At 35.8% G+C, this 72,089-nt stretch overlaps 1 protein-coding gene across 1 annotated transcript; it reads left to right on the plus strand.

Moving 5' to 3' along the window:
• The first annotated feature begins 28,081 nt into the window (after positions 1-28,081).
• On the plus strand, positions 28,082-54,218 carry LOC114686440 (vomeronasal type-2 receptor 116-like). The gene is made up of 6 exons (XM_028861117.1): positions 28,082-28,287; positions 47,305-47,584; positions 47,972-48,778; positions 50,191-50,418; positions 50,799-50,918; positions 53,310-54,218. Exons 1-6 carry the CDS (start codon positions 28,082-28,084, stop codon positions 54,216-54,218), a joined length of 2,550 nt encoding a protein of 849 aa, XP_028716950.1.
• The last annotated feature ends 17,871 nt before the right edge of the window (positions 54,219-72,089 follow it).

Genomic DNA, 72,089 nt, shown 5'->3' on the forward strand with positions numbered 1-72,089 from the left:
ATACAGCTGGTGGATACTCTTGGGTGTGTATCTTGCCATGTTTATTTCCAAGAGAGATGGGAGAATTTTTGTTATATTATCATATTTTTTTTTATTTTTTATTTTATATACCAACCACAATTCCCCCTCATTCCCCTTCTCCTGCTTTTCCACCCCCATTCACTCTTATAGGGGATAAAGCCTCACTTGCAGAGACAATACAGCCTGGTATGCCAAGTTGGGTCAGGACCAAGCCCCTCCACACTGCATCAAGGTTACCCAAGGCATCATACCATAAGGGATCTGCCCCAAAAGGCTAGGACATGTCCCTGTCATAAGTCCTAGTCTCACTGCCAAGGGACCTACAAACAGATCAAGCCACACAAATTGTACCCTCATTAGGACAGCCTAATTCAGTCCCATGCAGGTTCCCCAGCTGTCAGTCCAGAGTTCATTATCTTCCACTAGCTTAGTTCAACTGTCTTTGTGATTTTCTACTACATGATTTTGTCACCCCTTTCTCTTATCATCCTTTCTCCCTCTCCTCAACAGAACACTAGGAGCTCAGCCCATTGTTTGGCTACTAGTCTCTGCATCTGCTTCCATCACTTACTGAATGTAGGTTCTATGATAATAGTTAGGCTAGACACCAATCTGATTAAAGAGGATGGTTAGTTCAAGTACCCACTCCACTAATGCTAAGAGTCCTAGCTGGTAACGTCCTTGTGGTTTCTGATGATTTTCTTAGCAATAGGTTTCTTTGTAACCTCATAATGTCTTCCTCTATCAAGATATCTCTTTCATTGTTCTCCGTCTCCACCCCTCCCCCAACTTGGCCATCTCAATCCCTTATGTATCCATCTGCCATCAACTCCCCTTACAGTTTATCCAGGAGACATTAACAATTTCCCCTTCCTGGGGCAATTCATGCCTGTCCTTCTTAGGGTCCTCCTTTTTACCTTGCTTCTCTGGGGTTGTGTTGGGAGCCTAAAGTTGGATGACTGCGCTCTGACCTTTCTTGCTTGGATGATCTGATGTAACTACACCTTTGACAACCGTTACTAAGTTACAAAAACAATAACTCCCGGAAAAACCACAAAATGTACCTTTAGATTAATATACTTTTAGAATAACTTCCTGGAACGTGTTCAGGTTGGTCAGTTGCACAAGCTTTGAACCAAAGAGACCTTGCCCTGATCCTATTCTTCAGAAGAGACCTCACCCTGATCCTATTCTTCTATTCTTCAGAAACTTTCCATGCCCCTCCCTTCCCCTATTCACTTCTCCTATACATCAGTGTATATAAGCCTACTTCCCCTTGCAATATACGAGACCTTGACGCAACTCAGACTGACTCTGTCCTTTTGACGTGCTTATTCTCCTTTCTCTCTCGCCCCCATTGGTTTTTCAGGAGGTGCATCCTCGGGTCTTACCTAATAACCTGGCCTGCTGGACAGGTTAGGGTTGTGAATTGTAGCCTGGTTATCTTTTTTTTTTATTCTAATATCCACTTATGAGTGAATACATGCCATGTTTGTCTTTCTGGCTCTAGGTTACCTCACAGGAGTTGATTAGAACCAGCTATGGAAAATAGCACAGGGATCTTCAAAACTCAATCTGTTCTCTAAATTCGACAAACTGAAACATGTAAAAACATACTGGGTGACACAATGTTATGGATGATTTTTTACAGTTCCACCCATTTGCCAACAAATTTCATGATGTCATTATTTTTCACTGCTGAGTAATGTACCACATTTTCTTCATCCATTCCTCAGTTGAGGGTCATCTAGGCTATTTCTAGGTTTTAGAATATGAATTATGGATAATTCCTCTATGAGCTTAGTTGAGCTTATGTCCTTGCTGTATGTTTGAGCATCTTTTGTGTATATGCTCAAAAGTGGTATTGCTGGGTCTTGAGCCAACTTTATCCCCAATTTTCTGAAAAACATCCAGGAGGATATCTATTTAAAACAATCATAACATAGGCTTAATAAATACTGTGGGAAAGGATGGAGAAATATTGAAGAGCTGGATGATAGGATATATTTTTTGATACACTGTCTTCTTGACATGACATGACATTTACAGGTGTGGTGGCTGCCCAAATATGCATAAGACCATACCAGCCTAACTTCTGACTCAGATTGGGTTGGTCTTCAAGTCTCATTCTTAAAGACAAGCTGTTGATGGTGAATAGTTCCAAGGGGGAGAATAATCATTCCTTTTTTGAATTTGGCTACTGATATGAATCCCAAGCCTCACATACATGAACAATGAATCACTAACTAGTCATACTTGATTATCAATACACAAACCAAAATTTGGGATACAGACATTTTGAAAAGTTGTAAGAATGTTGCATGTGGAATTAGATATGATCATATTACACTGAGTACATATATGAAATTCTTAAAAAGAAGTGATTTTAAAATGTGGTATAATTGTTTAGATACTGAAGGACATTGTATCATTTACACCTAAATGAGATTTCTTTATAAAATCCCTCACTTTACTGCTCAGGGCATTATGAAGAAGAGGACACAGAAAGATTCTAAGAGCCAACAGTGAGAAATGACTCCAGGGAAAAAGTATCTTTCTGCTGTGCGATGTCTTTTGGTGTGCTGTGAATATGAATTGGTATTATTGGTTAATAAAGAAGCTGCTCTGGCCTATGGTGAGACAGGTTATAACCAGGCAGGAAATCCAAGAGAGAGACAGGAAGAAGAAAGGCAGAGACAGAGAGACATCAGCCTGCCACCCAATGAACAGCATGCCAACATACCGGTAAAACCACAGATGTGAAAAAACATAGATTAATATAAATGGGTTAATTTAAGATATAAGAACTAGCTAGCAACAGTCCTGCCATGGGCAATAAAGTCCGTAATTTTTAAAGGCCTCTGTGTGTTTACTTGGGGCTGAGCAGCTATGGGGCTGGTGGACAACAGGAAACTTTCTGGCTACATCTTTCAGATGCAACAGGGTTGATACACATATGAACTCACAGAGATGGTAAAAACATGCACAAGTCCCATATATGTCCAAACCAGACAAATTCCAAGCCAGGAGAATGGAAGGTAGGACAAAGCCCCATAGCTAATCCAGAAACATTTGGAGTAGGCACCTTCACAGGACTGGGAAGTCAGTGTTCTCATAACAATGTCATTGTGTTTATTAACCACAATACAGGACTGGGCCTATGCAAGCAAAAATAAAGATACATTATATTTTCTGTAACTTTGCTTTTTTGCTTAGTTCATACTATTGTTTTTGTCTTATTGGCTGCTTTTTTGACTTGATTTTATTTTTAACTAATTTCTTTCTTTTACGTTCTTTTTTTTTTTTAAGACTGTGACAGACCATATAGTTGGGTGTTTGGGGTGGTGGGGAGGATGGACTAGGAGCTGAGGAAAAAGAAGACAGAACTATAACTATAACTATCAAATCTTCCACTCTCTCACAGTCCAGAGAAGGAAATATTACCATAAAAAATAATCAGAAAAAAGAAAGCATCTTCAACAAATGGTGCTGGCATAACTGGATATCAACATGTAGAAGGCTGCCAATAGATCCATATCTGTCACAGTGCACAAAACTTAAGTCCAAGTGGATCAAGGACCTCAACATAAATCCAGCTACTCTAAACCTGCTAGAAGAGAAAGTAGGAAGTAGTCTTGAATGCATTGGCATATGAGATCACTTCCTAAATATAACACCAGTAGCACAGGCACTGAGAGAAACAATCAATCAATGGGACCTCTTGAAACTGAGAAGCTTTTGTAGAGCAAAGGATACAGTCAACAAGGCAAAGCGACAGCCTACAGAATGGGAAAAGATCTTCAGCAACCCCACAACTGACAGAGGACTGATATCCAGAATATATAAAGAACTCAAGAAATTAGACATCAAAAAGACCAATAGTCCAATTAAGAAATGGGCTATAGAACTAAACAGAGAATTCTCAACAGAGGAAACTCAAATGGCTGAAAGATATTTAAGGAATTGCTCAACATCACTAATCATCAGGGAAATGCAAATCAAAACAACTCTGAGATACCACCTTACGCCTGTCAGAATGGCTAAGATCAAAAACACTGAGGACACTTTATGCTGGAGAGGATGTGGAGCTAGGGGAACTCTCCTTCACTGCTGGTGGGAATGCAAGCTTGTACAACTACTTTGGTAATCAATATTGCGCTTTCTTAGAAAATTGGGAATCAATCTCCTCCAAGATCCAGCTATACCACTCTTGGGCATATACCCAAGAAATGCTCAATCATACCACAAGAGCACTTACTCAGCTATGTTTATATCAGCATTGTTTGTAATAGTCAAAACCTGGAAATAACTTAAATGCCCTTGAACTGAAGAATGGATAAATAAATTGTGGCACATATACACAATGGAATACTACTCAGCTGAGAAAAACAATGGCATAATGAGGTTTGCAGGCAAACGATGGATCTAGAAAACATCATCCTGAGTGAGGTAACCCAGACTCAGAAAGACAAATATGGTATGTACTCACTCATAGGAGGATACTAGATGTGGAACAAGGATGACTGGACTGCTACTCACATCAACAGTGAGGTTACCTGTAAAACAGGACCCCAAGAAAGACACGCGGATCACCCAATGAGGGAGAAATGGATGAGATCTACATGAACAGCCTGGACATGAGTGGGAGCAATGATTGGCTAGGGTCGAGGGAAAGAGAGCGGGAGATCCCACCTGGATCAAGAAGAAAGAGGGAGAACAAGGAATAGGAGACCATGGTAAATGAAAACCACATGAGAAAATGAAGAAACAAAGTGCTGAAGAGGCTCACAGAAATCCACAAAGATACCCCCACAAAAGACTGCTGGCAATGGCCGAGAGACAGCCGGGACTGACCTAATCTGGTGATGGGATGGCCAAACACCCTAATAGTTGTGCCACAAACCCCATCCAAGGACTGAGAAATCTGGATGCAGACATCCACGGCTAGGCCCCAGGTGGAGCACTGGGAGTCTAATTAGTGAGAAAGAGGAGAGTTTATATGATCGAGAATTGTTGAAACCAAGGTTGGATAAAGCACAGGGACAAATAACCAAATGAATGGAAACACATGAACTATGAACCAAAGTCTCAGGGGCCCCCAACTGGATCAGAACCTCGGAATAGGTGAGACAGTTGATTGGCTTGATCTGTTTGGGAGGCATCTAGGCAGTGGTACCAGGTTCTGGGCTCACTGCATGAGATAGCTGTTTGAAACCTTGGACTTATACAGGGACGCTTGGCTCAGTCTGGGAGGAGGGTACTGGACCTGCCTGGACTGAGTCTATCAGGTCGATCTCAGTCCTCGGGGATGGCCTTGATCTGGAGGTGGTGGGAATGGGGGTGAGCTGGGGGAAGGGGAGGGGCGCAGGAAGGGGGAGAACAAGGGAATCTGTGGCTGTTATGTAGAACTGAATAGTATTGTAAAATAAAAGAAAAAAATAAAAGAAAAAAATAAATAAACAGGAAGTGCACGCAAGCTGCCTCCAAAAAAACTGAGTTGACAGAAACAGCCAGCTGCCTGGAGTCATCTGAGGATTCTCTGCCATGTTGGATAATTATCTTCAGCCTATAGGCTTAGCATACCAGACAGACTCATTTGTGACATATGATGCACACAAGGCCAACAGTTCAACCTCATATTTGTTAAGAGTAGTCCATGTACCAGAAAAACCTGAATTCTACTAGTGTCCTGTCATGATTCAGGATTTTCAATTCTGGAAATTGTTTTTTGAATTCAGCTGTCCAATCTTCTTGGCTTATATGTGGCTTCATCTCCGCATCTCATTATTCTCTACATCCCATTCTTCTTGGCTTGTGGGTGGCTTCATTTCTTTTATTAAATGCCAGTCTACCATTGAGAGGTTAGACTCTATCAGCTTAGTTATTCTTTCAGGAATAACTATTTCATCTATTGTTCCACTGCACATCAGAAGCCAGTGGTCCACTGACAGTTCAGTTTCCTTGAAGTAAGGGGCACTGTACCTTTACCAGAGTGCAAAGGCCACTTCAGCAATGGTGTCATATTTTTCTGGCCTCAGAGGATGCCTGTTGCTAAAGCCACAACTATACTTGTCTTGGCAAGAATCGGTAGTCCTTTGTATCATGTCTTGTCTGTCCATTTTGTCCTGATGTCCGCAGTTGATTCAAGGACACCTTGTTGTTCAGTGGCTAACCTTTGCCACAATGAATGTTAACTCCATATTCAGTTTCTTCAATGATCATACCTCTCTGAAGTATTGGTTCTGTCAGGAGCTGACATGTCTCATAGTCATTTAAAATAAGAAAAAATTTTCTAAGTTATTAAAACACTTTAAATGCCATATTCTCTAGATTTCTGAAGGGTTTGGCAATAGCCTGTTTATCTAAAATATATCTGCTTGACTTTGAAAACATACCTAGTATGACTACAATTTCGATTGTAATGTCTAACTACTAACTTTCATTTCTTTATATCATATAAGTTGATAATAATAACATTCAAAGATTATCAAACTGTATTACATTGTTAAATAAACTGTATATGTACAATATTTTGAACAAGATTTGAAATATAAACATAGCATTTTATACAATAACAATCTCAATATATATAATTTGTATACAATATACAAAAATCCAATCCAATGTAAAGTATTTAAAACTAGTAAGTGTCTTTTAAAAGTAGATTCAATAAACTATCTTTTTATCTATATAGTATCTATATCTTTTCTTTACTTTTCAGAGTAGATTCAATAATCTACCCTCTATCCTACCATTTCTATATAACTTTAAAAAAAATAAAACAAGAACCTTAATTGTAATCTCCTTTGCTTAGCCCTTTTTCTAAGCCTTAACAACAAATTGTAACCAACCCTGCTAAATAAAGAAAATTATCCCAGAACCAAAACCCATTAAACAACCAGCCCCTCACCCAGCCCCCCCCTCCACCACATCACCTTTTTGGGATGTGGGAGTCATTTTCTTAAAATTGTTTCTTGCTGGATATGGGCGAAGACATCTTTATTCCAAAAAGAAAAAAATTTGGGTTAATTGTCAAATTCTAGGAAAGGTAGCTATATTCTTTGTTGCCCATTCTGTGCATAATGCCAAACCAAAGATCAGGTCTTATTTAAAGTCCTTATTCACAGTAGTGTGTAAAACTGGATAATCTCAGCTAGCTATCTCAAAACTGCCCTGAACAGTTTGCAGTCCAAAGCTGATATGCAGATGATGTTTTTCTGTTTAGTGGTATTATTATTGTCCATTTGGAATTGTTGTTGTTGTTGTGGTTGTGGGGCCCCATCTTCTTCCTGGAGACTTCAAATTTGATGTTAGGCCTGGTTGTGATTTCCTGCACAAAACTGATAGAAACTCGAACACAAAGACATGTATAAACAGCTAATTGAAGACTTTGTTCTAGAATTAGTTAGTACTCTATATGACTACTAATATCTTAACAAAATTATATATATATATATATATATATATATTTCTTGTTAAATTTGATATAAAATTCATACCTTAAGAAACATTTAAAGAATCAGAATAGAATCAAAGAATTGAGATTAGTAGTAACAGAATAGTCCCTTCATTTATTTTTTTCTCCTGTCCCATATCAGAAGATGGCTCTTTCTTCTGGTAAGATACAGGGAGTTTGCATTTTCCTTTTAACAAGCTGTGACTTGGTCTGAGTTGTATAATTTCGCTTCTATTTTTAATAGTATGTGTTATAGCTGTTTTGTGTAGTGAATAGGTAAAGGGGAGGAATGTAAAATATCTGTTTAATGGAGAAGAATCTTTATTTTTGATTAGGAAAAAAGGAATTTACATAAAAGAAATTAAATTATTTTAGGGACAACAGATGTATACTAGAACTTGAGATGATATAAATGATGATACTATGGAGAAATTAATTTTTTCTGACTTAGTTGGAAACAGGTAATACATGATGCTAGACTGAATGTTCCCCAAACCACTCACATATTAGAATATGTAATAGGTTGTAGGTGATTATTGGTAAACAAATTAACATATTAGAAGGAGGAAATGCAGAAAATTTATATATAAAACAAGGTAGGGGGAAACTTGTAGTACATTTCCTAACATCCTACTATATAAATGTCCTCCCCAGAAAAAGAATGGGTAACATAGTAGGACTAAAAAGGAATGAGCATAATGGGAAGAAGCTACCCTAATATAAGAGGGGTTAAAATATGGATGGTTTGAGGTTGACATAAATACTTAAGTATTGTACTACAGAACAGTATTTCAAACAAAAACAGAGAGTTAGGAAGGAAAAAATTTTTCTCATTCTGGTAATGAACACAACTTTAAATCATTTCATATATAGCTATCAAAGTCATAGTCATAAATGTGAAGTATGGGAACTTCAATCTGAACCTGCCCAATTAGCCTTCACAGAAACAAAGAAATTTGTCCCTTCTTGGCTTTATTTCCCCATTAATATTCCAGGAATAGAGTCAGATATAATTATCCTTTTCCAGGTTTAACTTTGCATGATTTTCTTACATTAGTTTATACCATTCACTCACACCAAAATTGAAACATTCTTACTTTCAGTGGAACATCAGTTTGAAGATTGCAACTGCCCCATAACATATTATACAATGATTTGTAAGTTTTTGTTAGAACAATGATTGTAGGAAAACATCTCTCTGTTGTGTGATATTTTGATTGTGTTCTAACAAATAAAGCTTGCTTGGAATCAGAGGGTAGAGCTGTCAACTAACTGACCAAAATTAACCATAGTGGTTTGGAGGACTGTAGAGAGAGGAGACAGAAAGTAGTAAGGAGGGGCTGAGGGAGGATCTTGGTCCTTTTGGATGGAGGAATGGAAGAAGTAAGAGGAGACCGATGGCTGCACCCTGCTTTGTTGATCTTTCAGAATCTTGTGCTGATATTTGATTCCTGATTTTTCATTGATAAAGATTAATTAGATTAATGCTTCATCTCTCATCTAAAGAATGTATGTGTTTCCTTAGACTGAACAAGATATTTTCTGAACATATGATTTCCTGAGATGTGCAGGAAATACATAATTACTATAACTATGGTATGAAGTTGCTTGATTCACATTTTATCCTCCAGATTTTTCTTTTGCTCTCAAGTTTCTTATCAAAGTTCTTAGACATTCTTTCCAATACTGTGGTCAAAGGAGTACAGTGTCCCTAGCTGAGCATTGAATGAGGTTTGAATGTGAACAAAGGCAGAAATTTTAAGGATGTTACTTAGGGTTAACTATAAGGAAGGTGATCTGGTTTAAGAGAATCTAGTAAGGAAAATGCAGCATTTGTCTTATAATTCAATGTCCTATTATGAGATCAAGAATTCCCTACCTTAAGTCCCTTTCAAAACTTATCAATTAATATAGTCTACTTATATGACAGTGTCATAGTTCAGTTTGGCATTCAGTGATCTGAATTTTTGTTTCAAATATAAACCAAATTCTGTTAAAGGACAAATTAGTTTCATATTTTTAGAGTATCAGGTTCAAACTTATACCAATATTTTAGAAGTATCCAGAAGGAATAGACAGATTGAAAACCATCATTGTTCCTAATAGAGAGGTGTAAAACTGAATAAAACATAATTCCTTAATGGTGGCAAATTTCTCCTTTTTCACATTTTCTGAGGAGAGATCTGGTTCCATGAGAGTGATTTAATTGAAGTGTGACCCAATTCAGCATTGTTCCATTTAGACACATTCATGATATGCAAGTGTGAAACTTAGTTCTCTTCATGACACAAATACATTCAGTTAGGCTGATTTGACGTCAAAAGGAAAATTCACAAACCCAATCTTATAATAGATCTATTGAGAATGAAAGCAAGTAGAAAACCACTAGTTCAGAACATTTCAAAATCTGGCTGAGAATAAGAATGTCAGACCAAAATGGTCTCAGAGTACCCTAGTTGTCACTCTAGGTTTATGGGTGGCCAGTGCAAGAATGTGAGAAGGAGAATAAGAAAGAGGAGGTGCCTCAGTTAAGTATAATTATTTTTGTTTGTTGAGAACTGTGCCATAATTGAGAGTGAAGAAGTTCCCAGAAGAAAAGCAGAATGGGCTTCGATTCTTATGTGTCACAGCATGCCAAATGAAAATTGCTTGGAAATTTATTCTTATCCCAGTCAAAATGGTCAAGATCAATAAAACAAATAATAGCATATGCTGTGGTGGATTCAGGGAAAGTATAAAACTTATAAATCTCTGAGGGAAGTGAAAAACAACTGCAGCAGTTACTATGGCAGCCAATGAGGAGGTTTTTCAAAAAGTTCAACATAATCTACTTCAAAAGTCAACTATGAAACTATTGAGCATGTACTCAACGGACTGAACATCCTACTACAGAAATGTTATCATCCTTCTTAATGCCTGTAATGTTCATACTAACAATAAATTGGAAATATGATTTATGAACATCAATAGATGAACAGTTTTAAAAATGTGCTACATTACACAGTGGATTACATTTCAGAGAGCAAGAAAAATGAAATCATGAAGAGTATTTCATATTCTGATCAGAAACATTTTGTGAATTAGACCTATTACCTAATTATCTCAGGAGTAATATAGCCTGGGGACTTCATATCCACTAATGCAAATGGAACCACAGGAATGTGGAAGAGAAATTGATCCTTAAATGTAATTACTGAAATTTTCTTGCACCTGGGCATAAAACCCAGATGCAGAGCCCAAGGAATGATAATGCTTATGATTTCTCCAGGGAACAATAAACTAAGAAAAAGGTATTGAGAAACATAAATGCACTCATAATTTGCTGCAGCAATAAAAAGAGACACTCATGGGTGAACGGGAACATTTGAAACTGGTTTTCTATTTAACTACTTGCTACTCTTTTTGCCAGGATTCTCATTTTTGGTGACATTAGAAAAATGTTCTACTTCACAATTTTCTTCTTGGTCTTGGAGCTTTCCTTCCTTTTCTGCAGTTTAACTGGTCCCAGGTGCTTTATGAGAACCAAAGACATAGAATCATGGAGTGGAGATAAATATATTGATTGTTTTTTTTTCTATTTACACAAAGCATGGTCATGTGAATAATGAACATTTCAAAAGAAATTTAGATGAAAAGTAAGTGCCTTTTATTCATTTATTTTTGATTGATTATCAAAATAAGTACTATATAGAAGGTCTATATATAGGCAAATGGTGATTCTCCTTGTTTTCTCTATTTCCCCCCTACCTTACTATCTAGGAAATAACCAATATTATTTTGTTTTATGCTGATTATTTCTAATTTCTGATGATTTAGGAGTCATCTGGTTCATTCTTTTAGAGTCATAATTTTTGTTGGAAGCTGAATGATACTCCCTGTCTACCTTTCTTTCTTGAGGGATTTCCTGAATATTGGCAATTCCCACTGTGTTCTGTCAAGTGATGTTCCTGAGAAACATAATCCAAAGCACTGTCATGAGTACATTTCTTTGAGGCTGAGTAAACTTTCTATCTTTAGTCTGCTAGTGTTCCATCATGGTAAAATATCCTATTCCTGTGAAGAGAGGTCTTTGGTATTTCTGTCCATCTATATGGGTACATTTTAAATAGAATACTTCACTTTTATGGAAATGTTGTTTATGGCACCATTTCATAACTGCTGTGCTGTATAACTCCTCCAGCTGAAATCAAGTATAGGATATAAAGATAGTTCACTGTGGTAAATTTATGATTTCCATTAATCTTTGTTTCACTTGATCAGATGTATAGCTACATTCCTTTTTATTGACAATGCAATTTCCTTTTTTTAAGTTATAACTATCTCATGTTTAACAGCTATCTATACAATTGCTGAATATAGTTTGTATACCTGTTAAGGAGGATATGTCACCCTAAATAGTTACTTCATATTTCCCTTGACAATTGCTAGAATGAAAGTTGTTGCCTATAGCAGCTACAACTATTTGAAAGAATTTGATTAAACTCACAAATTTGATCACTTTTTTCACTACTGATTTTATATTTTCCTTTCTTGAATCTCTGCTGTGGAACTTTAATCTCTGGCACTTATTTGACATGTGTTTCTTGTTTCCTTAATTATTTAGTGGGTGTTTATATAGTCTAAATGCACAGTCTAGATGTGTATGTTTGACAATAATTCAATTTTATTATTGATGATTTGATCATGGTTTGGGAAATTGTGGCAATGTCTTCTGCAGCATCCTAAGCAAATTATCACAAATAACACTCGCAATATCTGTTAATGAACACTGTGCAAGATGTTTATTGTATTATCTGTAAGTGATGTTTTATAGTTAGAGGCAAAATTTGTGTTCATTTATTAATAGCATATGGATGAAGGTGAATTCATAGTAGAGGAGGAAGTTTTGGACCATGGAGATGAAAGAAATTTTCAAGAATAAAAAAAATAATTAAACTCATAGTGTAACTGTTTTAGGTGTAAAACCTAACCATGATTTTGAAAGACAATGAAGAATGTTACCAGGTGACAGCACTTATTTGTTACACTGACAAGGCCTGTTTTCCCTGTGAAATGGAACATGAAAGACATGACTCAGGAGTCAAAATATCAAAAAAATATGAAAAATGACTGAGAAGTTTCAGATGTTTTTGAATGAGAAAATCCTTTCTCAACTTAGGCAATGTTTGGTTATTTGCCTAATTTGAGGTTATACTGTTTTTAAAATTGGACAGAAGCTCTCTTCTTGGGAGTAGACAAGAAGAAATTTGCAATTCCTATTTTTAAATCTTCTTAAATCTCACTAGCATATGGACACAGTCATCATTGATGTGATCTCTCTAGGTAAAATTAGTAGAATATTTGTAAAGATAAGAAACAGATTATGCAGACATAAGTACAACAGAGGTAAAAATTAGCTCTATGTTATCACTCATTTCCTTGATTTTCCCCTATGTAACTGGATACCCATTAAAAATGGTTTTTATCTAATACTCTTCCAAGATTATATTCATTTTATCAAATATTATAGAAGTATGTTGCAAAATATGCATTATTCAGAACATAGCCAATATGGTCCTTTTCATACTAATATTGAGACATTTCTATTATCATTAAAAACACAACATAATAGTAGACAAAGAAAATGAAGTTGTAGAAAAATAATTATGCAAAAATTGTCTACATGTGTTTTTTTGAAATTTTGAATTGAGATTTAATTTTATAGTGACAGAATTAAATTTGAAATTGTAAAACACAGTTATAATACAAGAAATATATGTATAATATATGTAAACATATATATAATGTATATCTTATGGAAATTTTATTGGTATTGTGGAAAATCATTCTGCCTAAATACTTACTAGCAATATTCTAAGTCTTTGCTAGAAAATCCTATATCCGAAACATGTAATTTAAAACATTTTCAACCTCTGTTGTCCATAAGCAAAATTTAACATTTAGTATTCATGATTACCTGAGTCATGTTTGGAATGATTGCATTTATCCTCACAATTTAGAATACATAACTGCATAAATCATTCTTTAACATTTTCTTTGTTTTAGTTTATATCTTTCATTTTCAAATATTATTTTCCAACTGGGTAAATGCATTTTTATTTGATCCCTGAGGAAATGGCCCTGTGAATATTGTTTGTCATAAACATATTTAAATGTGTCATATGTAGATATATGACAAACCTCATCAATATTTGTTTTCACAGGCCTTGTAGAACATTAGAAATTAATTTTGTGAAAAAATTTTAGAGTATGTAAATGAAACATTTGGTATGAGTTCCAATCTTGAATTGAAGAATTTATTCAATATACTGGACTAATATACTGCATTCACAGTTTTCACAAATGCAATCCCTCAGAAGTATTGTTGTCTACTCTGTTCTTGTACTGATTATTATAACTTTCAGTTGAATTAGCAGTTCTTTGTTTCTGGTGTCTTAAATCAGAACACATATGTGCCATCTCCTCCAATGACTTTCCTAATCAGAATTTCTGTGACTAAGCAAAGACATTTTTCTGGCTTCCATTATTCACTAAAACTTGTAGTTTGAATGACTGATGAAAGAAAGGGTATCTTATTGGATGTATTTTACTTCTTTACATTTCAAGATATTACCTAAATGCCACTAAATCATTAAAGATTTCATATTGAAATCTTACATTATGAAATGAGTGAATAATAAGAGTTCAAGGAAATTGAGCACTTGATTTCATAAGAAGAATAAGTGTAAACTCTAAAACTTTATTTGGAAAGCTAAAATCTCTGTTATTTGTAAGGTTAACTTCCCAGCATAGTAACACTACTGCTTTAACTGGAGAATTCACATTAAACTTGGAGACATCATCATTATACATCTATATATCCCACCACAGAATGGAAGAACACTAGAAAAAAATACAGATTTTTTTTAAAAACAGGAATATAGGGCCATGAGCAAGATGTTCAGGTGCATGAATAAAAATTAAATGGATCATGATATAATCTAAGGAACCAACGGAAGAGAAGGATCAGTCCCCATAATAAATTGTCATTGCTATAATCAATAGCATATCACCATAGATTATACAGTATCAAAATGAGTGGGATGATGCAAGGGTACATGAATTAGAGAGAAAGAGTAAGGATAATTATGTTACCTGCAATAATAAATGAATTGAAAAGATATATTTGGCTAGTCATTCCCCGTATTTATAATTGATGCATACATTTGTTCATTGTTGATTGTTTAAAATTATAATTGTAAAGCCTACCTATTTTCCATGAATATTATTTATTAACATTCTAAAATAAAAGAATTAGATTTAATGACTTCTAGGATCTCTTTCTCATCATACTCACAGATAATGATCAAAACTGTATGAAAGTTCAAAAATCAAAGCATCCCACATGAATGACTCCCACCTCAAATCCTTTTTAAAACACCTTTACTTAATTGCAGAGATCTCACATTCTCATGGAGCACAGTAACAACACTTGTGTAACCATAGCAATGGGAAAAGAAAATAGGCGTTAAATATACATTAAATATATAAACACTATTATTATGATATAATATTACCATGTTAGGGGCCCATTCTTAATGAAATCTCTGCTCTCTTTTCAGGTTGACAGCTAAGAATTTCCACTTGATTTTATCTCTTTATTTTGCACTTGAAGATGTCAACAAGGACTCTCACATTCTGCCAAGCATTTCTCTGCTTGTTAAAGTTGAATGTGGGCTACTTGATGGTTGGAGGATGAATAGGTTATCTGCAAAATTTGGTGAAATTCTTGCTAACTACTGCTGTGTAAATCAAAGAAGATATTTAATCGTACTTACAGGACCAATATGGTTATCATCAGCTGTTCTTGGACCACTTCTGTACATCACAAATAGACCAGAGGTAAGGTTGGGTGGATTGGTATTGATGAAAACTGGCTCCTTCCATTCTGATTTTCCTAACAATGCAGACTGAAATGAAAAAAAATGGATTTATGTTTAACTAAAAGCATAGAATTTAATGCATTATGTGCTGAATTTAAAGGCACATGCCATTAATTTACCCCAAATAGACTTCAAGAACATCAGAAATATGCAGTTTTACTAGCAGACTTAGTTCATGACTACTTTGAATGATGTTCACAATAAATTGAATATGATTTAATAATGAGATGAAAACCACATACTCTAACTTTCCCAGCTTCTGATGTGCACACGTAGTTTTAAACTGTTCATAATACATTTCACCTTCTTCAATTTATTGCTTATATTCTTTGACACTCAGCTTTACTATGGGCCATTTCATCCTCTCCTGAGCAGACGTGAACAGTTTCCACATCTCTACCAGATGGCTCCTAAGGACACATCTCTGGCCTTGGCCATGGTGTCTTTGGTGGTATATTTCAGGTGGAACTGGGTTGGAGCAATCATTTCAGATGATGACCTAGGACTTGAGTTTCTCCTGGAATTGAGAAAAGAGATGCAAAGAAATAATAGGTACTGTTTCTTACTAAAATTCATATATTGAAATCTAATAGTAAATTTGATATATTTAGTATGTAGAGACTATGGTGCTAACAGGTTTATGAAGCCTCTGCTTTCCCTAACACTGTTCATGCAGTATTTAAGTAATATATGAGGTTCATTTTATTTCAACAAACAAGCAGTTACATGAGGACATTGGTAGGTAGTACCTGTCTTGTAGGTCATAGACAGATCAAAATACAGATAAAAAAGTGGGTTTTATGATCTTGCATTTCATAAAATACAGGAATGTTAAGAATAAATAGGTATTACTATATTATCCTCACTAATATATTTTATTATGGAAGCATGAATATTCTCTGGCAGGCTAATCACTTCTGGTAAGGAAATAAAAATGTCTTATTATGTGCATGAAAATATAAATTATTAATTTGCACTATTTTCATGAGGACAATAGATTTTAGAGTCACTATTATTTCTTAAACAATACCCAAATACCAAAGGACAAGGCTAATTTGACAAAAAATTCTAATGCATTAATAGAACATGTTTTGTGAATAACCAACAAATATTAAATCTGATGTTACTTTATTTCTGTACCAGACATGAATCACTGTGTAAAATGCTCAGATGATCAGTATGCCAACCCGGGAGGAATACACTGTCTCAAAAAAGTTGTGACATTCCTGAGTTATGAAGGAAGTATTCTTCTTTATATTACTGCCTTTGTCTAACTGGAAATCATTGGGCACATGGTGACTGAGATAACCAAACACTATTTTGTATATAAACAATTTTTGGAAATTCACAATTTTTTATATATGTTATTATAATGTATCCAACAATCTTTACTTGTTTTCATTACACCAAAATTAGTACATGTGATGTGGACTTAAGTTGCTATGATTGAATTTCCTTTCTTTCCTTAACTTTAATGGTTTAAAACTTTAGCTACTAGGGTAGTCATGTTGAAATGGAGATAGCATGAGAAGATAAAACCTAGTAAGATGGCATCACAGGTCTTATCACTCATCTGGATTTCCTTCTTATAATACTCTATCTCCCTGTCTATTATGTTATTATCCTGACAATCTTGTTTCTGTGGTTGTGTAACTGAATCACATTACCAAAGCAAGGAATCTCATAAATGAAATTGTATACTTCAGCATATTATCCATTTAAAACTATTTCTTCATATAATTTTCACAAGGAATATTTCATTATATGTTCATAGAAAATTGTCTATACAAAACTATATGTGCACAAAATCTCATCTTTCACATTCACTACTTATTCTACCTTCTGTTCTTGCCATTATACATTGGGATATTCGAAACTCCACCACATAAGGAGTCATCCACACCAATAACATCCACTACTACTGATGTGACCTTTTTCATACATAGCCAGGGATCCTGGACTCATACTGATTCAATTCCAACAACTCTACCATTTCATCCATCTCCATATCTCTATTTAGTCAAACACCAAAGCAATGTAGCCAAATACAGGTATCTTATCAACTGCAGGACCATTTCTACTTAGGAAAAGCATTAAAATCTAAACTCACACAATTTAGTGTTAGTTGCCTACCTCTCAACTTGCCAGAAAACCATGTGTTCCATGCTTTATGTATTTTCGCCTTCCTTGCCTTCCACATCAGATTAGATTCCAAATTATTTCAATAAGTAATAACAAAAGCATTTGCTTGACAAAGAATCTTGCATGCTTTATCAAGACTTATGAAGACTGAGAATTTGCTGTCTAAAGGGTATCTCCATTTGGCCTTAGAAACGCCATTTTGCTTGTACTGAACTAGGCAGCCTTCTGAAACTCCATTATAACATCAACATTTTATTTATTTATTTAATTTTACAATACTGTTCAGTTCTACATAACAGCCACAGATTTCCTTGTTCTCCCCCTTCCTGCTCCCCTCCCCTTCCCCAAAGCCCACTCCCCTTTCGCACCACCTCCAGATCAAGGCCACCCCCGAGGACTGAGATCAACCTAATAGACTCAGTCCAGGCAGGTCCAGTCTCCTCCTCCCAGATTGAGCCAAGCGTCCCTGTATAAGTTCCAGGTTTCAAACAGATATCTCATGCAGTGAGCCCAGGACCTGGTACCACTGCCTAGATGCCTCCCAAATAGATCAAGTCAATCAACTGTCTCACCTATTCAAAGGGCCTGATCCAGTTGGGGGCCCCTCAGCCTTTGGTTCATAGTTCATGTGTTTCCATTGGTTTGGCTATTAGTCCCTGTGCTTTAAACAATCTTGGTTTCAACAATTCTCACTCATATAAACGCTCCTCTTTCTCGCTAATTAGACTCCCAGCGCTCCACCCGGGGCCTAGCCATGGATGTCTGCATCCACATTCCTCAGTCCTTGGATGGGGTTTCTGGCACAACTATTAGGGTGTTTGGCCATCACATCACCAGAGTAGGTCAGTCCCGGCTGTCTCTCGGCCATTGCCAGCAGTCTTTTGTGGGGGTATCTTTGTGGATTTCCGTGGGCCTCTTCAGCACTTTGTTTCTTCCTTTTCTCATGTGGTCTTCATTTACTATGGTCTCCTATTCCTTGTTCTCCCTCTCTGTTCTTGATCCAGGTGGGATCTCCCACTCTCTCTCCCTCGACCCTAGCCGTTCATTGCTCCCACTCATGTCCACGCCTGTCAGAATGGCTAAGATCAAAAACACTGAGGACACTTTATGCTGGAGAGGATCTGGAACTCGGGGAACTCTCCTCCACTGCTGGTGGGAATGCAAGCTTGTACAACCACTTTGAAAAACAATATGGTGCTTTCTTAGAAAATTGGGAATCAATCTCCCCCAAGATCCAGCTATACCACTCTTGGGCATATACCCAAGAAATGCTCAATCATACCACAAGAGCACTTGCTCAGCTATTTTTATATCAGCATTGTTTGTAATAGCCAAAACCTGGAAACAACCTAGATGCCCTTCAAATGAAGAACGGATAAATAAATTGTGGCACATATACACAATGGAATACTACTCAGCAGAGAAAAACAATGACATCATGAGGTTTGCAGGCAAATGGATGGATCTAGAAAAAAAATCATCCTGAGTGAGGTAACCCAGACTCAGAAAGACAAATATGGTATGTACTCACTCATAGGACGATACTAGATGTGGAACAAGGATGACTGGACTGCTACTCACATCACCAGTGAGGCTACCTGGAAAACAGGACCCCAAGAAAGACACGGGGATCACCCAATGATGGAGAAATGGATGAGATCTAACATCAACAATTTATATCCCACTAATCAGTAAGACTGGCTATAGGCTGAGACTGCGTCCTTAGGCCAAGATAGCTAGCTGGTCAAACAATTTTTAAGAACTAGTAATATGGAAAAGTTCTGCAAACACCGATTCAACACACCACCCATTCAACACAACAGAGCCAAAAGGTTTTTTTTTGCTGTTTTTTTTTTTAACTAAGAAACAGTGCTAATAACAAAATTCAGAATCCTAGGTCCCATACAAATATATTATTGTAAATAAACAAAATAGTATGGCTCCACAGAAAACTTATATTGTCATAGAAATCTTTTCAAGAAAGGTGCCTTACTCAAAATACTAGACAATGATTTCAAAATATCTATGATAAATATGATCAATAAACTCAAAGAGGATACAAATAAATTCGAAAAATGAAGATCATAAAAAACAAATATCTGAAATAATTAATGAAAATAACTCAAGGTAACAAAACAGAATTTAAAAAAAGATATTGTATGTCTGGGGAAAATAACAAAGTAAACTAAAACATTAAACAAAAAATTAAGGAATGCCTCACAAATAGATTGGATGGAATATAAGTGAAAACACTAGGTCATCAAGATTATATAGTGAAAAAATGGCTCACACAATCAAAGAAATGTGAAATAAAAAATACAACATAAAACTCTTCTTGGGCACATACTCAAGGGGCTATATATCCTACTAAAGAGTAATCATTTCTGTTCATTGCTGTAATGTGCATATGAGCCAGACATAGAAAACAGGCTAGATGTCCATCAATGGATGAATGATTTAAGAAAATATGGTATATCTACACAATAGAGTATTACTCAGATGGAAAAACCCTGAAATCATTAAATTCTCAGGTAAATGGGTGTAGATAGAAAAAATCCTGTTTAACATAACCCATATCCACAATAATAAATATTGTATGTATGTGTATATATGTAAACATTAGGCATTAAGCTTTGGATATGTGTGCTTTGATCTGAATGAGTACAAAGTTCAGGGAAGTGAGCAAGATTATTTTTGCATCAGTGTATATAATATCCCTCCAAAATTGAGAAATATTCACTTCCTTTATCTCCTCACTTTGAAGATTGTACTTATCTCCTGAAGTAATTATATATTTAATATGTTTAAGTTAAGATCAACAATTGTAGGAAAGCATCACTCATATTATGGATGAATTTACTTCCTCAGACAGAGCAAGATATCATTAAATATAGGTCTATAATTTTATTAGTTGTTCAATTTTACAATTGATTTAGCCATGATGTGAATTTGCCATGTACTCTTACTATTCTCCAGATTTTCCCTGGGCCCTCATGATCTCAATTTTCTTAATAAAGCCCTTGAACTCTGTGTCTAATAACATGATGTGGTGGTTTGAAAAACATGGCCTCCAAAGGGACTGGCACTATTAAGAGATATAGCCTTGTTGGAGTAAGTGTTGGCCATGTTGGAGGAAGTGTGTCATTGTGGAGATGGGTTTAGTGTCCTCCTATATTCAAGCTATTCCCAGTGTCACAAATGACCTCAGGTGGCCTGCAAGACATAGGACTCTAAGCTACTTCTATACAATGTATGCCTGCACACTGGCATGCCACAGCATGAGGATAATTGAATGAACCTCTAAAAATGTAAGTCACCCCAATTAACTTCTTTTCATTTTAAAAGTTGCTGTCATCATGGTGCCTCTTCATAGCAACAGAAACTTAACTAAAACATGTGGCAAAAGGAGTCTGTTCTCCCTGCCTTACTGTTTGAAGCCCCATTCCAATATCAGAAATGGTTGGGACTGTACACTGTACAATAAACATGTGTTGGTTATCCATATCATCTGCGTCATCCAACATGTTTGTACTATATCCCCTTCCTGGAGCAATCCATGCCTACCTTTCTTAGGGTCCTCCTTTTTCCCTTGCTTCTCTGGGGTTATGTATAATAGCCTGGTTATCCTTTTCTTTGCCTCTAATATCCACTTATGAGTGAGTACATGCCATGTTTGTCTTTTTGGGTCTGGGTTACCTCACAGGCATTGAGTAGAACCAGCTGTGGAAAATAACACAGGGATCTTCAAAACTCAATCTGTTCTCTAATCTAGACAAACTGAAACATGTACAAACATACTGGGTGACCCAGATGTTATGGACGATTTTTTTTTTACAGTTCCACCCATTTGCCTACAAATTTCATGATGTCATTATTTTTCACTGCTGAGTAATATTCCATTGTGTAAATGTACCACATTTTCTTCATCCATTCCTCAATAGAGAGTCATCTATGCTACTTCCAGGTTTTGGAATATGAATTATGAATAATGCTGCTATGAGCATAGTTGAGCATGTGTCCTTGCTGTATGTCTGAGCATCTTTTGTGTGTATGCTCAAAATTGGTATTGCTGGGTCTTCAGGTAAGTTGATCCCCAATTTTCTGAAAAACAGCCAGGAGGATAGCTATTTAAAACAATCATCACATAGGCTTAGAAAATACTGTGGGACAGAATGGAGAAAAATTGAAAAGCTAGATGACAGGATGTATTCTGTGATACACTGTCTTCTTGACATGACATGACAATTACAGGTATGGTGGCTGCCCAAATCTGCCTAAAACCAAACCAGCCTAACTTCTGATTCAGTTGGGTTGATCTTCAGGTCTCACTCTAAAACACAACCTGTTGATGGTGAATAGTTCCAAGGGGAGGAATAATCATTCCTTTTTTAAATGTGGCTACTGATATGAATCCCAAGTCCCACATGCAAAAACAACGGATCACTAACTAGTCATACTTGATTATCAATACACAAACCAAAAAATTGGGAGACAGACATTTTGAAAAGATATAGGAATGTTGCATGTAGAATTAGGAATTAGATATGATTATATTACACTGAGTACATGTATGAAATTCTTAAAAAGAATTTATTTCAAAATGTTGTCTAATTGTTTGGAGACTGAAGGACATTGTATCATTTACACCTAAATGGGATTTCTTTATGAAATCCCTCACTTTACTGCTCAGGGCATTATCGAGAAGAGCACACAGAAAGATTCAAAGAACCAACAGTGCTGAATGACTCTAAGGAAAAAGTATCTCCCTGCTGTGCAATGTCTTTTTGTGTGCTGTGAATATGCATTGGTATTATTGGTTAATAAAGAAGCTGCTCTGGCCTGTGGTGAGACAGGTTATAACCAGGCAGGAAATGCAAGGAAGAGACAGGGAGAAGAAAGGCAGAGACAGAGAGACATCAGCCCGCCGCCCAATGAACAACATGCCAACAGACCGGTAAAGCCACAGAACGTGAAAAAAACATAGAATAACATAAATGGGTTAATTGAAGATATAAGAGCTGTCTAGCAACAGTCCTGCCATGGGCAATAAAGTCCATAATTATTAAAGGCCTCTGTGTGTTTACTTGGGGCTGAGCAGCTACAGGACTGGTGGGACACAGGAAGCTTTCTGACTACATATTCCAGATGCAACAGGGCTGATACACATATGAACTTACAAAGATGGTGAAAACATGCACAAGACCCGAGTATGTCCAAACCAACAAATTTCAAGCCAGGAGAATGGGAGGTAGGACAAAGCCCCTTAGCTAATCCAGAAACATTTGGGGTAGGCACCTTCGCAGAACTGGGAAGTCAGTGTTCTAAAAACAATGTCATTGTGTTTATTAACCACAATACAGGACTGGGCCTATGTAAGCACAAAAAAAATACATTATATTTTGTGTAATTTTTTTTGTTTAGTTTAGACTATTATTTTTGTCTTATTGGCTGCTTGTTTGACTTATTTCACTTTTAACTAATTTTTTTCTTTTATGATCTCTTCTTTTGAAAGACTGTGAGAGACCATATAGTTAGGTATTTGAGGTGGTGGGGAGGAAGGGCAAGGAGTTCAGGAAATAAAGAGAAGACAATTAAATAAATTGAATGAAAAAATTAGCATAAAAATGAAATATATAAATTTAAATTGAATATCATCTCTATTATTGATTATCCTTCCTCTTATGTATTGAAATTTATTATTTTCAGTGTTAAACATAGGGAAACATGGTTTTTTGAGCATCTTCTTTCCATAAATGTGGGGAATACTTGAAATTCTTAAGCTAGGATAACCTATTTCATCTACTGAATAGTCTCAATTGAGAGATTGTTTTTTCAAATGAAATCAGGCTCTGGGAGTGAAGAACATATATCCAGTTATATAACTATAAAATGAGTTATTTGTAGATATTTATCTAAATAAAATGTCCCTGAAGAGTTATTTGCCTTACATTTTTACACACAGTTTCTCATTAAACTTGAAGATCATAATTAGAGTAGTTCATATGTCCAATATCTTCTAAGCATCTGCCTGTCTCTAGCCCACTAAAGTAGAAATTTTGAAAATACTTGGTATCTTTGTAGAAAATGGAGTGCAAAGATTGTAACAGAAAGTACATTGGACAGTTGACTATGAGATTGTGACTCCTAGATTTCCCATAAACTACAGATATAAACTATTGTTATATAAATTTATCACCTGACTGCCTAAATATGAACTAAATTAGACTTGACTCAAAAGTCACGTTAAAATATAGGGGGAGTAACACACAAGGCCTCAACTCCACAAGTTGATCTGCAGACAACTAAGGTAATTGAGAGAAGTAGAAAATGTCTTCTGTGGGAAAGAACACACAAATGGGTTTTGCAATAGCAAGTGGTCATTCCTAAAAACAAACAAGCAAATAACACCATACAAACTGAGCAGGTACTCACATACACACACACACACACACACACACACACACACACACACACACACACAAACACACACACACAAACCACCATCATCAACAACAACAGTACCACCAGAACAACCAGCACCACCAACAACAACAATAACAATTAATGATAAAGAGAGGCTACAAATTTGAAAGAAGTTTAGATACATATATGAGAGAGTTTGAAGGGAAGCATGTAAAGAGGAAATCATATAAATTAAAAAAAACTAAAAGAATTAATTAAGTTATATTTATTAATTATTTAAAATTCATATGTTAATCTGTAATGTTCAATCTTTCAACCAGTTCATCTAAGCTATGCCTGTTTTCATACCCACTAATCTTGGTGCCACTATCTTTTTATACTAATCAAGCTCTTTCTATTTTTACCTATATACTCCTTGATCTATCAAAATCCACAAGAGCACAGTTGAACGAAAATCATCACAATGCTAAGAACCTGACTCTTTGTCTCCCTATAACTGTCAATTACTACTAGATACTCTGCTTGGAGTAGCTTTATTACCACCAAATTCACTATGCCAGGATTTTTTATGGCTTCTACTTGACAGGTGCTGACCCCCAAAACTGAAAATGTTAGGATATCAATATGGTGATGCAACTGAAAGGAATGGATAGTACAGAGCAAGTAACATGACATTTTGGGTGGGTTTAGAGAGACAAGTCTCACAATAAATGTATTTCAGGTACTTATCTCAAAAACAGATTCTCAAAAACATCCACTCCAGTAGTTCCCAGTTACCCAAAGTTGGATCTAGTTGATATTTCTAGAACCTCATGCATGATGACTCAATTTTCAGAAGGATATAATTTTACCATGGAGAATTCCAGCTTGGCACCATCTATAGGAGGCTCTTACTCTATAGGAATGGGGAACTCTCGGAATATAATAGAAAAGAACCACATGATCGGTTTCTTTGTAATGGTTGCACATTAGTCTCTAGGAAAATTAAGCTATGAATGTCACTGACTGAGGGAGTCATATGCACCAAAAGAATTTTGTCCTCAGAATGTTAGTCTCACACACTGAAGGAAACAGGTACCTATCTTCTCAGATACTGTTAATTAACACCAGCACCTTGGGTAAGTTGGGACTATTACAGCCCTGAGCTTGATGTCACGTGTGTGCAACCTACAGAGATATTTTAACTGCTGGCACCACAGTGAAACCAGACACTGGATTTAAGAACTAGAAGGGAATGTTCTCATTTGAGAATGTCCATATTACCATGGGACAAAAGAAAGAGAGATAAAATACATCTAGCAAACACATATACATCAATGTTTATTATGAAGAGATAAGGTAAATATCTCAGAAGTACTTACAAATTAAATTTTAAAAATTATTATAAATGTCATAAGCACATGATTGTTTCATTCTGAGATTCACAGATGAATCACATGCTCAACATTAGCTCAGGCAATAGGGGACTTGAAAGTCCCAGGGTGATAATTACATGAACATAACAATACATTGATGGTGACATGATGAAGTTGAATATACTTTCATTATTGAAACCTAAAAAAAATTAAGGGAACAATATACCTCAAACTATTGAAGTCTCCATATGAATAATATATAGCTTAAAATAAAAAAGAGAAAAATATAATGTCCGCAAGCGCACACACACACACACACACACACACACACACACACACACACATCACACACACATCACACACATTTCCAAACCATGTACATAAAGACATTGTAAAAAGCTCTTACCCTGCATAGTGATAAAATCCTAGCTAGAATACTAAACCTTCATAGACATAATGAGAATGTAACCCAAAACGGGAGGTATAAATTTTCTCTATTAGCAGTACAGGACAGTGGATTTTCCTTCAAAACTTTAGATTCCATTATCAAGCCCTTAGATTTGTAATTCATTCCAAGAATGTCACAAGATATAAAAAGCCAATGAGAATGTTCTTAGCATTTCTCCATATCAACAACAAAATTATTGCAAAATACCTCAGGAAAAACTCATTTACAATTTCATTCAACAACAAAATACCTAAGATGAAATTTAAGAAGGAAGGAAAAAACCATCACATTGAAAACTGGGAAGCTCTTGTCAGGTGTAGTGGTCCTAATTGTTATTCCCAGCACTTGGAATATGAAACGAACAGGGTAAGAGTTCAAGGACAGCCGGGCAGTGGTGGTGCACGCCTTTAATCCCAGCACTAGGGAGGCAGAGGCAGGTGGATCCCTGTGAGTTCGAGGCCAGCCTGGGCTACCAAGTGAGTTCCAGGAAAGGCACAAAGCTACACAGAGAAACCCTGTCTCGAAAAAAAAAAAAAAAAAAAGAGTTCAAGGACAATCTAAGAAACATATCAAATATAAGAGTAGTAAATTGAAACAACAAAAACTACAGAAAGAAAGAAAATGAGAATGTACGAGATAGAATGACCTCCTATACATATAGATCATCATAATCAATACTAAAAAAATTGATGGGATTACCAGTAAACTTCAATAGATATAAAGTAATTACTATTTAACATTCAAAAACAGTACACATATAAAATGGAAAAGTAACTCTAACACATTAGGGGGAACATAAAACATCACACTAGACCATGCATTCTATACATAAAAAAAAACATTTTATTATAATATTGACTAGTAGATTCCTACAAGTCTTAATAAGAAAACACCACATTCATGACACAAAACATACACAGGAACAAATGCAATATGACAGAAGACATAGAAAAAAAAACATATAAAGCTACAAACACCCAAATGTCAAGCATGAGAGTAAAACTTAATGAAACTGCTTTCTGAATAGTACTAATAATTGGCATAACAATTAGTTACATAAATATGCACTTGCACTAGATTTTTCTATTTTGTCTTGAGAAAGAGAGAAAGCATATTTCTTCCTGTAAATGACTAATTCTCCTACCTAATATCTATGTATAAGTATCATAATACTTTCCACATGAAATTATCACAGAAGAGAAAAATTAAAAATTTTAGCATTGACTTTAAAATGATATTCCCAATCAGAGGATTAGCCATGATTTCTTTACAACATTTTGAATCCTCATGCATATTAGCCCTCAACAAAATTAACTACTTTGCCTTACTGAAGAATCTCATCCATCTTATATTGGTGTAAGGAGCATCCTCATCCAAGACCCATGTGTACACTCTCCCCTTGGCAGTTTATATTCTACAACGCAACAATTACAGTTTCTCAGTGAAAAAGCAGGAAAGCAGAACACATTATTTAATTGTAAAGGCAACACACAGCTAGCACACAATTCAGATGCAAGTATTAAAAATAGGTAAAAAAACACTGTTGGAGATGATGAAATAGCTGATCAAAAGACAGTGTGGACTAACTCCTGGCTGTGTTTGTAAACATTAAATAGAACTTGAGTTACTGTGTTGATTCTGAGATCTTTAAGGGCTTTTGTGATTTAGAATGATTATTGGTTCTTTATGAAACACATTCAATTCCAGGGAATTTTGTTCAATTGGCAGGTACTCAGATGTGTGGGAGGCTCATAGTGTATGTTCTTTTTGTCTTTGGACATCAAATACGTGAGGATATGACTCCCTATCATGGACACACATGGAAATATCTCTAAGAGTTTAATAAGCTTTGCCATGTATGGGCTGTTCCTCACTTCCACCTCAAACTTGCTTTTGAGTGTCTGAAGTAAGGTTATTAAACTATATCAAATGGGGATTAGAGAAAAGGTTTGGTGAACTGGGCACTTTAGCAAATTTGGCTGAAAGGCAACATGTCTGGGTCCCTCATGTCCACTGACATAGATGGAGTCATGAGGGATACTGAAGAGAAGAATTACCATAGATGGAACTTCTCCTTATTTCACCTAAACATAGGAACTCAGATGCAGAGCTCCAGGCCAGAAATTGTTTAACAATCCTCCAGAGGAGAACAACAGGCTGAGAAGAAAAGTGTTGACAGTCATAAATACACTCCTTAGAAGATGCTAGAGTAATAAAAAGAGAGACAAGTAGGACCACACATGCAAAACTGATACATGGGATTCCACCTGATGTTTCACTCTACACTTTTGCTCAGGCTCACAGCTTTTGTGACATGATGAATATTTTCTCTTTGACTTTTGTCTTCTTGGTCCTAATGCTTTCCTCCCTTTTCTGCAGCTTGACTGATCCCAAGTGCTTTTTGAGAATAAAAGACAAGGAAAACCAGGATGGAGATAAGGAACTTGATTGTTTCTTTTCCATTTATACTAAGAGTGGACACGTGAAGAATGATCACTTCAGTGGAAATCTAGACAAGCAGTACGTACTTAATTTATTTTTCATTAAATGTCATGATAAATAATGAGTACAATATCTACTGCTACTTAGACCATAATTCTCTCTGTCTTCTGTCTGTTTTGTACTCCCTCACTACATAGAACTTAAGCAAAGTCTTACTGGTAATAATTTCACTGTTTTTACTGGTAAAGGGTATTTGGTGTCCATCTTTCTAGCATCACATTTTCCAGAACAGAAATTGAAATAGATGAACAGCTTTCCATTATCCTAGAGTGATATACATTGTAGTGACATTTGCTACTTCTAGCTATGTTATGGTTCTCCTGGGAAAAAAAGCCTCAAACACAGCATTTGAAGGCTGCTGTAAAATATTGTTTAGGAGGTCTGATGATGTTTCATCTATTAACACAGAATACCCAGTTCCCAAGTTTAGTACATTGAGTAAATCCAGTATGACTTATGGGTACCTATCTTTAGAAGATACCTTGGGTTTTGTGCAAATAATCTATCTGTCATACATTCATCACTTCTGTGTTGTGTGACTATTTGCAGATGAAGTTGAGGGTGGGAATAAAGTACCTTCTCATTATGAGAACTTTGTGCTTTCCTCTCCATTCTGTTTCATATGCACAGCCACACTTTTCTTGTGTTAACAATGATAAGAGTTGGAGTCTTAAGTTGTAAGTTCATGGATCATCCATCCATTTAGGGTATTCCATTAGAACATTTGTTTGCCTGCTAGGAGATGGGAGGCCACTGCAAACAGTGATCTCCTAATTCCCCTTTCACATGCCATAATGAATGGTGTTTACCGTGATAATGGCTCACAAGTCAGAGAGAGATAAAAAAAAGTTACAAATTTGGCCATTTCTCACTATTAAGGCACATTTACTTATTTTAAATTTTCTTATATTATTTTCCCTGTCTAATTTTCATCTGTAATAGCTATTCCACATTTAGCTCTTTTTTAAAAACTACTTCAAATATACTGAAGTATGCATTATGTTTATATGCACACATCACACTCTGATTATCGTGTTTGATAATTTTTTGATTAATGACTGTTCTATAGTATTTGACATTTGCGATTGGGAAGGAAATTGTAATAAAATTATGCTGAAGAAATTTTCTTTGGATGACTCTTGAATATAGGTTACTGTTATATGTGTGACAAAGAGCAGTGGACCTGATAGTTTGAGACATGGCTGTATTTGATTTGTAATAGTATAGCAATGAATGAAATTCAAAGTAGAGCAGAATGATGTAAACTGTAGAATAAATGTGAGAATATTCTTAAGAAAACAATGGGAAAATTCATAAAATTTCTTGATTGCTGGGATATTTGTTAAAAATATCCTTAGTGAAGAATTAGAGAGAAAAGGATCATATCATCATATTGGTTAAATTCAAAAAGCAATACATAGAGTGAAATAGAATAATTAATAGATGATTCATATATCCAAGATCATATATAGATAAGAATGATATAAGGGGTTGTGCAGCAGAGTTTGACATAAAAATCTTCATTATGGCCAGGAAGTGGTGGTGCATGCCTTTAATCACAGCACTCGGGAGGCAGAGGCAGGCAGATCTCTGTGAATTCAAGGCCAGCCTAGGCTACAGAGTGAGGTCCAGGAAAGGTGCCAAAGCTGAACAGAGAAACCCTGTCTTGAAAAACAAAAACAAAAACACTTCATTACAGATGAGGTTTAAATGTGTCATGTTACTAAAGTGTATGTAACTCCCTGGACATTAGAGGAAAAAAATATCATCTAGGGAGTCAAACTGATGAAATATGCAATCCCTACTTTCATGAACACTGAGTTCTCAACTGATGGACCAATGTGCTTCAGTGACATAAACTCTCTTTGATAAGAGCACTGAATTTTTTTTTCTGAAAAACACAAAGTTGAAATCAGAGTTACTCTGTCTATTCAGGCTTACAAAATTATGAGGCACAAAATAAAACAGGTCCAAAGAAACATTTTCATTTCTACTAACTAAAGAGAGCTCAATATTGCATAACACGGTAACTATTCTCCATCTAGATTCTTGTCTTTGCCTTTATACAAATACATTACACATAAGGTCAATACTAGTTATGAGAGAAAGTATTAATGTTACCATAAATATCTCAAGTGTGCAGAAAATGTGATACAGTTCTGACCATTTCTTCATTTTGTCTTTAATATATATGTACATTTATTAAATATAGGTTGCATATTTATTTCATTGTTAAATATTATAAACTGTATCTCCAAAATAACTATATGTTTCTGATTATATATAATGGCTACACAGAAGACTTTAATGTTTCTCAGTTTAAGGTTATTATATCAGTCACATTTTTCTGTCATGATTAGGAACATGATAGCATGCTTGATAAGGAAAATTAGTTTGTGAGTAAAATCTTAGGATGTAAATCAGCCTATATGGTATTTCTTCTAATAGAATTATATATTAAAGGGAGAAAAATTTGACCTTCTAGATGATGGCTATAATTCAATCAAATAAAAACATACTAATCATAGCAAATAGATATTTTTGTGGAATATATCATATTATGAATAGACATTCTTCCTCATGAGTTACTAGTGATATATTTAATGATGTGTTAGAGCTGTGGCATGAAAACCCTGCTCCTATAAAATTAATTTAAAATTATCACCATTTGTTGTAACAAAGCAATGCATAACTTTCAGTATTTATAATTTACTATATCATATTTAGAATAATAGTCATTATCTACCTTATTTTATAACAAAACTATACATTAATTGCTCTTTAAGGGACCATCCATTTTTTGCAATATTTTTCAGTGTTACACAATATTTACAAATTGGTTTAGGATTATGTTGTTCTCTATCAGTGAAAAAGTATTCCTGTGATTCTTGTTTAACACAAATAATGTTGAGTCAAGAATGTTTAAGGCAAGAAGGTGATGAATTTTAGAAAAGAATAAAATGTCATAATACTTCATAATATTCAACTGTCAGACATACTATGTCATGGTAGTGAACATAGAAAAATAGACATAACCCAGTTTTACCCCTTGATTTGCTGTAAGTTATGTTTGATCTCTGGGATATATTTAGTGAGAAATTACAGTATTTAATGTAAACTTGTTTTATATGCATTTGCTTTTATTTTTAATTGTATAATACAGTAAATATACTGGACCAATATCTGCAAGATATCATCAGATGCAGTCTGTCCACAATATTAAGTGTTTACCAATACCTCATCATATAATTACACTTCTGAACTTAGGCATATTTTCTTGGTGTGTAGTTTAAGAAACTAGATTTCACACATACCAACTCTTTTAAAGCCCTTTTTTAAAATAAATTGCAGTGGAAGAAAATAACCAGTGCTGAACAGGCTTTTATTAAACCCTATAAGCTACAGAAAGGATAGAAGTATTACAACTCAAGGAAAACTACAGAAGTGTGCTGTATTATTGGTAGAATAATAGCAAAAACTCGAGGTTAGCTTTTAAGGTTCTGAGTCATTGCAGATAGGATATTTCTAATTTGAACATGCTATGCGATGAAACCTGTAAAAACACGCAAATGTAGAATACAGTTTTCGTCTACTTTGTGGTGCTGTCCATTAGAAGAATTGAAACTCATCTCCTTCTCATCTTATAAGCACCTGTCAGTGGACTGTGACAAAAATGCCATCATTTTGTCTTTAAGCCTTATACACCAGCTAATCATAATTTCTGTAGCTGAGCAAAAGAATCTTTATGACTTTAGTTTGGTGGAAGAAAGAATAGGACTCTTATGTACTGTTGGCTTTGGGAGAGCCTGCTCCAAGATGCCTCCAGGGGATGCAAAAAAATCCACTAATAAACTGAGATTTAGACTTTTCTCTCTGAGGAGTAAATAAGGAAACACACACTTTCTGATAGTAAGTTTCTCTTTTACTTCCTCCTAAAAAATCTCTCTCTGAAAAATATCTCTGTTGTACACAGTTATATTCTGTACACACAGCTACATATCACTCTTTACATACACCCATTTCTCCTCTGCAGCCACATATCTCTAACACACAGTTAAATCTCTTTTCTATATAGCTCCATATCTCTCTATATTCATATCTCCCTTCTATACACAATTCTTTTCTCTATTCTGCTACATTCATTTATACACTACTATATCACTTATTCACTCTTCATTCACTTACTCTTTCATTCGCACTCTCCTCTACACACATATTTCTGTCTTATATACACTTCTCTGTCGTACATACACATGTCTGTCTCCAATGCAAAATCTCTGGATAAATGTGAATTATATTATCATTGTCACAAAGCATTTCTTGAGTAAACAATAAGAGACAGAGCCATTCTGATACGCATAAGGAATCATACAGTGTCTCTCAGGCTTGGGACATCACACTGACTGGGCATGCAAAGTGAAGCAGGCACATAGCTCTGAGTGGTCAGGGTTCCCAGATGGAGAGTGATATTGAAATTCAGGACTTAATAAACAGCTACTTAGCTGAACCTTGGAGTTAGGAGTACATGCAGAAAGCCAATTGCCCAGGGAGTTTATGTCTTAATGTTATCAACCTGACTTTGGTTCAACAAACAGATACCTGGGAACTTGCTCCTGTGTAATTTGTCACCAGGAGCAACTAGTCTATTTTGGAATTGAAAAAACTGAATATTGTCATTTTCCCATATCAGTCTGAGTAATGAAAAATATCCTAGTATTATTTCTATTCATCAAAATTATACAGCCTAAGCAGAAATCATCTTCCTGACTATCTACAGCTATATGTGTACACACAGAGTAGATGAAATATATTCATGAGATAAACATACAAGCAGTGGAAAAATACCCATAGCTGTTTTTATGAAAGAAATGTAGTGGCACATGAGAGAAATTACATACAGAAGAAACAAGTTTTCAGAGTCTGTGTTCCTTTAATCCTTACTGATAAGATTCCTTCATCAGAGAATTATTCGTTTGGTAGGTCAACACCTGAATCATTAATTGTCATCTGCTGTATATTCCCATGGCCTCTGTCACTTATGTATATTTTATTTGTCTGTATTCCCATTATTGTTATAGTTTGGATGTGAGATCTGCTCAAATGATCACATACTTGATGACTGAAATTCAAGTTGCCACAGTATGTGTGTGGTACATTTAGCAGGAGATTTCAATTATTGTCAGTGTGTACCCTCCACTGGAAATGTCTAATCCTAACTTTCACTATACATTTTCTCCTGATTATCATAGCCATGATGTAAATGTTTTTGGCAATTCCTCTCTTCCATGTGGATGCATAATGAAAACAAATGGATGAAAGGAATAAATAAAACTCATTTACATTCAATAAAGTTTCAAAATTTTTGACACTAGCTATACCTATTCTCTACTGAAGCTGATTGCCTAGGGCGATCTTTTTTGTTAGTCCTTTAAGAGGTTCCCACAACAGATTTTGTACATATTAACTCCCTCTACCAACTCTTCCTAAATGTATTTCTTCATCCCTAACTAAATAATTACATATCTTTTTCAAAAAGTCTTTCAAGAACAATTTCTGCTTCCCAGATATTCTTGGATGTGTCATCTTCCAATAGCAAATGGTCAGATTACATTGAAGAAAACAGTGTCTCCTCACAACACCTAAATATTGCTTTAATGAATGTAACTTTGTGCCCAACTTCCCTCTTTATGCTGGCATATGGTTTGACTTATACTTTCAAATATTTTATGGAAACTGTCAAAACTATTGTAATTTTCTTTGTGCAGCTGCCCTGCTATAGCCAGAAGATAATGTTTTCTTGTTGTTATCTATCTCGCCTGATGCTGACAAAATTTCTGCATTCTCTTTCCCAGTGATCCTTGATCATGGAAGGGTGGTATTGTAATTATATATATAACTTAGGTACTAAGCATTCTATAGTCTCCTATTATCTAAACCTAAGCTAGTTGTCATCCTCTGTTTTAAACAAAATCTATTGCAAAGTTTCAAGATGAGAGAGAGAAGATGCATTGATTGATAGGTATTATAATAAGTTATTAGGAATTAGTTTAATGCATTGAGCATCAGATTCCTACTTGATAGAAACATTCCATTTCCTAGGGAAGCTCCTTAAGCAAAAAAGTAAACAACTCAAAATATATTCAAGAAGTCCACAAAACTTACAGGATTTCTCTCTCCTGAGAAAAGCACAGTTGTGTGACAGTAGCACATATCAGCCAAGCAGCGCAGAAAGTTGCATAATCTACTCTAGATCCCAACAAGAGGTTCAGAGCAATTGATCCAGCTGGAAAGGTGACTTTCTAATCTATTTAACTGCCTGAAGATAGTTCAGTGTGCTCCAGGTTTATAATGCTGGTGAGTGATGACACATACAGTGGTGGGCTTAGGTGTTACAACTGAATCCCAGTCATTTTTTAACCTGTCACTAACTCCTCACCCATATTCCTACAAATAACACGAATAAAAATCAGTTGTTCGCAAGTTAGACCTTGGTGATATCCATACTTCAATCTTTTTTTGTGGATTTCTTGTCTGGGGTGAATGGGTACATCTGTTTCTTCCCAGGAAAAGTCCATCACCTTACATAATTGGCATGAGGACAGGGATCCCATTAAAAAAAGAGAGTGAGAGAGAGTCCATGTTCCTTTCCATGGCAGCAATACATGCAACTTAGTCTCAGCAGCCTCATAGAGGAGCATTAACAACAGAAATTCTGATAATGATGTCCTTGTCTGTATAGGGTGTACTAATATGCCCTTTCAGTATGGTAGCCATTATATAGTTCTTTCTATGGTAGTGAGACAGGCAACTAAGGCTTAGCCATCAGAATTAGTAGTGTCTTTGGGGTAAATCCCAGGATGACAGTCTTCTATGTGGTTTGAGATGGCATGCCTGGGTAATGAATTGGGTCCACTCTATAATACAGAGATGTCCTGTAAACAGTTCAATGTTTAGAGGAAGTACTACAATCTTTACAATTAGTACACAAGGGTCAAGAATGTAGGCCAGCAGAAACTGGCCTACAGTTCACTGGTCCTTATTGTGTGTAGTTACAGTTCACTGGTCCTTATTGTGTGTAGTTACAAAAGCATGTGAGGCTGAGATAGCAGTGAAACAGAAAATTGTTTATGTAAAGGCAGAATTACATGAAGATAGAGATGTGGCTAGCATCCTCAAGGTTTCTTCTCATCTGGCAAACAAATTAGTTAAATGAGAGAGCAGTGGTAAATGTCATAAAAGATATCACTTATGTCTAATCATTAGTGTATAAAAAAAAACCTAAAAACAGAACCAACCAAACAAAAATAACAAGTGGAAAATCCAATATTCATGAGAGAGCTTGAAGCATGGTCCATTAAAGAAAATGAGAGAAATGGGAAATACCCAGAGTTTATACTGCTTGAACTAGAGAAGCCTTTTAAAACAACAGTTACACAGCTTATTACAGAGTGGTTAGTAAGTCTGAGGGGTAGGGGAGTAGACAGGATCAGTCTGATTGCTCTGAAGGCAGAAAACTCAAGGCTCAAAGCATAAGTCATACCTAGTCTCCCTTCCTGCCTGCAATTTTCAGATAAGGTATAAACACTTAGTTATGGCTTGAAGGTCATTCTCATTTGCCTGTAGCAATGCTCTCTGCCACGATGTTCATGAACTAACACTGAATATGTAAGCAACATCTCAATTAAATGCTTTATTTTGTAAGTTGCCTTGGTCATGTTGTCTCTCTACATAAATAAAAAAGAAACTAAGACAAGTATATATTTGTGTCCAGCAAAGTGGTATACAAGAGGTCGAGATAGTTTGACTAGTTATTAACTCCCCTGAGAGCCAGGTACAGTAATTCAAGAGTCAATAACTACTGCTACCCAGAACATCTTGAAACCAGGGTGCTAACAATTGCAATGGGGTTATGTTCTCTATTGTTTGTAAGTAGGGGTGAGCAATTTAAATCAAAACCAATAAGTGATGGAGGAATGTCTTTCTGTACGCTGTGAATATGTGTTGCTCTGATTGGTTGATAAGTAAAGATGTTTGGCCTATGGCAAGGCAGTTTAGAGACAGGCACGAAATTCAAAGAGAGAGACAGGAAGAAGGGGAGAAAAGACGCCAGTGAGCTGCCCAAGGAGCAACATGTACTAGGACGCAGGTAAAGCCACAGAACATGTGGCAATACATAGATTAAGAGTTATGGGATAATTTAAGATGTAAGAGCTACCTAGCAAAAAGCTTGAGCTGTGGCCATGCACTTATAATTAATATAAGCCTCTGTGTGTTTACTTGGGTCTGAGAGGTTGCAGATCGGGTGGGACATAGGAAAACATCAGCAACAAATAAGAGTTTACAAAAGGTGGATAAATATCAGAAAGCTCCATGGAAATCTCTAGGATATGGAATTGTAATTGCTCAGAGAGAAGCATTGAGGGTTATAGAAAACTAAGTAAATCCCTTCCATTCATGTTTTTTTTTCACCCAAACTTGGTCTGAAAAAAAATTAATTGGTATACATGGATGGAACATTTCCAAGCTATATTAGACCTCAATTATTTTTTACTTTAGTATCTTCTTAGTTGTGAACAACTGAGGTAACCTGAAACTTGATAAGATCAGATGACAATGGACTTCAGAGTGCTTCATGAAGGTATCTTTGTATCCCCACTATTTGTTATGGAATGATGGATCTGAATGTCTCTTTCTCCTGCCCATCATCTAGAAAGAGTTCATTACATTATCTATTCTTGAGTGTTTTAAATATTTAGAAAAGCTTCTGAAGGACATACAGGTAAATCTAAAATAATGGGAATGGAAGATTAATCTGCAAAATATTCAAGGGCCAAGAACGGCTGGAAAATTTTGGGAGCCATCATGGCCTGGTAAATATGTATGTGATACCTGACAATGTTTTTCACAAAATATCACAATAGTCTGTGCCTGTAAATATAAAGGATCTATACAAATTTTGATGAATTTTGTGATATTGGCAGATTTTCATATCCCATCATTCCCAAGAATCCTGTACTCTGTGTAACTTAATAAAGAATAATGCTATATTTAATTGGGACAAAAAGGCTCAAGATGCTTTTGGGCAGAATAATGTCATTGTAGAGCAAGATCAACACCTGTGTTCCACACTACCCTAGTGTTCCTTCCTGCTATAATTCATCAGAATTTCAGATGGATATAGCTGAAGAAAATACAACTTTAGCAAATGGTCTCTATTCTGGAAAGAAGTAGAAGCCCGGTACACAGTACTAGAACAGCAACCGTTGCCATTACATAAAGCATCACAGAAGATCAAATTTATAACTGGTCTTACTTCAGTGACCTGAAAAACAGTATAACAAACAAAAGGCTAAACTTAAGCCTTTCTGGTTAAATCTCTTTTTGGTGGGACATAAAATTAATCTTTGCAGATGTGGCATTTATACTTACAGAAACAATGCTTCGTGTTTGCAAGCCATATCACCAATCTCATGGAGGCTTTCCTAGAACCAGTGTCTTTAAAGCCATTGAAAAGTCCCCAGTAAATGAAACAACAGCTAAACTAAATAAAGTACTTTAAGTGATAAGCCCCATCCCATTTGATGCCTGGTACACAGAAGGTGTTTATACACACACCTAAAAAGAATGAGTTGCTATATCAATACAAATGAACACAGATATCATGTGGCTCGAAAAGGAAAAAGTAACCAATTAACAGAGTTAAAAGCAGTATTGATAGTGGTAACTCATGATAGTTGGCCTATGGCTATCTGTACTGACACCTGGGCTATAGTCAGAGGCATCATAAAGGATGTCTATATAGCAAAAGTAGTACTGACAGTTGCTGAGTCTAACACTGTGGGGACAAATGTGGAAAGAAAAACATAATAAACATCAACAGAAATCAGAACCCATGGTAGTTTTCTATGTGACATTCCACAGCCAATTAAAGCTCCTGGAAATCAAAAAGCAGATATTAACAAATTATGGACCATTTGGTCCTCTTGGATGCTGCTACTAAGTCCATGTAAAGTCTGGTCAGAGGGGGAGCTAATATAGATTTGAAAATAGTTAAAGTTACTGGCGTTTATGTGAAATATTCTGGTATTTTACATGCAATCCAAACATGTAGAGCCCATTCCTGATTGCAGCCTTAAAAAATGGATGCCTGAATGGAACATACAAATAAATCAACCTGCCTTGCATGGGATTGGAAGGTAAATTTCATAAGACATATGCCTCTCAGTGAGGGATGAAATTATTCCTTTATCCATGAAGTCACTGCCACAAGTCTCTTATAAGCAATCCCCTCAAGGTGGTCCACAGGTGAAGCCACCATTAAATATCTCACCTAATAAAGAGTCATGCTTGAGTGTCCATGAAGAATTGGTAGTGAAGGAGGTAACCATTTCACTAACATTGACGTGCATAATTGGTCTAAAGACAACCAGGTATAATGGTACTTCCACTTACCATATAACTTCATTGGGACTGGGTCAGTTAAAAGGGGGAATATGTTGTTCAAACAACACCTAAAAAGTTAAAATCAAAATATATGACCTACATTGGTAGAAATGGACACTCCTAGAAGTCATAAATTTATTGAATGTAAACCAACATGCCAGAGGTGGGCTCTATCCCTATAAGTTTTTTGCCAGGGAGTCAGCCCCCTAGCATCTCACAACCCATTAAGGCTACTGCCATTGCTGTTGATTATGCCACAACTAGAAGGTGAGACCCTGCTGTTGAAGACACCATACATTTTTACTACAGAATTGGGATTGAACTGGGAAAACCTGTCCTGCTGCATGGCCTTCACAGTGCAAGATGGAAGAATGAAGGTGCTGGTGGAGAATTGCACCAATATTCTTTTTGGCTATGGCCCTTGCATGCTTAAATACTGTCATCCCAGGTAGGATGTGCTTCTTTGTGTGATTTTGAATCAACTATCTTGACTAACGCTGACAGCCTTTGAATGGATTTAAGGCCAGTTCCACAATAGGAAATTCACACCTGGTACTATAAACCAGAACAAAATTCATGCCTGGGTGGTTCTATATGAGGGAGCAGTTTCTAGTGTTTTATTAAATGGAGGTGATGCAATACATACCTTAGAGATTTTGTTGCATCCCAGTAAAATGACAAACATAAGGTTAATACTAAAATTAATTATTTAGAGTACATGCATTCTGTTTTTATTTACAACAATATAATAAATTTATATATAAATATAAATTATTACTATATTAAATGTGGTCAAATACTCAAAGGAAGATTATGATTACTATATTACAGTTCTCTGTGTGTATGTTTCTCATTCCTGAAATCTTTATAACACAAAATACAATTGAAATTTTCAGTTAATTTTTCTCTGAAATATTTTTTAAATTTTATTCTTCCCTCATACAATACAACCTAAATGATGTCTCTACTACCTCTCCTCACCCTAATACCCCCACCTCCCCTGTTCTCCAGATCCACTGCTCCCCTCTTTCACTTCAGAAAAGAGAAGGCATCTCAGTGACACGAGTTGAACTTGATATAACATGACGTAATAAAACTAGACATACACCCCCATATTAAAGCTGGACAAAGCAACCCACTAGGAGGAAACAGTCCATGAGCAGGCAAAAGAGTCAGAGACAACACCTCCTCTTCCATTGTTAGGAGCAAAAAAAAAACACCCACAAGCTAAAGAACCACAGCATGTATGAAGAAAGTCTGATGCAGACCTGTGCAGGTTCTGTGGTTGTTGCTTCAATCTCTTGGAACCCTTATGAGCCCTGCTCAGCTGATTCTGTGGGTTGTGTTCTTTTGGTATCCTTGACCCCTACTACAATCATTTCTACCCCTCTTCTACCAAGTCCCCTTAGCTCTGTCTAATGTTTAGCTATAGTCTCTGTACCTGCATCCATCAGGTGCTGGAGGAACCTTCTCTTAATTGACTGATGAGATAGGTACCAAATCATATGAGTATAGCAGAATACCATTAGGGATGATTTCATGATTTTTTTTTGTCAGTAATGTTTTGTTCTACTCTAGGTCTCTGAGGCATCCAACTTCCAGATCCTGGCCATCCAGGCAGTATCAGGCATGTTCTTCCTCTCATGATATTGGTAATAGGTTAGATCAGTCATTGGTTGGCCACTCACACAAGCTCTGAGCCACTATTGTCCCATCACATCTTGCAATAGGCCAGGTTGCAGATCATGGATTTTGTGGATGGGGGTCCTAGCCTGGTTACAGAAGATGGCTGTTTCAGGCTTCATCTTCTCCATTGGTTGGATTCCTTGTCAGGGTCAACCTCATAAGTTCCTGGAAGTTTCCACTGAAATACATTTCCATATTGTCCCTTAAATACCCACCTATTTCAGCAGTCTCTCTTTGTACTGTCTTCCTCCATCCCTCTCTCCCCCAATTGACCCCACCTCTTCCCATCCAAACCCCTTCCCAATTCACACACAAAATATATTATTTTCCCCTTCCCAAGGGATTCTAAGAACCCTCCTTGTTACTTAGCTTTGTCTGTGGTTTTCAGCATCATAATCTTTTGCATAACAACCAATATTCCCTTATAATAATACATATAAGTGCATATCACAGTACATATCAATTTTGTCTCTCTGGGTCTAAGTTGCCTTACTCCAGATGATTTTTTCTAGTTCCAAACATTTGCCTGCAAATTTCATGATGTCATTTTTCTACCAGCTGGGTAAAAAGCAATTGTGGTAGTTTGAATATAATTGGGGCCCATAAGCTCATAGGGAGCAGCACTATAAAGGAGGTGTGGTTTCAGTGGAGTAGGTATAGCATTTTCGAGGAAGTGTGTCTCTTTGAGGACAGATTTGAGGTATTCTATGCTCAAGTTAACACTCAGTGTCTCAGCCCACTTGCTGTTTCACTCCGATCAAGATGTAGCCAGCACCATGTCTGCTTGCGTGATGTCCTGCTCCCCACCATGATGATAATGGACTAAACCTATGAGCTATAAACTGCAATTTAAATTAAATGTTTTTCTTTAAATGAATTGCAGTGGTTATAGTGTCTCTTCAAAGCAATAGAAATCCTTAGACAGAAGTTGGTACCAGGGACTGGGGTATTGCTGTGATAGACTAGACCATGTTTTTGTTTGGAGTAATATGACCTTTGGGAGTTTTGATTAGAAAAGCAGTGGAATGCTTTAAGTGCTGCTTAATGGGCCATACTAGTAGTAGAATGGAAGAGAGTGGCACAAAAAGTTATTTGAACTGTGGGGTGCTAGGTCAAGTGGTTAAAAAGGAAAAGAATATTAATATGTGGCCTAAAGATTATTCTTGTGGTATTTTGGTGATGAATGTAGCTTCTTTTTGCCCTTGTCTGAGTCAGAATAAGGCTAAAGTGAAGAGTTTCAGATTAATTTCTTTGGGAGGAAATTATATGACTGCCTAATATAGACTCTGTCATGTTGGTATTAGTTTTAACTCTGATGAAGTTTAATAACAAAAAGAGCAAGAAGAGCAAACAAAAATATAAAATGTGCAGATGGAGAAAGGGGAACCAGGAAGTGGAATAGAGCTAATTTATGTGTTCAAGGAGATTAAAGGATGAAGAAATTAAATAATGGGAGTGATAACCTCATGGCAAGAGACCACCAGGTAAGTTTCCAACTTATGAAAAGGATTTAAAGAAAAGCTTAGAGCAGGGTGTGGTGGTGCACACATTTAGTTCCAGCTCTTGGAAAGCACAGGCTGTCAGATCTCTGAGTTTGAGGCCAGCCTGGTCTACAGATCAAGTTTCAGGACAGCAAAGCTTAGACAGTAAAAGACAAAAAGCTGGTGAAGATAGAATTGAATGACAGGGCCATGATCCAGCCACAGAAAGCAGCAGACCATGGTTATGTGGTTCTGGAGTTAACTATAGAACAAAGAGGCTATGAAATTTGCACCGGCACTAAGGAAGGCTGCTAAGTTAGGCATGTGTCAAGGGTGTCTCTGAATGGAGGCCTAGAAGGACCATTGCATAAACATTGCATAAAGCTGTGATTTTGAAGCCTGAATTGTCTTGAAGACCCCAGGATGTTATAGATGTAAGAGTCATGGGATAACTGCAGAGGGAAGTTGTTAAGAAGGAGTAGAACCAGACCAAGAGAAAGAAGAATATTGCACTAAACAAAGCCAAAGGGAGTTGGAGGTCTAAAGAGCATTTTGATGATCAGACATGATGATGCATAGTTTGGAGTTTGCCCAATTGGTTTTCATCTTGGTTTGTTCCTGTATTTCCTTACTATGCTCCCTTCTCTGCATTTTGGAATGGCAATGTATATCCTATGCCATTATATATTAGAAGAATGTGATCTGATTTTGATTTTAATTTTACAAGTGATTATAGTTAAAAAATTACATGAATCTCAGAAGAGACTTTGAACTTTAGAAGTGGAAATAAGTTTGGGATTGATATAGACTATGGGAACTTTTGAAGTTGGACTGAATGAAATTTTGCATTATGATATGTCTACAAGACTTTGGGGACTAGGGAATGGATTGTGGTAGTTTTGAAAGAAAATGGCTCCCAAAGAGAGTGTCACCATTAGGAGATGTTGCTTTGTTGGAGTAGATCTAGACTTCTTAAAGAAAGTGTCCCACTTATTTTTATTAAGAAAACTTTTATTCATTTTACATACCTATCAAAGATCTCCCTCTTCTCTCCTCCCTTTCCTCCAGCCTCCCCCTCCCAACCCATCCCCCCAATTCCTTCTTACAAGGAAGTACATTTAGTAGAGGGAGGTCCAAGCCCTTCCCTCTGCATCAAGGCTGTATGAGGTGTCCAATAAAAAGAAAATGTGTCACTGTGGAGGTGTGCTTCAAAGTTCCATATATAGACAAGATACTCCCAAATGTCTCAAACCATTTCTTGTTACCTACAAGATGTAGGACTCTCTGCTACTTTTCCAGCACCTTGTATGCCTGCATGCCACCATGCCCCACCATGATGATAATGGATTGAACCTCTGAACTGAAAGTGAGTCACTTCAATTAAATACTTTTCCTTAGAAGGGTTGCCATGGTCATGGTGTCTCTTCATAGCAATAGAAACACTAAGAGAAAAGTTGATTTTATAGGGTATTAGAGTTAAGAGAGTGCATAAATGTCAGAAAAGACTTTGGAATTTAAACATTGTTGAGAGGACTATAGGGACTTTTGAAGACTAAATGCATTTTGATATTGTTAAATTCTTGTGGGGGGCAGGAAGTAGAATGTGGTAGTTTGAATGTAATTGGCCCCCATAAGAGCATAGGCAGTGGCAAAATAAGGTGGTGTGGCTTTGTTGCAACAGGTATGTCCTCGTTGGAGAAAGTATATCCCTGCAGGAGTAGGTTTTGGGGTTTCATATGGGGGCTCCCAGTATCTCAGTCCACTTCCTGCTGCTTTCTGATCAAGATGTAGCCAGCACCATCTCTGCCTTCATGCCACCATGTTCCTGACCATGATGAAAATGGACTAAACCTCTGAAACTGGAGGTTGCCACATCAATTAAATATTTTCATTTATGGTACTTTCCATAGTCATGGTGTCTCTTCACAGCAATAGAAAGCCTAGTTAAGATACTCCATTGTGAAAATATACCATATTTTATCTGTTCTTCAGTTGTGGGACATCTAGGTTGTTTCCAGTTTCTGGCTATTTTAAATAAAGCCACTATGAACCTAAGTTGAGGAAGTCCTTGTAGTAGGATGGTGTGTACTTTAGATATGTGCCCAAGAGTGGTATTGCTGGATCTTGAGTTAAAATGATTCCCAAATTTCTGAAGAACCACCAGATTGATTTCCATAGTGGCTGTATGATTTTGCACTACCACCAACAATGCTCCTCATCCTGTCTAACATGAACTGTCATTTGTTTTGCTTTGTTCCTTGTTTACTATGTTTCCTCTATTTTATTTTGTTTGTTTTTTGAGATGGTCTCTCTGTGTAGCTGTGGCTGTCCTTGAACTTACTCTGCAGACCAGGTGGGCCTTGAACTCACAAAGAATTGTCTGTTTCTGTCAGATTGCATGGATTTAAGGTGTGTTCCACCACCAAGAGGCTAAATGAGCTATCATCTGTGTTGTTGATCTTAGCCATTCTGATAAGTGTAAGATGGAATCTCGAGGTAGTTTTAGTTTGTATTTCCCTAATGGCTAAGAATGTTGAACATTTCTATGTTTTTAAGTCATTTCATATTCCTCTAATGAGTTCTCTGTTTATGTTTATATCTCATATTTTAATTGGATTGTTTGGTTTGTTGATGTCTAGTTTCTTGAGTTCTTTATTTAGATTGGATATTAGCCTTCTATCAGGAAAAGAAACATTACTAAAGCTTAAACCATGAAGTGAATTGACCCTCACACATTATTAATGGGAGACTTCAATATCCCACTCTCACTAATGGACAGGTCACTCAGACAAAAAACCAAAGAGAGAAACACTAGAGAAAATAAATTTTACAATTGAAATGGACTTAACAGATATCTAGAGAACATTTTCATCAAACACCAAGTAATATTATTTCTTCTCAGCATCTCACATATCTTTCTCCAAAATTGATCATATACTAGTCACAAAAGAAGTCTCAACAGATATAGGAAAATAGAAATAACCTTCTGCATCCTATCATACTACTATATAATAGGGCTGGACTTCAACAACAGAAACAACAGAAAGCCTAGAAATCTATGGGAATTGAAAAAAATCCCTACAGGATTACCACTGGGTCAATGAATAAAGACAGAAAGAAATTAAATACTTTCTAGGATTCAATGAAAATGAATGTACAACATAGTCAGTCTTTTGGGACACAGTGAATGAGTTGCTTAGAGGAAAGATCATAGCACTAAGAGTCTCCATAAAGAATTTTGGACTATACCATGCTAGCAACTTAACAGCACACTTGAATGCTCTAGAACAAAAAGAAGCAAACACATCCAAGAGGAGTAGAAGGCAGGAAATAATCAAACTAAGGGCTAAAAGCAATCAAATAGAAACAAAGAACAATGAAATGAATCAATGAAACAGAGTTTGTTCTTTGAGAAAATCACTTAGATAGGCAATCTCTTATCCAAACTACATAAAAGCAGAGATGGAGAACATTCAAAATCAGGAATAAAACTGGGAACATAACAACAGACTCCCAGTAAAACCAAGGAGTCATTAGGTCATACTTCAAAAACCTGTACTCTATAAAATTGGAAGATTTAAAAGAAATGGATAATTTTCTCAATAGATGCCAGTTACCAAAGTTAAATCAAGATCAGATAAACAACTTAAATAGACATGTAATTCCCAGGGAAATAGAAACAGTCATTAAAAGTCTCCCTACCAAAAATAGCCCAATTACTTTTGTGTCTTGGAAAAAATTCTACTTCAGCCTTCTGTAAATGAGTACTAAGATTACAATTTAATAATCTGAGGCTCTAAATTTTTACATTTTTTGATCCACACTTCAAATCAGATTAAAGCCTACTGATTTCTCATCAGCTACTTTATTCTTCTACATGTTAGAAATCATGACACCTGTGCTTTTGTGCCTGGTTGATGCATCTATTCTAACCAATAGCCTACAGATTGTCTTATAGATGACAGGACTTCAGTATTCTGTAATGGGGGACAAATGATCTTCTGTGTATATCATATTTGCTTCTGTCATTCATCATTTGGCAAGTAACACAACCTGACTGCAATTCCTAACCAATGTATAAAGCACAGCATAACTAAATCTAATAAGTGTGTGTATGTTGTCTTTGTTACCTCAGGTATTGTACTGGAGAGTGTTAAAACTCCATTGTATGATAGTTAAATTTTTACTATTGAGTAATATGCAAAGAATCATTCAGAATATTTTCCTAATGGATATCCCATGAGCACTGCATTAGTGACCCACTCATTTTATCACATATGAACACTAGCTTGTACTATTTTAAGAGTCTTTTCCATTGCTTCAGACTTTAATATAATGTAATCAGATTACATTCATGCCTCTTTCACAACTGTCCCATGTCATCCACCCTTCCCTACCCACCCAACTGTGTATCCTTGTCACCAATAGACCACGTGGGCCTTGAACTCAAAAAGAACTGTCTTTTTCTGTCAGAGTGCTAAGATTAAAGGTGTATTCCACATTTGTTTAAGGCTACCATGTCCAGTTTGTACTACTATGATTCTCTTGGATATGGTGCCTTCCACTGGAGTGTGGTTTTCTAATGAGGAAAAAAAAACTTAAAAACTTAAAGAAAAGAGACTCACTTTTAGCATTTATCAGTTGTTAAAGTTTATCATTTTTAATGTTTTTATTCTATTATTATAAATCCAAGATCTGTTTTTTCTCTACTATCTATATATAGAGAGGGTTTTCACAGTGAAGTTTTTCATAGTTGAATAAACCAACAGAAACCTGCAAGACAACACAGAAAAATACAAATCATGGGAAAATAGAGCTTTCTATTTGGTACCAGACATGTAAGGGTTCTTATTTAGGCTATAACAGACGATAAAAACTAAATTAGTTGTTTGAAAATAAGATCAAAAACCACTTTTTTATGAATCCATAGGTGTCATATGAGCTGTGGACAAAAATATATTTGACTTCCCATTTCTAATGCTCATCACAATTTCATGGCTTTAGACAGTTCTGTTTCTGCTGAAAAAAGCACCACAAATACAGTAGACGGTGAAACTCCTTCATTTTCCACATGTGTTATGTACAAAAATTCCAGGATAGTGGCAAGAGAAGATTTTGGGTTAGACAGAAACTTCTTTATATTCCATAAGCTACTCATCATGTTCAGAGACAACAAAGAAAACTATAGGAAAATTCCAGATGGTAAAATGCCATTTGAGAAAGATCATTCCAAAGCAATTTAAAAAAATACTCACTTTCTCCTAGACCATAATAACAGAACTTGGTAACTATAGCAAAATGTTTCAAAAAAATTAAAGAACAAAGAAAACCACTAAGGATTCAGTATATAATTTATATTGAGAGTGATTCTAGATTATCACATTAGAACATAACCTCTATCAATCACTGTGATCTGTTGTTTCAGGTTGACAACTAAGAACATCCACATGATTTTATCTCTTTATTTTGCCATTGAAGAAATCAATGGAAACCCTCATGTTTTGCCCAATATTTCCCTACTAGTTAAAGTTGAATGTAAACTTTTGTCTGATCGAGGTAAAATCAGTTTATCCTCAAAAAGGGGTGATTATTTTCCTAACTACCACTGTAGAAACCAGAGGAAATACTTAGTGATACTTACAGGACCAATGTGGTTGCCATCTGCCATGCTTGGACCAATCCTGTACATTTCCAGAATTCCAGAGGTGAGGTGGGCTGATTTAGATTTCATAAAACACTGTCTATTTTCATTCTAGTTTTCTTAGTTCCTTGGTAGATTGAAAGGTAGAAAATGAATTTATGTCTATTCTTGCCTATAAAGTTCCAAGTGTAAGTGCTCAAATCTTCTAAAGACTACATGAGAGAATCTTATGGAAAATAGAACAGAGAGACATCCGTAGCATAAAGTATTTTGCTGGAAGAATAAGTGTAACTCTTCTTATTAAGAAAAATAATAAAAATTGGATTTTAATGAATATTTAATATGATGAATAACAATTTTCCAATAAGGCCATATTTTTGTGAAACATATACTCATATTTGTGTACTTGATCTTCTTAAAGGATTTTTTAAATTTTTTTAATGTCTTACAGCTCTACTATGGGCCATTTCATCCTCTTCTGAGTAACCATGAACACTTTCCTTTTCTGTACCAGATGGGTATCAAGGATACATCTGTGGCTGTTGCCATGGTATCTTTGGTGATCTATTTCAGCTGGCAGTGGGTGGGACTGATCATTTCAGATGATGACCTAGGACTTCAATTTGCCTCTGAATTGAGAGAAGAAATGCAAAGAAGTGGCATCTGTTTAGCATTTGTAACTATTATAACATATGACATAAAATTATTCTTTAAAAATATTTATGTGTATTATAATCAGATCATGATGTCTACAGCAAAAGTTGTTGTCATATATGGAGACAAAGACTCTCATCTGCAAGTGAACTTAAGACTATGGCAGTCTGTAAACATTCAGAGAATCTGGGTCACTACCTCACAATGGGATATGATTACAAGTAATGGAAAATTGCTCTTCAACTCCTTACATGGGACTCTCAGCTTTTCACATCATTATTCTGAGATAGCTGGCTTTAAAAAATTTATTCAGACAGTGAACCCTTCAAACTACAGTAATACTGTTTCTCTTGCTAAATTGTGGTGGCTATATTTTAATTGTTCTTTGTCATCATCGAATTGTAAGAAACTGAAAAATTGTTCAGAAAAAATGCTACCAGAGTGGTTATCCCAGTACCAGTTTGAAATGTCCATGAGTGACACAAGTTACAATCTATACAATGCTGTGTATGCTGTGGCCCATTCACTCCATGAGTTACTTTTGCAGCAAGTAGATACATGGTCAAAGAATACTGGGAAGGGACTGGAATTTGACTCCTTGCAGGTAATGTGTCTTTATTTAAATAGATACCCAAAAGACACTATGGCCATAGATAACAATGTATCCGTGATAAACATCTGATACAGATAAGGAAATTGTTCATGAATACTCAAGAAAGAATTAAGCAGCATATATTAATGATGTTCAGTATTAAAAAATAGAAACAACTTGAATAATACAATGTTCAATGAAGTCTTTGAAATGAACTTCTTAAAATCAACAATTGGTTCTAAAACCATGTATCTAAGAACATTTCTCCCAAACTGATTGATTTTTCTAGTCTCTCATGGCCTTTAAAGCAAAGCACATTAGTGGTATAAATTGTGATCCAGCCAACACTGGCAAAGAAGTCAGTACCATGGATTGAAAGAAAATGGCCCCCATGGAGACTAACACTATTAGGAGGTGTGGCTTTGTTGGAGTAGTTCTGGTCTTGTTAGAGGAAGTGGATAATGGTGGGGATGGGCTTTGAGTTCTATGTTCAAACTATGCACAATGTGGCACTCATTTCACCTCCTGTTACCTGTAGATCAAGAGGTAGAACTCTCAGCTCCTTTTCCAGCACCATGCTTGCCTGCATGCTATCTGCCATGATGATAATAGACTAAACTTCTGAACTGTAAGCTAGGCCCAATTAAATGTTTTTCTTTAAAAGAGTTGCCTTGGTCATAGTGTCTCTTCACAAAAAATAGAAATCCTGATAAATGCAGCATTTGACAGTTGAAGCCAATAATATTGTCCAGACTATGACTACCATATAGAAATATCATGTATTTAATAGCTGGGAAAAAACACTTTGGGCTTTCTTGGGAATTTTTTTTTGTCTTGGTTTTTTGAGACAGGGTTTCTTTGTGTAGTTTTTGAGCCTGTCCTGGAACTTGTTCTGCAGATAATGCTGGCCTTGAACTCACAGAGATCTGTCTGCCTCTGCCTCATGAGTACTGGGATTAAAGGTATGTGCCACCACTGCCTGGCAAAGGAAATCTTTTTTTTTAAATAATTTATTTTCATGCATTATATTATTTGTGTATTTGTCTAAACATTATTTAAATAGAACCAAGAAAATGCCTGGTAATTTAAGTGGTGCAACTGTTGGTTATCAGTGTAAAAATAGTTCCCAAATGAAATTAAGTCTTTCTTCCCCTGACCTGGGACATCAAGTTTAGCTGCTATAAGATAATACTGATAGGAGGAAGAAGTGGAGCATATCATTAATTGCGTGTTTTTTTTGAGCATTAATGTTAGTTAAAAACTGATATGTATAAATCTTAATAATGGTATTTTACTTCTACATGAATTTTTATCTCCTTTTATTAAGTTAAGTATACAATTGAAAATCAGAGGAAATCTACATTTCATATTTTCTGTCCTGATGTATAGGCATAATTCAAACTAAAATTATAAATGTGTTTTAGGTTGTCCCTTTCCTGAAGAACATCCAATTTGTAAATCCTGCTGGAGACTTAGTGAACATGAATCAGAAAGCCAACCTGGATACAGAGTATGACATTTTCTACACTGGAAATTTTCTACAAAGTTTTGGACTTAAGGTGAAAATAGGCAAGTTTTCCCAATACTTGCAACATCCACAACAATTGCTTATGTCTAATGAAATGATAGAGTGGGCTACAGATATTAGACAGGTATGTTAGACTTAAATTTAATACTCCACATGTAACAGAAGAAACTTAATCTTTTGATGGTCTTGTTTTTCTTGAGGGGATATGCATTAATGTTTAGCCATTTATTCATGAACCAAAATTTCCTTTCATGATTTGCTATCTTTCTAAGAGTTTTATAGACAAATATGCTTGTACATGTGCATGTACATGCATATATAAAATGGATACTTTATAACATACAAATCAAAAACTTCAGAATAAATATCTCAACCTACAATTAAATGATGCATTACAATTTAATCTGTGTTTGTAAAAGGAGTTTTTACAATATCATTATGTTCTAAGTCCCTGTATCTTTTGCCCAATAACTAAATTGGTAATTCATGTGTGGTGTTTCATAGACTCCACCTTCAATATGCAGTACACCTTGCAGTCCAGGATTTAGAAAATCCCTTCAAGATGGACAGGCTGTCTGTTGCTTTGACTGTACCCCCTGTCCAGAGAATGAAATTTCCAACATGACAGATAAGTACACATTTTACTAAAAGCTTCACTGGATTAATTAATTTCTCCCATTATTGTATAATTCACAGAGAAGTCTTTATTGGAAATAAAATGTTTAATATTATCTTTAAACTAAAAAAAAACCAATAACTCTGCTTCTTGTAATAACACACACATACACGCACACACATATATCTGTTTCTCAACTTGTAGTTTTGACTACATGTGGAATCATTGCACCTAATAGTTTATTCTGCACACTGTTTTAGAATATTAAACTATAGCATTTATCCTCAGCTCAGAATTCAGGATTTGGGAATACATTGCATCTATTTTTTGTCTTTCTCAAGACATGAGAATGAATGCCTTTGATTTTGGAGTAATGACCTCTGTGACAAGGTGTAGATACTCAGGGATGCTTCATTCTTTTTGAGAAATATGTGTTTTGTAATGTGAGCTATGGAATATGATGTTGTCACTCAGTAGGATGTATTTTCAATTGTATTTTGATTCACTGTGGAATTTGGAAATCCACATATAGAAATATGAATTAATGCTTTCATTATAATGTTGGGAAATTAGTATATACATGGACCATTTGGATTGAATATGTGGTAATATATTCATTAGGATATAATTCCAATGGAATCTGTGAAAGTAAAGTTAATTTTAATGTACCAAGCAACTAATGAATGGAAATACCTTCCATTGGAGTAATGAAATATAGAAAAATACAAACATAGATTTATTTCATCCTCAGATCAGTGTGAAACTGGGGAATAATGGTTTGAACATTGGAAAATTGGAAATTTGATAAGGGTGTGGATTGCAGATGAAGAAATTTGTACTGAAATTCCAACATTTGTGGTTAAAGATCACAGTGAATAATGCAAATAAATAAAATATTTTAATGGCATATTGTATGCAGAAACGATATTAAATTCTTGGATGAAACTATGGCAGGAAAATCAAATACAAATTGAGAGTATCATTTATTGTCATAGTGCTGATTGTACCAGGAAATTCTACAAAGAAACATGTTGTTATGCTTACTTTTTCATGAGTATAAGGAAAAGTTTGAAAATATAGCATTTTAAAACTCTGAATAATTGTAATATCACTAAAAACTTGATTTAAAATAAATTCTGCCTGTCAGTTTAGATAAGGCCCTAGAGGAAATTGGGAGAAGTTGGAAATGACTGAAAATGAATGTGCTTTCCTGGATGGAAAGACACAACACTAGAAATGTCTTCACTTGTCAGTCTAATTAGTTGAGACAATGAGATTGAAAGAAACCTGCCTATATTATGGTGACAATAACAAAAATGCACATGGAGGATCATCTTTACCTTGCCCAGTACTAAAGTCACATATATGTCCTTGAGAGATGCAGAGTTACCTTGCTTGTGATTTTTTAATAAATAATAATAATAAAGAACAGCTGTTCTTTCAGGGAGGTATAATGGTGGCACATGAGAAAGTTACAGACAGAGAACAACCAGTTTTGACAGCCAGTAACCCCATGGCTTTTCCAGGTGGGGCTCCCCATCTGGGAGTTATCTGTCTACTTGGTTGCCTTGTCAAACACTAGTTGTCACCTGCTGTATACTCCCACAGCCCTCTGCAAAAATTCATATATTGAAACACAAAAATAGGGTCACATTTTTTAATGTGTAGTCTTCGGACATAATTGGTTCATAAATCCCCTGCTTTCCTTGGCTCTATTAAAAGAAAATTTAGCCAGGTGGTGGTGGTGCATGTCTTTAATCCCAGCACTTGGGAGGCAGAGCCAGGCAGATCTCTGTGAGTTCGAGGACAGCCTGGACTACCGAGTGAGTTCCAGGAAAAGGCGCAAAGCTACACAGAGAAACCCTGTCTTGAAAAACCAAAAAAAAAAAAAAAAAAAAAGAATAAAAAAAGAAAATTTAAATCTAGAGATGGATTGAATAGAGTGTGTATGTCTAAGGAGCCACATCAGGGCATGGGTGTTTGAGTCTTATCATATGGCTGATAGCCAGGCAATAATATTGAGTTAGTGAACTGAGCAGGCTATAGAACTGTGAATAATAAATAAATGATTCTATGAATTATGCACTCCAAAGTATTTTCTTGTGACAACCAATATATATTTTCATACAGCCTACAGTTTTATTTCAGCTCACTGAATGTCTTGAATATGTAAAAATTGTAAATAATTATGTTTGTTTAGTCACACATGGGGTTCATAGAAATTGAAATTCAAGATTAGTTCTCATAAGTTACTACACTGAAATATCACCTGTGACAACAGGAAAGGTCACTTGCCTAATGCATTTTAATGCATTGATAAAACATTTTAAATGTCTGATGCATAGATATATACTTGAATAATAGATAAATATTAAACATGTTGATATATTTTTCCTTAAACAGACATGGATTATTGCTTGAAGTGTCCAGATGATCAATATGCCAATACAGAAGGAACTCACTGCCTTTCAAAAATTGTGACATTTCTGTCTTATGAAGATCCCATAGGGATGGCTCTGGCCTGTTTGGCTCTGTGCTTTTCTGCTTTTGCAGCTGCTATATTTGGTGTCTTTTTGAGGAACCAAAACACTCCTATTGTCAAGGCCAATAACAGAGCTCTCAGCTACTGCCTGCTGCTGTCACTCATCTGTTGTTGTCTCTGTTCCTTGCTCTTCATTGGAGAACCACATAGAGCCACATGCATCATGCAGCAGACCATATTTGCAGTTGTGTTTACTGTTGCTGTCTCTACTGTCTTGACCAAGACAATTACAGTAGTACTTGCCTTCAAGGTCACTGTTCCAGGTAAAATGATGAGGTGGCTGCTAATATCAGGGGCATCTAATTTGATCATTCCCACATGCACCATGATTCAACTGATCCTCTGTGGAATCTGGGTGGGTACTTCTCCACCATTTGTTGATACTGATGGGCACGTTGAACATGGCCATATTTTGATTATTTGCAACAAAGGTTCAGTTATGGCCTTTTACTCTGTCCTGGGATACTTGGGTTCTATTGCTCTAGCAAGTTTCACTGTAGCTTTCTTTGCCAGGAATTTGCCTGACACATTTAATGAAGCCAAGTTCCTAACATTTAGCATGCTGGTTTTCTGTAGTGTCTGGATCACCTTCCTTCCTGTCTACCATAGCACCAAGGGCAAGGCTATGGTGGCAGTGGAGGTGTTCTGTATCTTGGCCTCCAGTGCAGGGGTACTTCTTTGCATCTTTGCTCCAAAATGCTATATTATTTTGTTAAAACCTGAGAGAAATTCTTTTCACAAGTTTAGGGACACACATGCTAAATAAAGTTTAAAATTCTCATTGAATTTAACTAGCATTTCCTGTAACAAACAGGTATAGAAGAACACACAGCTTATACTATTCATCAAATTTCAGGTCAAATATGAGATTTGTTTTCATGTACCATAGTAGAAAATAAGCTTGATACTAGACTTCTAACATGGGATTGGGCCCTCAGTTTTCATGAGTCAAAGCCTTGGGATGAGCCATTTCTTCATCTTTAATACTGGGTCTCTCTAATATTTGTCAACTTAATAGTTTGATAAATTAAAATCGCCCCTTAGTTTTAAGAATTTTCTCTTCTATTGTCATTTCCTTGTAGAAATTGTGTATCATTGTTGAGTTACATAATATATATTAGTAGAAGGACAGTATATAGATGTTTGTTAAATTGAGAAAATATTTATGTTTACACAATAGGTAATATATCCTCTATCTAAAGATGATACAGCTGATGAATCTATGGGGTAACAAATTACTTTTTAATTTGATTTGAGGTATATTGCACATGTTAGTATTTCACTACCTGTATAGTAATACTCATAAAAATCATAGCTGGAAAGTTTCTAGGACCTATAGTAAAACACTCTTTTATATCAGCATGTGACTATGCTGTCCCTTTACTCTATAAATGTTTCTGTTGGCAGTCAGAATCCTATCCTTTTCTCAAACAAAATCAGAGAAGCTTGTTCATGTAAAAGTCTATAGCTAATGGAATGACATTTACCTGCACAAAACACTGATAATAACAGACTAACAGCTCAGACCTAAGTGGGACATCTATTTAAAACTCCTTACCATAAAACATTATGGAATATTATGAAATATAAGAATGGATTATTTAAAATTCTGATAATGGAAAGGTGTGTTGTAATATGCTTTCTTGAAAATTTTGGCTATTTCATCTGTGATACCTACAAAAACCTGCTTATGATTGAAGAAGATAAATTCCTAGTTCTAAGAAAGAGTACATCTTTGTAAGGCTATTGGTAAAATTACTATGGCCACTCCACATAGTTAAAAGGAAGATTTATTTAGTGGGTAACTTACAAAAAAGGGAAAGGTAGGTCATGGGGTCTGGGGAAGGTGTATTGAAGTCAAGTGGTGTTCTCTGGAGCTCTGCTAGGTCAACATCCATCGTCTAGGATCCAGGAACAGAGAGAGAGCGCTGGCCCATCCAGATCTCCGGTCTCTCCGCTCCTCCCGTGGCCCTGCCTTTTAGGCATGACAGTTGCCAAAGCCTCAATGGGGGTTGAAATTTCCAGATCAAAGCTGGAATAGCTACCCACAACATCTCCCCTTTTTGTCTAAATAAGAAGGTTCTAATCTAATACAAGATTATATACAAAGGAATAGTTATCAAATATTGTCCAGGAAGAATGAGGGATAATGACCTAGATAAGATGGAACTACAACCAATGTGAACAATATCAAGCAAGAAACACATACTAAAATCCAGAGAAGTATAGAGAATAGATAAATGGCATGTTACAAAGATCATTTCAAAAAGGGTCCTATCCTAAAGAATCTGAATCTAATACTTAATATGTTCTATCTAAGATAATATATATATATATATATATATATATATATATATATATATATATATTAAGTTGTAACTATAGCTGCAAGTCTTCAACACTATCAAAGACCTGAGAAGGAACATAGTGGTACCTGAAAAATGGTAGATGGATGCAAGCAACTTTGGGGAATCTTGCAAGAGTAGACTGAGACAGCTGGCAGCCAGGACAGTCACCTAATGTTTCTCAGCATTGTTGGTGCATTCAGATTAGCTACAGGCTTAGAGTATCTAACAGACCATTTTGAGAAGCAGGAATTCTGAAAGGTCATCTCACCCTGACTTGGCAGAGTACAGTGGTTGCTCTCCTTGTGTCCCGCTTGTCCAGAAAGGACAGCATTGCATTCATACTGTCAGCCATCAAGGCAAGGGCAGTTCTTTGCCCAGTAGGCCATTTTGTGCCAAGAAGACAAACTTCCAAATGGAAATGTTGGAAGCCCAACATTCTAACAGGTTCAAATTGGTGCAGCCAGGAGCAATTGTGTCTCACTTCAATAGAATTCTAAGTTATTTAATTGCCGTATTCTCTAGGTCTATGAAGTGTTGGAAGATTACCTGTCCATCTGACCTATGTATCTGTAAATCTGGATAACCTAACTAATATAACTATAGAGATGACAAGCATAGGTGACTATAAATCTATGTCTTATCTACCAAAATAACCCAAGGAATAAGGCTTCATGTAAACAAGGTAAACAGTCTATAAGCAAATGTATCAATATACAAATATTTCAAATAAGAGTAGAAATATATGTACATTACAACAAATATACTTCTGTATTTGTATCAATATACAAATTATCTTAAACAGGAATATAAAAGTAGTTTACATTTGTATCAACATATAAGAATCCACAACAGTGCAAATTATAGTGCAAATTATCTAAGGCTGTTTTTGCTAAATTTGTTTACTAGTATATACAATAATCTATCATAATATCTTATACCTATCCATTCCAATTCTTCTTTTCCTTTAAAAAAACTGAGTTTAATATTTTCTTCCACCCCCAAATGTATAACCATCATCCATAACCCTGAGAATTATGAAACCTAAGGAAGAAGGGGCATCGTTTTCTTAGAATTGCATCCTGCGGTTTAGGGGGTGATGTTATCACTGTTAGGTACTATGAGAAAACTCAGATAGTTAAATCTCAGTTACACTAACTGTAGGTTCTGCAGCAAGTCTTAGAGTAATGGGTAAGATTGTCTGAAATTCTGGCGAGAAGTGTAGTATGATGATGATTACCATGGTATTATTCTGGATTGGGTAGAGTGGTTGCTATTGGGGCCCCATCTTCCTTCTGGAGACTTCAGAGATTGCTACTGGAAAAACTTATTTGTTATCAAAATGGAAAGTTTGGATTTAAAGAGATCATAAAATGTAAGAAAGTATTCTGAGAAATCAAGAGTAAGCATGGAGAGAATTAGAATCTTGAAGACAATGGTCCCTTTTCATTGGTTTCCTTCTTTCCTACACCAGAGGGCTCTTCTGATATATGACTGAAGAATATCTCAACCTTTTCTTTTAGCAATATGCTTGGGTTTAGAGAAGGAGTGAGCCAATTCCATCTCCAAAGCCAGCTTGGCTTATAGTTCAATTGGAACCACAACTTTTCTAGATTGATAGAGATATAGATGTTAGACAGTGAGATTTTACCCTGTGCAGATTGGTACCAATAGATTCTTTCTGCTGCAAACATCTGGATATCCAATGCCTTATGATTCCTGGAAGATGGGTATTTCCATTATCCTGGAAAAACAAAAACAGAACCCTATCCCAACCTTTGATTATAATTTTTTTCTTACAACTTGTAGAGATGTCACATTGGCAGATGATCTTCTCCTCATCAAGGGTTTTTTCCAGTTTGAATCATATTTTTATTAATTTTATTGGTATCCATAGCTTTTCTTCTCCTGCAGAAACAAAAGCAAAACCCCACCTCAAAGTAGAACATGTCCAGGTTTCCATTCTGAGGTCAGCACATCCTTGAAATAAACTGGTTGGTTTATCTCAGGAGTTTTGTCTGTGTCCAATGTCTCTCTGAAGCTGTTGTTCATTTTTCATCAGCATTGAGAAAATTCAAGGTTAATAAAGCACTATGCAATCTATTTCTAGGAGTCATAGTTACCTGTTGCTGTTTTTTTTATCATATCCTTTAACATTCCGTTGGATCTTTCTATGACTGCTTGGCCTATGGGATTGTGTGGTATACCTGTAACATGCTTTATATTGTAATAAGCAAAGAATTGTCTCATTTTATTGGAGACATATGCTGGAGCATTGTCTGTCTTAATTTGTACAGTTATTCCTATGATGGCCATAACTTCTAATAGGTGTGTAATCACAGGATCAGCCTTTCAGAACTCATAGGAGTTGCCCATTGAAATCTTGAATAGGTATCAATGTTATGATGTACATACTTCAATCTTCCAAATTCTGCAAAATGAAACACATCCATCTGCCAAATTTCACTTCTTTTTGTACCTTTTGGATTACTCCCTGCAGGTAATGGAGTTTGGTTATAGACGGAACAAGTAGGGCATTTTTTTTTCACAATATCCTTAGCCTGTTGCCAAGTGATGGAGAAATCCTTCTTCAAACCTTTGCTATTTACATGGTATTTCTTATGAAATTATGAGGCTTCTAGCACATTACCTATTAGTAACTGATCAATCTCATCATTACCTTATGCTAGAGGTCCTGGCAGAACTATATGGGATCTGATATATGATGTTCCCTTTTTCTGATGATTTCCTGCAATTGCATGAATAATGACATTAATTCTGTATTATCAGGAATAAGTTAAGCAATTTCAATATGTAAAACAACTCTGTCTGCATATTGAGAGTCAGTGACTATATTGAGGGGTTCTGTGAAGTCCATCAGTACCATAAGAATGGCATACAGTTCTGCCATTTGTACGGAGCTGTATGGACTTTGTACCACTTTACTTAACTCTCCTCACTTATATCCTGCTTTCCCTGATTTATTTGCATCAGTATAGAATGTGAGAACTCCAGAAATTGGTTTTTGTCATAATGTGTCGAAGGACCCATTCAGTCTTCTTTATGAATTCTATTCTCTTGCTTTTGGGATAATAGTTGTTATTCTCTCCCAAAAAGTTACTGCAGGCTCTCTGCCAGTATTCATTATCTTTCCATAGTGATGAAATTTCCTCATTAGTTAAAGGTACTACAATTTCTGCTGGGTCCATTCCTGTCACCTGGTGAAGTCTTAATTTACCTTTTTGAATCAAATCAGAGATCTTTTCTATATAAGTCTTTAATTTCTTATTTTGTTTACATGGTAGGAATATCCATTCCAATATAATATCTTCCCTCTGCATCAAAATACCTGTTGGGGAATGTCTGGAAGGGAATATGACAAGAATGCATTTAAGTTCTGGATCCACACAATCCACATGTGCTTCTCGAATTGTCTTTTCTACTAGAGCCAATTCCTTCTCAGCTTCGGCTGATAATTCTCTTGGACTATTTAATTCTTTGTCCCTTCTAGAGTATTAGCCAAATTTTGTAGTCCATCTTTGGGTATTCCCATGATACCCAGTAAGTTGGAAATGCTTCCTAATAACTTTTGAAAATCATTAAGTGTCTTCAATCGCTCTCTCCTTAGTTGTACCTTTTGGGGTCTAATTTTTTGTAGCTCTATCTTATATCCTAAGTAATTAATAGAATATCCTCTTTGTATTTTTTTCAGGAGCAATTTGCAGTCCCTAGCAAGGCAAAACTTTTTTTTTTTTTTTTTTTTTTTTTTTTACTTTTTCAAACATGCTTTCTAATGTATCTAACTTTGGATCAGCTAATAGGATATCTTCCATATAGTGATAAATAATGGATTGTGAAAACTTTACACGAATTATCTCCAATGGTTTCTGCACAAAGTAGGTTGCACAATGGTTGGCACAAAGTAGGGCTGTTTAACATTCCCTGTGGGAGGACCTTCCATTGATATCTCTTGACTGGCTGAGAATTATTATAATTAGGTACTGTGAAGGCAATTTTTTCTGTATCATTTTCTTGTAAGGCTTTCATAAAGAAACAGTCTTTTAAGTCAATAACTACTATAGGCCATTCTTTGGGTAGCAGAGAGGGCAAGGGAATCCCAGTCTGTAGGGAGCCCATTGGCTGGATTACTTTAATAATAGCTCTCAGATCTGTCAGCATTCTCCGATTACCAGACTTTTTTTTTTTTTTTTTTTTTTTTACTAACAAATACAGGAGAATTCCAAGGACTGGTAGATTCTTCAATGTATTGAGCATTTAACTGCTCTTGAACCAGCTGTTCTAAAGCTTGTAGCTTCTCTTTTGTCAAAGGCCATTGTCCAACCCAGATAGGTTCGTTAGCCATTTTAAAGGTAAGGCAGTTAGTACTTCTGAAAGTTCAGCAGCTGTTGTGCTCTGTTTGTATACAGCCTGAATGGTTGGTGACTGGTTTTTACACCATGTTATGATATTATTCCTAGAAACATGCATTGGTCTGTATTCCTTTTCTGAGAGTGTAGGAATTTTAATCTGGGTATTCCACTGTTGTAACAGATCTCAGCCCCAAAGATTTACTGCTACATTTGCTACATATGGCTTCAGCCTTCCTCTCTGTACTTCTGGTCCTATGCATTTAACCCATCTTGAACTCTGTTTTATCTGAGATAGGGTGCCAATCCCTAACAGTTGGACATCTACCTCTTGAAAAGGCCAATTCGGATGCCATGATTTTGCTGTAATTATAGTCACATCTGCACCCGTGTCTACCAGGCCCCCCAGAACCAGGTCATTAATTTGAATTCTAAGCTTTGGTCTTGGTTCATTTATGGAAGCCTGACAAAATATTTGTTTTATAGTATTCTTTTTAAACTGTGATCCATCTATCAAAGCTGTTTTATCATCCATTGCAGTATCAGTTTGTACATTAGGCATTGGTTTATTCAGTTGTCCTGGAGAGGAATTTCTTCCACAGTGGCTGGGAATATTTGTACTACATTTGATTTGGGGGCCTGCAAGAGGCCCACTGAAGCATTTCCCACCAGTAAAGTGTTGCCTTATATATCTTTTTTTGATCTGCACTCACTGGTCCAATATCAGCATTTGCCACACCTTCTACATAATCCAGGAGGTTGTTGGGGTCTCATGTTTAGGCTATTCCTAAAAGGAGTGTTTCTTTTAGGAGTACCCGACATACAGTTTTTACTTATATGATCTGGTGTACCACATTTAAAACATTTGGTAACACAGGGCCTTCTTTCTACTCTGGGATTTGTCTCTCCTATCCAAGCCTCATTACTGTAGTTAAGAGACTCAACACCATTAGTATACTGAATCCATTCTTCCAAAGGAGCTTATCTGATCTTTAATAGTGTAAGTATTCTTCTGCATTCTGCATTAGCATTGTTGAATGCCAAGGACTCTGTTTATACTTTTCTTAATTCTTTATCTGATACAGCTTTTGTTATAGCTGTGTTAAGCCTTTGTAAAAAAAAAAAAAATCAGTGAAGGGTTTGTATGGTCCCTGATATATCTTTATGTATACCTCAGTTGGTTTTCCAGGTTCTGGAATTTTTTTCCCAGGCATTTATTGCTGCTGTACGGCATAGGGGTATTGTATGCTCATCATAAGTGGCTTGTACATTACTGTCAGTAAAACATCCCTCACCAAGTATTTGATCTTGGGAGATCACAAAACCTCTGAGTTTACCTTGTTATTCTAAATTTTTTGCCTCTTCTTTCAACCAGCTTTTCCACTGTAGCTGCTGGCTATATTCTAGAGCAGCAGAAATTAACTGATGCCAGTCATCTGGCATGATTCTATGTGAGGTAGGCCACAAATTTAACATCTGTCTTATGTATGTGGAGTGTATCCTATACATAACTACTGTTTCCTTTATATTTTTAAAGTCCCTGTTGAAATTGGTTGTGATGTATATGTATTATATGGCTCGGGGTGTGTGTCATCTGCTGGCTTCTCATAGATGATAACAGGATAAGCCATTGTATGAGAGCCATTTGGAGATGTTACAACCTCTGTGTTCTTGACCTTCTACTTATTAGGTCCCTTGTAATGTTTACTGAGAGTTTCTTCTAGGGCTTGCAAATGAGCACCCAGGGTCTGTTCTAGGGAGTGAAATTCCTCTCTTGCATGGGACTCCAGATTTCTCATGGAATCATAGAAGTTTTTACGTTCCTCAGAAACACATGATTCCATGGACTTATCTTATCAATTAATGATAATCTTTCTTCCTTATATAGTATCTGAGTAGCCATAACTTCACTCTGGAGAGTTTTTTTCTATCCATTAAATATTCATATTTATTATCAACAAATTCAATTTTGGGTACAAGCCTGTTTTGTAAATCCTGATTAGCAGATTCCAGAGAAAGAACCTTTTCCTGTAAGCCTTCATTGCTAACTTTGAAAGCAGATTCCAGAAAGAGAATATTTTTCTGTAAGCCTTCATTGCTATCTTTGAAAGTAAATTCCAGAAAGAGATTATTTTTCTGTACACTTTCATTGTTATCTTTGAAAGCAGATTCCAGAAAGAGAATCTTTTTCTGTAAGCCTTCATTGCTATCTTTGAAAGCAGATTCCAGAAGGAGATTCTTTTTCTGTAAGCCTTCATTGCTATCCTTTAAAGCCTGTATCAGTCCCAATAATGACTCATCTTTGTTCTTATTATTAAACCAGTGTTTGAACACTGTGTCAATTATTACAATGAATGCCAAAATGGTACAGGCCAAATATGCCTGTGGAAGGTTGTGTATTTCCAAGAGAATGTCATTCATCATACAGGCAAAAAGTTTTTTAAATTCTTGTGAGGTTATGTTGTTGGCCATATTATAAGAATTACTCAAAATTTGTTGGTCAATTTTAAAATATAAAATTATCAAGTACTTTTACTTGAAATAAGATACTGCTTTACCTTTCCATGGTTCTGGGGGTGTAGTAGGACTTTTCAGCCAGAAGATGGCGTTGGTACAGCTCCAAAGCAGGGCCTGCTGGCGACCTTGGCTGACCGAGGCAGGCAGGAATCCAGATGGCAGGGAGCTGGAATCTGGGCTAATCTAGGGAACTGAGACTGGACTAGCTACTCCCTTTTTTGGGAATGGAACTGTATAGGTGTTCCCTGGTTATATGGAATTTTGCAGGTGGGTTTAGGTACCTGCCAGCCAGGGAGGAGGCTGAGGGTGGGAGCCACCCAGGCCTCTGGAATTTGTTCCAAATGAGCACCAGATATTGGTGAAATTATAATGGCCACTCAACGTAGTTGAAAGAAGATTTATTTAGTGGGTTAACTTACAAAAAAAGGGAAAGGTAGGTCATGGGGTCTAAGGAAGGTGTATCTAAGTCCAGTGGTGTTCTCTGGAGCTCTGCTCAGTCAACCTCCACCATCTAGGATCCAAGAACAGAGAGAGTGTACTGGATCATCCAGATCTCGGCCTTGTAGGCATGACAGTTGCTGAAGCCTCAATGGGGGTTGGAATTTCCAGATTAAAGCTGGAAAGGCTTTACCCCAATCTGACAAGCTACTGGTAGTAGATCATTAATAAGGTAGGAATGATAATTCCTTTTTGAGGATGTAGTTTCAGATATGAATTTTATACTCCAATACATGTCCCACAACCACAAACAATGTATCACTAAATGGTCATACTTTATTACCAAAAACCAAAGCCAAAAATTAGGAGCTAGGATTGTTGAAAAGTTATATAAAATGGGATATGCAGAAACAAGATATAGACATGAAAATGTTACATCATGTTTATAGATGCAAATAATTAAAAGAAATCTTTTAAAATGTAATCTAAATATGGTGAAAGTGATATATTTTGGAGTATTCAGTTCTAAATGGACTGACTTCTGTCAGCCTATCACCTTAAGGCTCAAGTGTAGATGTAACCAACCATCTTATTAAATAAGAAACAGAATTAATGCAAAGAAGAAAGCCAAGAGGTCAGAGCTAAGAGCTAAAACCTTACCCTTCCTCCTTCGGTGGTCCTACCTCTCCAAACCAGAACCACTTCCTGTGTGTCTGTCTTTTTATAGTGTTTCTGTTGTGCCTTCTCATTGGTTGTAAACCCAACCACATGACCGCCTCATCACGGCCTGTCTGTATAGACCTCCAGGTTTTCTATGACTGGTATTGAGATTAAAGGCATGTGTATCCAATACTGACTGTATCCCTAAACACACAGAGACTTACCTAGCTCTGTATACCAAGTGCTGGGATTACAAACATTCACCACCACTGCCCTGCTTTCCTATGGCTTGCTAATAGCTCTGAACCCCAGCCAACTTTATTTATTAACATACAAATAACATTTGAATATAAATAAAATATCACCATATTTCCCCTTTTCTATTTTAATAAAAAGAAAAAAGGAAAAAGCTTATAACTAACATAAGAAAAACTATATACAAATGTACAATAACTATATACAATATGTACAAGTAATAAATACTTAAAAATGTCTAGTTCATTTCTCTGAATGAGAAAATAATTCCATTATCTATCCTACTATATCTAATTCACTTTCTATCCTAATTAATTTTCAACTATAACTAACTAATATTCAACTCTCTCAGAGACCCAAGAAGGAAATAATATTAGCTAACAAAAATAAAAACAGGAAGTACATGCAAGCAACTTCCAAAAAATTGTGAGTTGACAGAATCAGCCAGCTGTTTGGACAGTCATCTGAGGTTTCTTGGCAGTGTTGGGGCATCATCTTCAGCCTATAGGCTTAGCATATCTGACAGACTCATTTGTGAAGTAGGATGTACACAAGGTCAACAGTTCAACATCACAGTGGGTGAGAACAGTCTATATACCAGAAACACCTGAATTCCACTAGTGTCATGTCATGATTCAGGATTTTAAATTCTGGAAATTGTTGATGTTTTTTTTTTAATTCAGCTGTCCATTTTTCTTGGCTATGTGTGTATGTAGCTTCATCTCAGCATCCCGTTCTACTCCGCATTCCTCTATTAAATGCCATTCTACTATTGAGAGGTGTGAGCTTAATTACTCTTCAAGAATAACTGTTTCAGCTGCTGTATCATTGAACATCAGAAGCCATCGTCCCACTGCCTGTTAAGCTGCCTTTGAAGAAATGGGCACTGTACCTTTTCCGGATTGTGAAGGCCACTTCAGGGATGGTGCCATATTGTCCTGGCCTCAGAAGATGCCTTTTGATAAAGCCATAACCACACTTGTTTTGTCAAGAATCAGTAGTCCTTTGTTTCATGTCCTGTCTGTCCTGTTTGTCAGCAGTTGATTTGAGGATACTTTGTTGTCCAGTGGCTAACTTTTGCCACAATGAAAGTTAACTCCAATTGCAATTTTTTCAATGCCCATATTTTCTCTGAAGTAGATTAGTACTGGCAGGTGCCAACATGTCTCATAGTCATGACAAAAAAGAAAAATTTTCTAAGTTATTAAAACCTTTAAAATGCTATATTCTGTAGATCTCTGAAGAGCTTGAATATAACCTGTCTATATATCTATTCAATATTGAAAACATACCTAATATGACTACAAGTTCTATTATAATGTCTAACAACTAACTTTCATTTCTTTATATTTTAATAGTTGGTAATAACAACATTCAAGGATCAGAAAATTGCATTGCATTGTTAAATGAATTGTATAAGTACAATTAGAAATATACATAAAGCATTTTCTAACAATACCAATTTCAATATATATAATTTGTATACAATTTGAAACAATCCAATCCAATGAAAAGTATTTACATTTTTCTTTTCTTTTCTTTCTCTCACTTTTTTAAACAAGAACCTCAAATCTAATCTACTTTGTTTAGTCCTTTTCCTAATCCTTGACAACAACTTGTAAACAACCCCCCCAATCAATGAAAATTATCCCAGACCTAAAACCCATTAAAAGACAAAAAAAAAAAAAAAAAAAACAAAAAAAAAAACAACCGCCACACCACCTCTTTGGGAATGTGGGCGTCGTATTCTTGAAATTGCTTCCTGCTGGGTATGGGCAAAGGTATCTTTATCGTGAAAAGAAAAATTTTAGGTTAATTGTCAAATTCTAGGAAAGTTAACTATATCCTTCATTGTTCAATCTGTGTATAATGCCAAAGTTCAAGGTTTATCTCAAATCCTTATTCAAGTAGTCTTTAAGACAGGATCATCTAAGCTAGCTCTGTCAAAATTGCTCTGAGCATTTTGCAATTTAAAGCTGATCTGGAGATGATGTTTGTCAGCTAAGTGATGTTATTATTGTCCATGTGGAATTGGTGTTGTTGTAAGGCCCCATATTTTTCCTGGAGACTTCAGTAGATGTTAGGCCTGGCCGTGATTTCCTGCTAAAAACTGATAAGAGACTCGAACACAAAGACATATATATTCAGCTAATTGAAGCCTTTTTTCTTTTTAGAATTAGTTAGTACTCTATATGACCATTCATATCTTAACGAAGTTTAAAATGTGTATATATATATTTATATATATATATTAATCTTGTAAATTTTGATATAAAATTCATACTTTAAGAAAAGTTTAAAGAATCAGAATAGAATCAAAGAGTTGAGATTAGGAATAGAATAGTCCATTAATTAATTTGGCTTTTCTCCTGTCCCATAACAGAAGATGGCTCTTTTCTTCTGGTATGCTACAGGGAGTTTGCATTTTTCTTTTAACAACATGCTTGAGTTTAAAGAAGGAGAGAGCCATTCTTCAACTCCAAAGTCAGCTTTAAATTTTAATTGAACTGGGACTATTAGAAGACCAATAGTGTTAAATCTTTAAACAAAAAGCAGAAACAAACATTTAGGAAGACAATTTTTTTTAGATGATATACCCATACACCATTTCACTCTGTTTCTTGGGATAGATGATTTGTCCCTTTTCTTCAGTTGTCTCATTTGTCCAGTGTTCTTCAAATTACTTAACCTTCATTCTCCCCAAGGTTTTTTGGGGATCTTCCTTTTTGGCAAGTTATTATCTGATTAAATGAAAATGCATGTGTTACTGGTATAAGTTAGTTTAAATTGGATGTTCATGCTATTTGGCGAACTATCGCCTCTTCTAATTAAGAGGTTTCTCTTGTTCAAATCGAACCTTTATCAATTTTGATGGTACCCACAGCTTATCTTCTCCTGTAGAAATAAAAGCAAAACCTCATCCCCAATGTAACACATATCCTGGTTTCCATTCTGAGGTTAGCACATCCTTAAAGTATATAGGCTGATTTAATTTTGTATTTTTTTTCTATTATCCAATATCTCTCTGCAGCTGTTGTTCCTTTCTCATTGGCATTGAGAAAATACAAAGTTAATAGAGCATTATGTAGTTTATTTCTGGGGGTTTTGTTACCCCTTTCTGTTCATTTAACATGTCCTTTAGAGTTCTGTTTGATCTTTCTATAACTGCTTGACCTGTAGGATTATGTGGTATACCTATTATATGGTTTATATTATAATAAGCAAAAAACTATTTCATTTTAACAGAGACATATAATGGAACATTACCAGTTTTAATTTGTGCAGGTATACCCACAATGGCCATAACTTCTGGCAAATGAGTGATTACAGAATCAGCTTTTTTAGAACTCAAAGCAGTTGCCCATTGAAATCCTGAATAAGTATCAATGGTGTGGTGTACATATTTCAGTTTTCCAAATTCTGCAAAGTAAAACACATCCATATGCCAGATTTCATTCCTCTGAGTACCCTTTGGTTTACATCCTGCTGGTAATGGCATTTGATTGTAGAAGGAACAAGTAGGACATTTCTTTACTATTTCTTTGGCTTGTTGCCAGGTTATGGGAAAATCCTTTTTTTAACCTTTACTATTGACATGATTTTTTTATGAAATTCTGAGGCCTCCAGCACATTTCCCATCAATACTTTATCAGTCTCATCATTGTCTTGTGCTAGAGGACCTGGCAGACCAGTATGGGATCGGATATGAGTTATATATAAAGGATGACTCCTTTTCTTGATTGTATCTTGCAATTGAATGAATAGTGAAGTTAATTCTGAAGGATCAGGGATAAATTCTTCAGTCTCAATATGTAATACTACTCTTTCAGCATACTGAGAGTCAGTTATATATTGAGAGGTTCTGATAAATCCATTAATAGCAACAGAATAGCATACAATTCTGATTTTTGAACTGAATTATACAGACTTTGAACCACTTTACTTACATTTTCTTATTTGTAACCTGCCTTTCCTTGTTTGGTGGCATCTGTTTAAAATGTATGAACTCCAGATATGGATTTTTTCCACACAATTTGAGGCAAGATCCAATCAGTTCTCTTTATAAGATCAATTCTATTGCTTTTGGGATATTTGCTGTTAATCTCCCAAAAAATTACTGCAGGTTCTTTGCCAAGGTTCACTTTCTTGTTTTTTTTTTTTTTGTTTTTTTTTTTTTGTTTTTCAAGACAGGGTTTCTCTTTGTAGCTTTGCGCCTTTCCTGGAACTCACTTTGTAGCCCAGGCTGGCTGCGAACTCACCGAGATCTGCCTGCCTCTGCCTCCCGAGTGCTGGGATTAAAGGCATGTGCCACCACCGCCTGGCTCCAAGGTTCACTTTCTATCCATAATTTTTCAATGTCCTCTTTAGTTAAAGGTAGGACAATTTCTGATGGGTCTATTCCTGCTAATTGAAAAGTCTCAATTTTTCTTTCCAAATCAAGTCAGATTTTTTCCATATAAATTTTTGATTTTTTATTTGGTTTATTTGGTAAAAATATCCATTCCAATATAATATCTCCCCTCTGCATTAATATTCCTGTTGGGGAATGCCTAGAAGGTAAAATAACCAAAATGCAATCTAGCTTTGGATCAATACAATCCATGTGCCCTTCATGTACTTTCTTTTCTACCAAGGCCAATTCTTTCTCAGCTTCAGGTGATAATTCTCTTGGACTATTTAAGTCCTTGTCACCTTCTAAGGTTTTGAACAAATTAGACAGTTCATCATTTTTTATCCCAACAATAGTTCTTAGATGAGAAATGTCTCCAAATAATCTTTGAAAGTCATTAAGAGTCTGTAGTCGATCTCTCCTAATTTGCACCTTTTGGGGTCTAATTTTTTGTAGTTCTATTTTATATCCTAAATAATAAATAGAATCTCCTCTTTGTATCTTTTCTGGAGCAATTTGTAATCTCCAGCAAGGTAAAATTTTCTTTACTTCTTCAAACATTCTTTCTAAAGTATCTGCATTTGAGTCAGCTAATAAAATATCATCCATATAATGATAAATTATAGATTTAGGAAATGTTTTATGTATCACTTCCAATGGCTGTTGTACAAAATATTGGCACAGAGTTGGGCTATTCAACATTCCCTGTGGGAGGACCCTCCATTGAAATCTTTTATCCGGTTGACAATTATTATAAGTAGGTATTGTGAAAGCAAATCTTTCTATGTCTTTTACTTGTAAGAGTATTGAAAAGAAATAGTCTTTTAAATCAATAACTATTAGAGGCCATCCTTTTGGTAACAGAGTAGGCAAAGGAATTCCAGATTGTAGAGAGCACATTGGCTGAATTACTTTGTTAATTGCTCTAAGGTCTGTTACCATTCTCCATTTAACAGATTTCTTTTTAATAACAAATACAGGATAATTCCAAGGCCTGGTTGATTCATCAATATGCTGAGCATATAACTGTTCTTCTACCAGCTCTTCTAAAGCCTGGAGTTTCTCTGTTGTTAAGGGCCATTGCTGAACCCATACAGGCTTGTCTGTTGACCATTTTAAAGGTAGAGCTGTTGGTGTTTTTGGAAGATTATCAGTTGTTGTGCCCTGTTCTTGTATGACATGGAAGGCTGGTAAGCACTCATTAGAATAATATTTTCTAATATTTCTCTCAGAAACATGTACTAGTTTATGATTTGTTTCTGAGATTGAAGGGATATTAATCTGAGTATCCCATTGTTATAACAAATCTCGACCCCACAGGTTCATAGCTATGTTAGCCATATATGGTTTTAATTTTCCTTTCTGTCCTTCTGGACCTATATATTTGAGCCATCTTGTACTCTGTTTCACTCAGTATAATGTCCCAATTCCTAACAGTTGAACGTTTACCTCCTGAGGAGGCCAAGTTGGATGCCAAAATTCTGGTGCAATTATGGTAATGTCCTCACCTGTGTCTACCAGACCAGACAACAAAACACCATTTATTTTTATTGTTAGTTTTGGTCTTTGTTCATTATAGAAGTTTGCCAAAATTTTTTCTTTATGTTTTTTCCTGAATTTCCTATTCTCTCTGTTTCATCATCCTGACCAACATGATTTATTCCAAAAGGCATTTGGTTATTTAGTTGCTTTGAGTAGAGGTTTCCTCTACAACTTCAGGAAAGGTTTGAACTGGATTTGCTATGGGGGCCTGCCTGAGGTCCCCTGGGAGTTTTCCAAAGCCTGAGGCAAAGGATTATCCTGTCTATCCCTTGTTGATCTACATTCATTTGTCCAGTGTTTTCCCTTACCACACGTTCTGCATACTCCAGAAGGAAGGGGCATTCTGTTGCCAGTGTTCCTTGAAGAAACATTATTTCTAGGAATGACCTGTTTACAGTCCCTTTTCAGATGTCCTTGCTTTCCACATCCAAAACTTCTAACATTTCTCAAACTTTTTGAAATTGCTTCCCTTATCCACATATCATCATGGTCATAAGCCTCAACATTAACTGTATCTCTAATCCTGGTGTGGGACAGAGAAAAAACAATATTTTTATATAAAACAGGTTGATTAAAAATGTGATCTTTTTCTAAAAAAGAAAAGGGGATATGATATAGATATATAGGAGGATATGGAGATGATAAGATAAAAGGGTAGATTAATGAACCTACTTTTAAAGAACAACTTGTTTAAAATATTTTACATTGGTATAGATTTTAGTTTATGTTTAAAATGTTTTACATTGGTATAAATTTTAGTTTATTGATACAAACTTGAAGTTAATTTTGTTATACTGTATATGTATATATTTCTATTCTTGTTTGAGGTATTATGTTTATGTAACTCATTTAAAATTGTAATGGATAATTAAAAATAGATTAATAATTAGTCATCTATGATAATCATATCTGTAGCCATGTTAGTTAAGTCTTTTAGTTATACATAGATATATTTCAGATAGATAGGTAATCTTCAAACACTTCATGGACCTAGAGAATAGGGCATTTAAATAACTTAGAATTCTGTTGATGTGAGACACAATTGCTCCTGGCTGCACCAATTGATCCCGAGAGAATGTTGGGCTTCAAAGACATTTCCATTTGGAAGTTTGTCTTAGTTTGGCACAAAATGGCCTACTGGGCAAAGAACTGCCCTTGCCTTGATGGCTGACAGTACAAATGCAATGCTGTCCTTTCTGGACAAGCGGGACACAAGGAAAGTGACCACTGTACTCTGCCAAGACAGGGTAAGATGGTCTTTCAGAAATCTTGCTTCTGAAAATGGTCTGTCAGATACTCAAGGCCTATAGCCAATTTGAATGCACCAACAATGCTGAGAAACATTAGGTGACTGTCCAGGCTGCCAGCTGTCTTGGTCTACTTTTACAAAATTCCTGAAAGTTGCTTGCATCCATCTACCATTTCTCAAGTACCATTATGTTCCTTCTCAGGTCTTTGATATGGATGAAGACTAGATAGTTGTAATTTCCTCAATTATGATAAAAGATAAGTTAGATATAAAACCTTAAACTCTCAAATATAAGATAGATAGGACATCTTTAATATTGTAACTGCAATTCTTGCTTGATAATTGTTTTGTTATATGTAATTTTACCATATTAAAGTTACAACCTTCCTTTTTAAAAAAAGAAGAAAAGGGGAAGTGCTGTGGATATCGTTCTATATAAATAAAACACTGATGGCCAGTGACCAGGCAGAAAGTAGGTGGCCAGGCAGGAAGGAGAGAGGAGAATTCTGGGAAGCAGAAGACTGAAAGAGGAGACACTACAGCCACCGCCAGGACAAGCAGCATGTAAAGACTCTGGTAAGCCACCAGCCACGTGGCAAGGTATAGATTTATAAAAATGGGTTAATTTAAGATAAAAGAACAGTTAGCAAGAAGCCTGCCATGGCCATACAGTTTATAAGTGATATAAGCATCTGAGTGATTATTTTATACATGGATTGTGGGACTGCGGGGCTTGGGGAACCTGGAGAGAAGCCCTCCAGCAACAAATCCAATCTTGCAAAGGTGCAGATCTTGCCTTTAATGACCTGATTATTCTTTTACATGCTGCATTTGCATTCTCAAAGCCCAAAGATTCAATTATTATCTGACTAGC

This window comes from Peromyscus leucopus, chromosome 1 (assembly GCF_004664715.2).
Source record: "Peromyscus leucopus breed LL Stock chromosome 1, UCI_PerLeu_2.1, whole genome shotgun sequence".
In the NCBI taxonomy this organism is placed as follows: Eukaryota; Metazoa; Chordata; class Mammalia; order Rodentia; family Cricetidae; genus Peromyscus; species Peromyscus leucopus.

Bases quoted from the DNA above. Each gene is read 5' to 3' on its own strand.
- LOC114686440 (XM_028861117.1), top strand. From the start codon at position 28,082: ATGATGAATATTTTCTCTTTGACTTTTGTCTTCTTGGTCCTAATGCTT. The intron at 28,288-47,304 runs GTACGTACTTAA...CTGTTGTTTCAG, and splicing joins AGTGGAAATCTAGACAAGCA to GTTGACAACTAAGAACATCC. The intron at 48,779-50,190 runs GTAATGTGTCTT...AATGTGTTTTAG, and splicing joins TGGAATTTGACTCCTTGCAG to GTTGTCCCTTTCCTGAAGAA.